The 72089-nt window shown below is 39.4% G+C and overlaps 1 protein-coding gene across 1 annotated transcript; it reads right to left on the reverse strand.

The window, feature by feature from the left end:
• Positions 1 to 36422: 36422 nt before the first annotated feature.
• LOC131223853 (phenylalanine N-monooxygenase-like) lies at positions 36423 to 41148 on the reverse strand. Its single transcript, XM_058219379.1, has 2 exons — positions 40027 to 41148; positions 36423 to 37289 (listed from the first exon to the last, which is right to left on the reverse strand). Exons 1-2 carry the CDS (start codon positions 41077 to 41079, stop codon positions 36657 to 36659), a joined length of 1686 nt encoding a protein of 561 aa, XP_058075362.1. The 5' UTR covers positions 41080 to 41148; the 3' UTR covers positions 36423 to 36656.
• Between the last annotated feature and the right edge of the window lie 30941 nt (positions 41149 to 72089).

Below are 72089 nucleotides of genomic sequence, written 5' to 3' on the forward strand. Positions count from 1 at the left end.
AACATGGAGGAGGGTGTGGTAGTTACCTTTATAGTTGTTTTTTTTTGGCTGGGTATGAATGGTGAGAGTTTATGAAGGAGAGGAGGGTATGGAAGAATGTTGTAATGGATAAATTTTTATAATTGAAGAATATTGTAATAGATAGCTTTTGCAATGGAAGAATATTATAATGGATGAATGTGATGAATGTTAGAATTGATGAATATTGTATTGGAAAATGGTGTCCAAATGAGATGATTCCCAAGCCATTTAAAAGTTCATTAAGTTATCTTTCCAACGAGCATAAGATGACCCAAAGAAGACCTGTAACGAGGGAGTTAATTATGATTGTATTCATCGGATCAGCGATCCACAATGCGTACTAACGATCCATAGTCCTTAATGAACTTTGGAACTAATTTTGGACAATCAAATGGTGAACAAATAATGTGATTCTAAAGTCATTTGAAAGCTCATCAAATTATCGTACCAACGAATATAAGATCACCTTAATCGAACATGTAACAAGGGAGTTATGACCATTTTTGTGGGACCGACGATCTAGAGTGCGTACCGGTGATCTACAGTCCTTGATGAAATTTGAGCCTAATTTTGTGCAATCAAATGGTGTCCAAATGAGGTTATTATAAAGGCATTTGAAATTTTATCAAATGACCTTTTTAATGAGTATAAGATCACCTAAATTAGACATGTAACAAGTAATGATCATTTTCGTTGGATCGCCGATCCAGTGTATATCGATGATTCATAGTAAATATCGGTGACCCACAGTTAATATCGATGATTCTCATTGAATATCAGTGATCCATAGTGAATATCAATGTTCACAATTAATATCAGTGATCCTCACTATGGATCGTCGATCTGACAAAAACGGCCATAACTCCCTCGTTACATGTTCGATTTGAGTAATCTTGTACTCTTTGGAAAAGTAATTTGATGAAATTCCAAATGGCTTTAGAATCACATCATTTGAACACTTTTGATTTCTCAAAAGTGGGCCCAAAGTTTATCAAGGACTGTGGATCGCAGGTACGCACTATGGATCATCAGTCTCACAAAACGGTAACAAATCCCTCGTTACATGTCCGATTTAGGTGATCTTATACTTTTTGAAAAGTAATTTGATAAATTTTCAAATGAGTTTAGAACCACCTCATTTGGATACCAATTTATTACCCAAAAGTGAGCTTAAAATTAACTGTGGGTTGTCGATACTCACTATGGATCGTCGATCCCACGAAAATAGTCATAAATCCCTTGTTACATGTTTGATTTGGACGATCATGTACTTGTTGGAAAGTTAATTTGATGAACTTTCTAATGGATTTATAATCACTTCATTTGGATACCATTTGATTTCTCAAAAGTGGGCCCAAAGTTCAGCTATTTGGATATCTCATTCATTAATAAATGTCATAATGAACTTTGGGCCCACTTTTGGGAAACCAAATGGTATCCAAATGAGGTGATTCCAAATGCATTTGAAAGTTCATCAAATTAACTTTCTAAAACGTATAAGATCACCCAAATCGAAAATATAATAAGGGAGTTATGATCATTTTTGTAGGACCGATGATCCACCATAATTATCGACGACCCATAATAACTTTGGGTCCAATTTTGGGCAATCAAATGGTTTCCAAGTGAGGTGATTCCAAATCCATTTAAAAGTTTATCAAATTACCTTTCAAACGAGTACAAGTTCACCGAACATGTAATAAGGGAGTTATATGACCGTTTTCATGGGATCTGTAACCCATAGGGAGTTATGATAGTTATGACCATTCATCCATTTTAACATTCTTCCACTATAACATTCATCCTTTACAACATTTATCTATTTTAACATTCATTACATTCATCTATTACAACATTCTTCTATTTCAAAATTTTTCCATTATAACATTCTTCTATTCCACTACAATATTCTTCTATTTCAAAACTCTTCTATTACAACATTATTCCATTATAAAATTCATCTCTTTCACAAACTCCCACCATTCATACCCATAAAAAAATTTATAAAAGGGAACCACCACACCATCTTTCCTTCCACAAACTCATACAAAGAAAAACAAAAAAAAAAACAAAACACAAAATTTATTGTTATCCTAATATAAACCTACCTTTGGCCATCACATCATCTACGTTAAACAATGTGGCTAGAATCTTTATAAATAAAAAAAAACTTAGAAGTTCAATGTAATGGAGGGAATAATGCTTGAAGCTCGCCGGAGTGGGTCCCACGGAGGTGGTAATGGTCTTAATGGCCAAATGATCTCCTCCCATGAAAAAAAAAAAAAAAAAAAGAAGAAGAAAAGAAGGAAAGAAGGAAAAAAGCCAAATAGCATTTCCCATACAAGGAACCCACCTATTGAACTCATCCCATGTCTTACGTGGGGCCCACTGGATCTTCATAAAGTAGATCCAAGCCATTCACATAAAAGGGATTTTAATTTCATGCCATTTTCTAAAGTTTGAGGAAAAACTCCATTACGGATGGACTACATCGAAGGAAACAATTTGGAATTAATGTGCAACATTAATACAGTTGTGGGCCACAGACGGCTCTATTGTTTTTTTAAATGATTCTACCGTGGGTTCTCGGCTGTCTGATGAAAGTGAACAGAATAGATCAGCCAAGAGGTAGCCCCAATAATTGATTTAGTGGGGTATATACCCCATTCTCAAAAGTCACTATTAATTTCTGCGAAAACCTGCCGTACGAGAGAACGACTTATAGAGGGACATTTTCACCTCAGCTAAAAAATAATAGCTTAAATGTTGTGATTATAACTTTCATGACATCTTAATTGAGGGGTATTTTAATTTATATCCTCCTTAACACTTAGCAAAGTGAAGTGATTACCCCGGACTCCCCGTAGTTAGAAGCTCTCTGGGCCAGGGAGATTTCAGTAACAAATCCAATCCGTGCACCAATTTTGAAAGACAACGAAAAGGACATGATTCTAAAAGTCAGGCGGATACAAAATTCACGTGTGCCACACCACATGAATAGTGGGGATTGGACGCCCACCCATGGAAACTTTGTTGGAGCCACGAAGTTTTGTATCAGGATGATATTTGGACCACAGTTTACCTGAGTGATAATAACCCTACGAACGGTTTTGATATCCTATAAACATCTTGGTCGGCTCCATGAAGGTTTCAACGGTGGACGGTAGCGTTCCCACTATTTAATGGGGGTGTGGCCCACATGAGTTTTCAATCTTCCCGATATTAGAATCCTGTTCTAGTGTGGTCTTGTAAAACTAAAGGAAAGAGTAGATTTGTCATGGGAACCTCTGTGGGCCCACATCATTTCCGCCCACATAAACTTCCGCGACAGGCAAAGACACCGACGCGATTCCTTTAACCTACATTGCATGCGATGCTCTGTGGGCCCACAATGATGTATGTATTTAATTCACACCATCTATCCATTTTGCCAGATTATTTTAGGTAATGAGCCAAAAACTGAGTTAGATTCGAAGTCTCAGGTGGACCACACCTACATTAAATATTGGTGATGATTCCCCACCTTTAAAAACTTCTTGTGGACTACAAAAGCTTTGGATCAAACTGATATTTGTTTTTTTTTTTTTTTTTTTCCCTTCATCCAGGTATATGTGACATAATCAACAGGTTGGATAGAAGCTAAACATGATGGTGAGATTAAAGTGGGCTCTAGGAAATTTTTAATGGTGGCCGTTTAATCACCACTATTTCCTATGGCTGGTCCAACAGGGATTTGGATTTGCCTTATTTTTGGGCTCATGCCGTAAAATGATATGGAAAAAAATGGATGGACTGCATGGATACATCATGGTAGGTCCCACATAACACTAACCAGTAACCACGTAAATGTTAACAATGCAATCAGCCAGCAGAGTAATTTTCCCTCTTTTAGAATGTTTTGATAATAATACATATTTATATCTGGGTATTTTTATTTTTATTTTCTTATCAAGCAACCTCATTAGTTGTAGTCATTTTCATCATTTTAGGAAAAATCATTCTTTAAACTAATGGACATTGGAAAAACTAACAAAGGTATTGGTTTGACCACAAGTCAACAACTTGACTAATGAGGCAGCTTAATGAAAACTTAATTTTAAAAAGGTACTCGAACATAAATATCATATTAATGAGGGACTCTTTGATAAAATTTCCTTCCCATGACTCCAAAGGATGTTGCAAACAGGCTATTTAAGGAAAGTGAATTCTTGCTTTACACCCCAAGGGGTATAATGTATGTGACATCCAATTCATCCATCAGGTTTTAACTCAATGTTAGGCCATGAAGATAAAATTTAGTACTATCCAACATTCTAGTAGGGCACACTATAGGGGAAAATGGGTATAGGACATAGCATGAAACTTTTCAGATGCTTTGTGAGGTCTACCGATTTTATATGCCATCCAATTTTATCATCATGTCCATTGTTGTCTGATGTAGGAAACATGGGATCAATCGATCAACCTGGTCGATCAATTTAGTGAACCTTAGATTTTACAAATTAATCTCTATATAGTTTTGGATAGTTTTGATTGATTGAACTATCAAGTCAATCAATTGACAGAATTCAAAAAATACTTATAAATTCTTTGAAGACTTTTGAGCATGTTTGATCGCCGAGTTTTGAGCATGTTTGATCAAACAAGCTCAAAAGTCTTAGAGGGGGGGTATCTCCGTAAGACACGTTCCTAAACTAAGGAAGTGAAAAGGCCGAGCTCTAAGTTCTAGAGGGGGGGTGAATAGGACTATGCCAAATTAAAAAAATAAATGCAGAATATAAATATATACAAAGATAGATAGCACAAATAAACAACAACCTTAAATACACTAGTCTTGAGAGGTTGATACAAACTGAGTTCTAAGGCCAACCTAACACCAAAAACCAAATGCTTATGGCAGGACAACCTTACTAGAACATTAGTTAAGTATCAAAAACTCAAACTAAAAAAGGCAAAAGATATAAACTAAATTATTACAATATTCACCACAAGTGCATAAAAGGAAATTACAACATTCACCATACATACATTACCATCAACATCAACCAAACACCAGGAATTATAGTGGTTCGTGTGTGTACACTAACTGTTCAAGAACAGCCACACAACTACTTCACTCCCAATATCCACACCCACGAGATATTGGCTTTCACTAAGAAATAATATTTTCCAAGGTTCACCTTAAAATCTTCACAACTGTGTCTTTCAAATGGGCTTACACAATTACCAAAAACCCCACAATGAGTTTTACCTAGCTGAACCTCACAAACCAAAAACGCAGAAAATTGAAATACTTATTTGAAGATTCCGATGTAGCCCGGTAGAACTAATTCGATGTAGACGTAGATATTCAATGTCTAATCTCACAAATGAAAGGGTTTTAAGTCTAAATGATTTTTAAATTAAATCAACTTGTGGCTAACTTGATTTGATTTTGATCTCAAAAGGGTAAATCACAATTTCCCTTTTTAAAAATAATAGAGTTGAATAAAGATCACAAAATCAAATACAAAAAGCTATAAATAAAATCTAAAATGAATAAGTAATAGCTTCACAATTTGCAAGAACTTATCTTTCAAAGTGATGACTTGATTAGGCTTGGAATGAATGAAAAACTCTGAGATTCGTCATCTATTTATAGGTTAAAATTTTGTTCCCTCGACTGGTCTAAGGGTCGGTTCGACTGGTCAAAGCACCAACCAATTTTCAAAATTTCTGGCGCGATAAAATAAATCCGTTACTCGACTAATTGAGTGGCCTGCTCGACTGGTCGAGCAATGCACTCAACTGGTCGAGTGGGACCAAAAAAGCTTGCTGGACTTTGAGTCGAGCACTGCACGACTGGTCGAGACTATTCACTTAACTGGTCAAGCAGTGTCCACGACTAGTCGAGCCACAACAAAAAAATTTTTGAAAATTCTCAACAAATCTTAGAGTGGTCGAGAAACTTCTTGCACTGGTCGAGCTAGTGGTTGACTAGTCGAACAATGACTAGGACTAGTCGAAGAAAAGCATATAAACTTATACATTGACCCAAATTCAATATGCAATCAATATGACCTACCCTATGGTCAATCTAAGGTCATACATACCTTGTGAGTTTGAAACATCGATCGCTATCGATTACTTAAAGTACATGAAGCTTGTCCTTGATGTCTTGAACTTGAGCTAGACTTAAGGTAGTGATCTTGAACTTTAGCTTGAGCTTCAAACTTCTGTTCTTGTACTTGAGCTTGTAGTCTTGAACTTTATCAACGTTCTTCAACTTGAACATGTAGAAAAGTTCGACGATGACGTGGAAAACTTAAAATGCATGAAGATGATCTTTCCAACTTATCAAAACATGATACAGATTCTAAATGGTTTGGCACAACAAAATTTGACAAAACCAGGTGCTGGATTTCCAATATAGCACTTACAATCTCCTCCTTTGTCAAATTTGTGACAAAACCAACTAAAGAATCATGCACTAGTTCAATAAAGAATCATGCATCAGAAATGCTACTACAACTCACTACAACTTCCCCACAATCCAATACTCCCCCTCAATCCAGGCGAAGTGATTTGTAGAGTACCTGTATTAATCAAATACATATCCAAAAAATATATATCAATACATCTCCACAATCACACATACCATCAAAAATCAAATCATTACCACATGTCTCCCCCTTTTTGTCACAATATGATTAAGGAAAGAAAATGAAAGAGAGGATTAAAAAAAAAAAAAAAAAAAAAAATAGAGAGAGAGAGAGAAGAGTATGATTTAAGAGAGTGAATAGCATAAACAAGTCCATAGATTAGTATCAAAATATCATCATGAAGCATAATAACATGTTCAAAATATCATCATAAAGCATAAACTAAACATGTCCAAGTACTATTCAAGCACAAGTAAAGTTAAGAGTTATTACAAAACCAACATGAATAACAACTAGTCAGAACCAGAAGATGGAGTAGGAATAGATGGATGAATTTGATATAATCCCTTGTTAATACGCAGAAGGTATTTGCGCATATATTTGAATTGAGTCTGTTGGGAAACATGCAAACCTTCCACCTTCTGCTCTAAGGTTCTCAACCGCTCATCAAAGTCAGATGGCTAATAATCAAGATTAGCCTCAGAATCAGATTTTAATTCATCAAAGATATTATCCATAGTCACATCATCAGGGGGTAGTGCTTCTTCCTCTCCAGCTTCTTCAGTAGCTCCTCCAGCATCCCTATCAACTTGGCCAGGAGCTAACTTCAGATTCATCTTGTTAATGTTGGAATTATTGAAGGGAAGATGGAAAATAGGAGCTTCTCTAGTAGGAATGACCACAAGACAATGAGTAGCAAGGGTGGACATCAAATAAGCAAAAGGTATATCGCTATGGCCCGGATGGAGACGAAATTGAATTATCATATAGCAAATTAGAGATGGAAGACACACTTGAGTACCAGAAATAACAGAGTGAAGAATGCGCACCATGAAAGAAGTTAATTCAGTCTTGTTACCAGATCTCGGGTAAACATTCGAAATAAAGATATAATGAAGAACTCTGTATCTGGGTAACATATGAATGGATCGGAGCGCAATCCCAGAATTCCAATCCGAGTTCATGTTGCATAAATCTCTGGTTAACATTCGTTTTTCAAATTCAGTCAATCTCGCAACCAATGTAGATATCAGTATTCCTTCATCATTAACAGGAATATCCATCAAGTTAGAAATCAAGTGACGATTTACTAAAAATGTACCCTCTCTAAACGTAATAGTGAAGGTTAAATCTTCAATAAACACATCACTAATGCATGCAAATATGGCATGGGCAATAGACCGATATGCGGGTCCGTCCCAATTCAATATATTAGCCCATCCTACAGCCACAAGGAGAGGAATGATATTGAAAGGACTCAAGTGGTTGGAATTGACAGTCCGCTCAACAATGACATTGCGGAGACGAATATCCCGCACATATTCCAGGTCCTCTTTGGGTGGTCGAAGAGTACGCACTGAAATTAGTGTGGAACAGGAAGAAGAAGGACCACGAGTGGTTCTCTTCTTATATCTACCTTCCATTGCAAGAAACAAAAATAAAATGCAAGAAGGATTTAAGAGTTTCACACAAATTAGATTTTTTTTGCTAGAAATGCAAAGAAACCACTAGAAATCTTGAAATAAACCTTAAAATTAAGCAAATAGAATGCAAAGAATCAAAATCCGAAAGGAAAATGGAAAAGACGCACTAAGTTGCAATCGAAGGTGAGTTCAACTGGTCATGAAAGGGGCTGTTGGAGAAGATGAAGAGAGTGAAGAAAAAGTGGTTTTACTCATCTTAAAAGCACCCTACACGCGCTACTCGACTGTTCGTGTACATACTCGACAGGTCGTGTCACAACCGGTCGAGTGTGTACTCAACTGGTCGTGTAGACCCAAAAATATGCAATTTTTATTAATTTTTGAAATCCAATAAATTTGTAAAAATAACAATATACAATATGATACAAGAAGACACAATAATCTCAAATCACATTACACATACCAATTTCCATTTTCAATTTAGCGAACCTATTTCTATCAAGTAGCTTTGTGAAAATATCCGCAAGTTGATTTTCAGTTTGAACATAATCCAATGAAATAATTTTATTTTCCACTAATTCACGAATATAATGATATTTAATGTCAATATGCTTAGTTCGTGAATGCTGGATGGGATTTTTAGAGATGTTGATAGCGCTAGAGTTATCGCAATAAAGAACCATAGTATCTTATGCAAATCCATAGTCATTTAGCATCCTTTTCATCCACACAAGCTGAGTGCATACATTTCCGGCTGCAATATATTCAACCTCAGCTATGGATAGCGAAACAGAACTTTGTTTCTTGCTATGCCACGAAACTAAACAATTCCCGACATAAAAACATCCACCGCTAGTAGACTTTCAGTCATCTATATTCCCAACCCAGTCAGTATCCGTATAACCAGCTAACTGAATATTAGTATCATATGGATAGCAAAGGCCATGATTGGTCGAACTTGCGACATATCCAATAATTCGCTTGACAGCAATCAGGTGAGATTCTTTAGGATCTGATTGATATCTAACATAGATACCTACGTTGAATGTTATATCAGGTCGGCCCGTAGTTAAATATAATAAGCTACCAATCATACTGCAATACAACCTAGGATCTCCACTTTTACCTATTGCATCCTTAGAGAGCTTAAGAGTCGTACTCATAGGAGTATCGAAGTTTCTGCTGCTCTTAAATCCAAACTTCTTCACCAAGTTTAGAGCATACTTAATTTGAGAAATAAAAATCCCTTCTTTAAGTTGTTTCACTTGTAGACCTAAAAAGTAATTCAGTTCTCCAACCATGCTCATTTCAAACTTAGACTTCATCAATTCTACAAACTCGGTAGACATGTTAAGACATAAAGAACCATAAATAATATCATCAACATATATCAGTACTATGAGTATGTGATCATTGTGTTTCTTTACAAATAGTGTCTTATCAACACTCCCCATTATAAAGTTATGACTTAGTAAAAACTTAGTCAGCTTCTCATACCAAGCCCTGGGAGCTTGTTTTAAACCATGGAGTGTCTTTTTCAATCGATAAACATGATCTGTGTATTTAGGGTCTTCAAAACCCTTAGGTTATTCTACATATACTTCTTCATGTAAGTCACCATTCAAGAAAACACTCTTGACATCTATTTGATAGATTTTGAATTTTTTGAAACAAACAATGGATATAAATAGTCTGATAGATTCAAGGTAAGCTACTGGGGCAAAGGTTTCATCGTAATCAATACTTTCTATCTGAGTGTACTCTTGTACAACCAATCTTGCCTTATTTCTTATAATATTTCCTAATTCATCATATTTATTTTTAAAGATCCACTTAGTTCCAATTATATGTTTATCATTAGGTCTAGGTACCAAATACCATACATCATTCCTTACGAATTGATTTAGTTCATCTTGCATAGCCACAATTCAGTTTTCATCAGTAAACGCTTATTTTACATTAGTCGACTCAATCTGGGAAGTAAAGCACACATAATTACATATGTTTTCTAACTGTTTACAAGTGCCCACACTAGTGAGAAGGTTCCCAAGAATTTGATCAGTTAGATGATCTTTAACTGACCGCAGTTCAATATCTGGTTTATCAAATATAGAAACTTCATCATCTTCTGAACTAGAGACAGGTATATTCAGGTGATCATCTATAACCATATTAATGGACTCTTGAATAACACCGGTTCTCTTGTTGAGAACTCGATACACTCGACTATTTAGAGCATACCCTAGAAAAATCCCTTCGTCACTTTTAGTGTCGAACTTCCCTAAATTTTCACGGTCACACAAAATATATCACTTGCTACCAAAAACTCGAAACTATTTGACTGTGGGCTTCTTACTGAACCACAGTTCATATGCAGTCTTATCATTTGATTTTCTAGTATAAACACGGCTTATTATATAGCATGCAGTGTTCACAACTTAAGCACATAGATTTTTAGGTAATTTCATGCTATGTAACATAACATTGGTCATTTCTTGAAGCACACGGTTTTACCTTTCAACAACCCCACTTTGTTGAGGTGTCTTAGGTGCAGAAAATTCATGCGATATCCCGTGATCGCTATAAAACTTCTCAAAATTGTTATTATCAAATTCCGATCTATGGTCACTTCGTATTTTCGAAACATTTGATTCCTTCTCAGTTTGGATACGCTTTAGTATCCTTTTCACTTCATCGAGAGTTTCAGACTTCTCTCTCATAAAAGCTACCCATGTATACCAGGTAAAGTCATCCACTATTACCAGAATGTATTTCTTACCGCCTCGACTCTCCGTTCTAGTAGGTCCAACGAGATCCATGTGGATGAGTTCAAGGGGTATAGATATGGCATTGGAGTTCACTTTCTTGTGAGTACTCCTCGTTTGTTTCTCAATCTGACATTCGCCACAAATTTTATCCATTTTCTTTAACTTAGGTAAACCTCTTATTAATTCGTCTTTGCTCAGTCTATAAAGATTACGGTAGTGTACATGTCATAGGCGTTTATGACATAAGTCGGTCTCATTGGTCTGGACCATGTAACACAATAACTTAGATGAGCTCGAATCACTAACTATATAACAATTTTCAGATGTTCTACGACCAGATAATATCACAGAACTTTTCTCATTAGAAATTTCACACCCTTGATTAGTGAATTTGACGCTATGTTTATTATCGCAAATTTGAGAAATGCTTAAAAGATTATGCTTAAGGCCTTCTACAAACAAAACATTCTCAAAAGGAGGAAGATTGAAGAGTTGAACCATACCTTGGTCAATTATTCTACAGTTGCTACTATCATCGAAAGTGACTGAACCATCAGTCAGATCTTTAAGGTTGGTGAACAAATCTTTATCACCTTTCATGTGTCTAAAGCAACCACTGTCTAGGGACCACTTTGATTGACTCGAAGCCTTGAAAGCGGTGTGGGAAACTAAACAAGTAACCTTAGGGACCCATTTCATTACTGTTTTGGGTTTTGGAGCAATGTTGGTTTTTCTATGCTTGTAGTTGTTATACATTCTACCATTAGAGTTAGATTTCAAAAGCTCCTTGAGTAGATCCACAATTTTCTCAACTTATAATTTTGATTTCTAAAATTGATATGGTTGTTTTTAGATTTAGTAGTTAGAAAAGTTTTAGGATTTTTAAAACCATTTTGACTAAGACTTTTCCCTTTTGAGTTGGAGGACTCCCCTTTAACAAACTTAGGAGGAGTAGACTTACATTTTAGAGGCGTATTCTTATCATAGCCCAAACCAAATCTATCTCCACATTTTTTTGATCCGATTAGCAATTTTTCTAGTTTAGGATCACCCTGGGCATACCTCCAAGTATCCTTCAAACTCAAGAGAGAAGAGACTTCTAGTTTTAGTTTTTCATTTTCTAATTTTAGATTTTCAACTTAGGACGTTTTGAAATCTAAATCACATTTCATCTTTTCAAAACAATCAGAAAGATGTGATTTTTCTAAAACTAGGTTTTCAAAATCTTCTTTTAACTTTAAAAACTTTTCTTTTTGAAGTTTAAGTTTTACAGCTATCTTACAACTTTTCCTGTATAGGGCATTATAGGCATCTTGTAAATCTTCATCGTTTTCAGGCTCACTCAGATTTTCATCATAAGTTGAATCACAACTCTCTGAGGAAGTGACTCTAGCTAGAATCATTAAAGCCTTGACCTCATTAGAAGATTCGGGTTCAGAATCATCTGACTCAAAAGAAGCTTCAGATCAAGATGATTCATCCCATGTGGCCAACATGCCTTTTCTCTTTGGCTTATCTCTTTTTGGACACTTATTTACCAAATGCCCGTATTCATGCAATTGAAACATTGACTGTCTTTAAGTGATTTCCTATTTTTAGATCTACCCTTTTTTTTCTCAGAGGGTTTTTGAAAATCAACTCTCTTTTTGCTTTTGAAAATTTTATAAAACTTCTTGGCTAATAGTGTCATATCATCCTCTGAATTTTCGCAATCAGAATTACTAAAATTATTTTGAGAAATACATTTAGATGACTTAAGGGCTATGGACTTACCTTTAGGAGCCTTGAAATTTAACTCGTAAATTTGTAAAGAACCAACAAGCTTTTCAACCCTCATATTATCCGTATCACGAAGTTCCTCAATGGCAGTGACCTTAGAATTGAACCTTTCAGGCAATGAGCGTTGTATCTTTACACAAACTTTACTTTCTAGGATGCTACCTCCAAGACCCCTCATTTAGTTGACTATGTCATTCAATTTAGTATAGAAGTCCATGGATGTTTCACTTTCTTCCATACGTATTTCCTCAAACCTAGTGGTGAGGATTTGAAGTTTGATTTCTCGACTATAGGCGTACCCTCATGTGTCATTTCTAATATATCTCAGGCTTGTTTTGCAGTATTATAAGATATAATTCTTTTGAATTCATCTGGTGTTAGTGTACAAGTGATTGCATTTAAAGCTTTGGCATTGGCACTACTCTCATTTTTCTGAAGAGTGGTCCATGAATAATGAGGTGTAACTTTAACAGATTTAGTTCCATCAGTGCCTAGAACTTCAGACGTGGGTGGGTTCCATCTAGTCACTGTGGCTTGCCACACACTCTCATCGATGAACCTCAAAAAGATCCTCATCCTAGCTTTCTAATAAGCATAATTGGAGTCATCAAAAGGTGAAGGCCGAATAATAGAGAGGCTATCAAAATTTCACATATTATAAGCTTGAGATCGATTAGCTCAGGAAATGAATCCAATTAAAAAAATGAGCAATTACGCTTTGATACCACTTGAAAAGGTCGAGCTCTAAGTCCTAGATGGGGGGTGAATAGGACTATACTAAATTAAAAAAACAAATGCGGAATACAAAGATATACAAAGATAGATAGCACAAATAAATAACAACCTCAAATACACTAGTCTTGAGAGGTTGATACAAACTGAGTTCTAAGGACAACCTAACACCAAAAACCAAAGGCTTATGGCAGGACAACCTTACTAGAACGTTGGTAAGTATCAAAAACTCAAACCAAAAGAGGCAAAAGAAATAAACTAAATTATTACAACATTCACCACAAGTGCATAAAAGGAAATTACAATATTCACCACACATACATCACCATCAACATCAACCAAACACCAGGAATTATAGTGGTTTGTGTGTGTACACCAACTGTTCAAGAACAGCCACACAACTACTCCACACCCAATATCCACACCCACGGCATATTGGCTTCACTAAGAAATAAAGTTTTCTAAGGTTCACCTTAAAACCTTTATAATTGTGTCTTTCAAAGGGACTTACACAATTACAAAAACCCCATAATAAGTTTTTCTTGGCTGAACTTCACAAACTAAAAATGCAGAAAATTAAAATACTAATCTGAAGATTCCGATATAGCCCGGTAGAACTAATTCGATGTAGACGTAGATATTTAATGTCCAATCTCACAAATGAATGGGTTCTAAGTCTAAATGATTTTTAAATTAAATCAACCCAGGGCTAGCTTGATTTGATTTTGATCTCAAAAGGGTAAATCACAATTCCCTTTTTTAAAAACAATAGAGTTTAATAGAGATCACAAAATCAAATACAAAAACCTATAAATAGAATCTAAAATGAATAAGTAATACCTGCACAATTTGCAGGAACTTATCTCTCAGAGTGATGACTTGATTAGGCTTGAAATGAATGAAAAACCTCTGAGATTCGTCCTCTATTTATATGTTAAAATTTTGTTCCCTCGACTGGTCTAAGAGTCGGTTCGACTAGTCAAAGCACCAACCAATTTTTAAAATTTTTGGCGCAATAAGATAAATCCGTTACTTAACTGGTCGAGTGGCCTGCTCGACTGGTCGAGCAATGCACTTGACTGGTCGAGTGGGACTAGAAAAGCTTGCTAGACTTTGAGTCGAGTACTACACGACTGGTCGAGACTATTCACTCAACTGGTCGACCAGTGTCCACGACTGGTCGAGCCACAACCAAAAAATTTTCGAAAATTCTCAACAAATCTTGGACTGGTCAAGAAACTTCTTAGACTGGTCAAGCCAGTGCTTGGACTAGTCGAACAACAATTAGGACTAGTTAAAGAAAAGCCTATAAACTTATACAATGACTCAAATTCAATATGCAATCAATATGACCTACACTATGGTCAATCTAGGGTCATACATACCTTATTTGTGAGTTTGAAACATCGATCACTTTCGATTACTTGAAGTACATGAAGCTTGTCCTTAACGTCTTTAACTTGAGCTAGACTTAAGGTAGTAATCTTGAACTTTAGCTTGAGCTTCGAACTTCTGTTCTTGTACTTGAGCTTGTAATCTTGAACTTTGTCAATGTTCTTCAACTTGAATATGTAGAAAAGTTCGACGATGACATGGAAAACTTAAAATGCATGAAGATAATCTTTCCAACTTATCAAAACATGATACAGATTCTAAATGGTTTGGCACAACAAAATTTGACAAAACCGAGTGCTGGATTTCCAATATAGCACTTCAGGAAAAATCTGATTTCTCTAGGGGGCTCTCGATGCACTTAGGTGTAAGTTCACCGGCTATGATTGTGTCCTGAAAGTTTCAAAAGGGGCACTCATTGTGCTAAAGGCACAATGGAGTGGTAACCTTTACAAGTTGATCATAAATATCGTATCGAGTGGAGCTGCAACGTCAGTAGCAGATTCCACATCGGCACGTTTGTGACATGCACATTTAGGCCACATGACGAGCGTGATGTGAAGGTGCTTGAGGAATGTGGTGTTACTCTCGAGAAAATCCACACGAGTGTGAATCCCACAGATATGCTTACGAAGGTGGTTCAAGCAGAGAAGTTTAAGTTTTCCTCGACTTCTCTAAGCCTAGCAAATGTTTGATGAAGACAAATTGTGCATAAAAAGTGATGGTGATGGTGAAGTTATGATGGAGGTGATAAGAGATGGAGCTTGAAGTTTTAGTTCATGATAATTAAAGTCATGGTGGAGATTATTGTCTAAATGTCTTTAATCTGTGCATGAAACAAGGGGATCAATTGATCGACCAGCCTAGTTGATCAACTGAGTGAGCTCCAAATTTTATATATTGGTCTTTGGACAGTTTTTTACAGCCTCGATCGATTGAACTGTCGGGTCGATTGATCAACATAATTTAAAAAATATTTGTAAGCTCTCTAAACACTTTTGGACATGTTCGATCGCTCGAACATATGGGGCTTGATCGATCGGTTTTGCGTAATTATGCAATTAGTTTCATATTCCGGTTGTTTTACTATAAGTATGGGTATACTACGAGATTAGGGTAATAATGAGAGAGCTTAAATGTTGGTAAAAGGATTTTGAAGGGAGGATAAAGTTTTCTAAAGAGTTTTACATCAGTAAGTGATTTTATTTTTTGTAATTCATTATTCATAATGGATTTTGCTATTGTTTTGTACTGTGGTTTTTTCCAACAAGGGTTTTCTATGTAAAATTGTGTGTTCCTATGCATATTTTGTTGCGTTTATCTTTCATTCGTTTGATTAAAACTCAGGGTTTGCTTTCGTGGCTTCTCAACAGTCATTTCATTTGGATTAAGAGACTCTAAAATCAGCCTAATACAAACTATAACACCTATATTTAGATATTTTAGGCATGATTTGACACTGCTACTCCTGTTATATCCCACCTTAGTTTTGGGAGAACTGAGGGATGCTCACCAAGAGGCTTTTCTCTTTATAGAAGTACGATAATCCAGATATTTCTCTCGAATATTAATTTTATCATAAAATGCTTTTAAATGTAACATTTACCAAATGGAACTTGGATTGCGTCCTATCCCTGTCCATCTCCAGATCCGAACGGGAGGGACATGATGTATGAGTTTTATCCGCACTATCCATAAACTTTGTCATTTTAGTATATAAGTCATAAATGAAGTAGATCCAAGGCTCAAGTGGACCACACCATAGTAAGTAGTGGTGGCAGTGACACCTACCATTAAAATCTTCCTAGGGGCCACCATGATGGTTAAGTGTCATCCAACCTATTCATAAGGTCCCATAGATATGGATGAAGGGAAAACACAAATAACGGCTCAATCCAAAACTTATACACTCCGGAGAAGTTTTCAACAGTAAGAATTTAATCCTCACCATGCAGTCCACTTGAGCTTTGGATCTGACTACTGTTTGGATCGGTGAACAGTGCGGATAAAACCCATACTTCGCCGCCGTTCCGATCGGGAGAGGATATGACGCAATCCACTTTCTACCAAAAATACTTTTAGGGCGTGATTTGGCGGTGGGATTAGAAGGGATTAGGTGGGATGGGATTCAAAAAACATAATTATTACCCATGGCAGGGACTGTCCCCTATTGCCCTGAGATAAAATTAATGTCACGCTTTGTTGCTAATACAGTGGTACGTTGAATGGATGTGCCCACCATCATTTGAAATTACTGAAATAACACACGTATTATATCTAAACTGCTCATTTGTTTTATAACCTCATTTTATGGCATGGGCCTAAAAATGAGGTAGATCCAAAACTTATGTGGCCCCAAAGAAGTTTTCAATGGTAAGTATTCAATCCCCGTTGCTTTCTATGGTGGGGTCCACTTGAGCTTTAGATTTACCTGATTTTTTGGCCAATGCTCTAAAATAATCTCAAAAAATGGGTGGACGGTGTGGATATAGCCCACACATCATGGTGGGACCTACACAACTTGCTAAAAATGAGTGAAATTGGCATGGGACCCAACGCAATTCCATCTAATCTAATTCCAAGCTTTTCCATTCTTCCCAAACATAGAGTGGAATTGGGACAGGACCTGATGAATCCCATCCCACCTAATCCCTTCTAATTCCATTGCCCCAAACACGCCCTTAACTTCATCGCTGAAGGTAAAAAGACAATTTTAACCCATCCCAAAATTCTCCTGCCAGTGAAACTCTGGAGCTTCCGTGCAAAGGGGTCAGCCACATGGAGTGGGATCCACCGTGCTGTGTTTTGGAAAGCTGATCCAACCATTAGATGCATGACCCATTTTTAAGAGTATGGCTAAAAGATCAACCACATCCATGATTCAGGTGGACAATCCGATTGCAAAGAGTGTGTAGGGCAATGCCCACCCTCCAAACTCTTTCTCTCGGTGTAGCTCACTTTAATCATGGTTTAATTCGAGTGGATTTCACCTAATCATGATGGTTAGGCCCAGTAAAAAGTCAGCGTTAGATATCTTATTCTCCATTAGAAGTCAACTTGATTTCTTAGCCATGGGCGTAACGTAGGGTTATACATTTATTGATCGGAATAAATTTTACATGCACATGATGGTGGGCTCATGCTTGCATGCCATCATTTTCTTTCAGGGATTTTTCTATACAACTGCGCGTCTTTTAACCTTTGGACAGAGAGAAAATTACCCGCTTTAAACTATTTGTCAAAACCACCTACCTATTTTATATTGGTATCGCAGTTGCTTGTATTAGTGGATTATTAGCAGATTGAACTGTTAACTATGAAAAAGTTAGTTTTACCCCTAGTTGACCGCAATTATTATTGTTGGACCCTTTTTAACTTTGCCAAATGACGATACTGCCCTCCCTTTTTGGAAGCCGATTAGTGTGGGTCCCACCATGATGTATTGTATATATCCATTTTTCAGCCCATTTGGAAGTGATCCAAAAAATTAAGTAGGTTCAAATCTCAAGTGGACCACACCTTAGGAAATAATGGTGATTAATTACGAGAAATTCATTCCAACCATTGGATGCCAAAAAAATAATAATAATAATAATAATAATTAGGCATGGGTCCTGAAGTGATTTAGGTAGCCATACTTTGGGAAACAATTTGAAGGGTGGGCATTGACCTATATTATCTAGTCTACTTGAATCACCAATAAGACCGATTTTTTTTAACTTATGTCTAAACTTGGGCTACACCACTGTCGATCAGATTGGATTTCAAAAACACATTAATAGGCCCACCTAGGCGCAATTCCCTTTCTCGGTTTACGGTTTTGTGTAAGTCTCTATGGTTATAAATTAGACTTTTCATCATCTAACTTTCGGAAGAAGTTTTAGTAAATATTAAAAGTCAAAAGGGTTTTCTCGAATATCATATTCTCATAAATTTTTGGGTAAAAACCTTTGGAACAGATTTTTTTTTTTTTTTTTTTTTTAAAAAAAAGAAGAAGAAGAAGAGAGAGAGAGAGAGAGAGAGAGAGAGAGAGAGAGATGACCACAAGCTCCTGCTTAAGAAGTCACTTTCTTTCAATATGATAAATGATTATGCTACGAGGTTTAGTAGAAAACATGACGACCTATTGGAAGAACTAACATTTCTCTGATTAACCCTAATATAAATTCAAGAAATACAACTGTCCATGTTTTATGGAAATGATTAAATATTCAAATGCCATCAACTATACGACCCATCGGGTAACCTGTGTCAATGACTATAGTCCCAGCATATTCTACAGGAATGTGCCAGGTTTACTCTAGAAAACTTATTTTGCAAGGCCAAAACGCATACCATAGTTCAAAACCCCTGAAAACTTTACAGGATTCGGTGTTCAGTCGGCACGGTTCGACCCAAAGACTCAACTCAAATCAACTTCATATTTAATAATTATATTAAAAAGCTTTTTGACTAGTAATTGTTCATCCCTATTGTCATCAATTCCCACCAAAGCCAATCTGAATGAGTTACGCGTAATCTGGATGGACTTGCGTGGTATATTTAAAGATTTTTTGGAATATACGAAGATGATTCTACGGAAATATAGCTGGAGTGCATCGAGCAATGCCACATCATCCACTGAGTGGTCGAGTGAAGAGTGAACATGCTAAGGTGGAAAAGGTTAAGTAGTGCTGAACAGTTATAGCAACCGTAAGAAGTGAGAATCATCTAAATGGTCGGGTTAAAGCTATAAATAGTAAAAGAAGTTAGTAGAAGAAATGGTCTCATACCAACCCATTCAAATCAAATCTATCTTTCAATTATTTGTCATTTACATTCGTCAATGTACCTTTATTTTTTGTCAATCATTTATATTCCGTAGTATACTTTATTTACTTTTATTCGTTATTTACATTCCTTAGTGTAATCCATAATGGTAATCAAATAGTTATTAACTTTAGTGTTAAGGGTCAAAAATTGCATATTAGACCTCATTTATTACTTGGTTTTATAAACATGATAATACTTAATGTTCTATTTTAATCATGTTTATGTTGCAAGGTGAATTTAAGAGCTTGGATTGAAAAAGATGCTACAAGTATAGATTTAATACTCAAAGATCACCAAAGCCAAGGATGGATCTTAGAAGACCAAGAATGAAGCACTCACATGCCAAAGATCTAAGAAAACTAAGTCAAGAATGAAGATAATCGAAGTTTTGAAGTGAATTTGTGTAATCCTCAACTAGTCCTTATTGTGGGCCTTGCACAAAACCTTAGGATCTAGCCTCCCAAAAACACCAAAATTATGGGATAATAAAGCAATGAAATAAATCAAAGCACAAACCACACGACACGAGATTTTTACGTGGAAAACCCTCAAAGAGGTAAAAACTACGAGACCTCGTCCAGATCAACAATCCACTATGAAGTAGAATGTTACAACTGATCACAAGCATATACCGCTTGAATCAAACCTTCTTCACTCACACAGGAGTAGATAAACAATAAGAAAATAAAAGAAAAATGGAGAGATCTCACCGATTACGAGGACGTAGAAGCGCTGAGATATCAAGTGCACAATAGATCACCTCTATGAGTATAACCTCCCTTCCACAAGCTCTCTCTCTCTCTCTCTCTCTCTCTCTCTACCTTTGATAGCCTTAAACCCTTTAACAAACCCTTGCAAAGCTTTAAGAAACCCACTTACATTACCTAGAATAGCCCTAGGTACCCATATTTATAGATTTGGAAACTCCTTTCCACACCTATGTGAAAATCGCCTCAAATTTACACAGTCCGCACAAAATCTGGAACGAATCTGCGTAAGCTTGATTGGTCAAACGGCCCACTTGACCGGTCGAGCACCTCCCTCAATCGGTCGAGCACCACAAAAAAAATACAACCAAGCTCGCTAGAGTTTGAGTCGAGCCAGTCCTCAACTGGTCGACCAGCACCCTTGACCGGTCGAGTGAGGCTCTCGACTGGTCGAGCCTAAAGAGAAATCCCCATCAAATCTCCCCCTTTTCGATTCAGGAAAGATCCACCTTCTTCAAGCCAGCCAGGTTTCTACAAACCTCAAACTTGTCCTTGAGTAATGCCTTGGTCATCATGTCTGACCCATTATCATTCGTATGGACCTTCTCAAGCTGTAACACCTTCTATTCCAAAGTATCCCTAATATAGTGATACCGAATCTCTATGTACTTCAACTTGGAATGCTGACTTGGATTCTTGCTCTAGTGTATAGTACTTTGACTATCGCAATAGACCATGTGCTGCTCCTGCTTCAGGCTAAGTTCCTGTAGGAACCTCTTGATTCAAAGCATCTCTTTACATGCCTCTATGACTGCAATGTACTCGGCCTCTATCATTGACAATGCTACGACCTTCTGTAGCTTGCTGTGCCAAGAGACCGCTCCCCCTGCAAACTTGAACATGAACCCTGATGTAGACTTCCTGGAGTCTATGTCACTTATCATATCCGTATCTATATAGCCCTCTAACATAAGTTTTCCATCACCATAGCATAGGCTTAACTCGGATGAATCTCTTAGATACCACAGTATCCACTTCACCGCTGTCCAATGTTCTTTGTCAGGATTGGCAAGATACCAGCTGACAATACCAACTGCATATGTTATGTCTGAGCACGTACACACCATAGCATACATCAAACTTCCTACTACTGAAGCGTAGAGTATCTTCTTTATCTCATCCACCTCTGCCTTCGTCTTGGGATACTGTCTGTCACTCAATCTGAAGTGACCGTCCAGTGAGGTACTGACCGGCTTCACTGTATTTATGTTAAACCGCTTTAAGACTTTCTCAATATATCGCTCTTGTGAGAGCCAAAACTTCCTGCTGCTCCTGTCACGGGTTATCTCCATTCCTAGGATTTGTTTAGTTGGGCCCAAGTCTTTCATCGCGAACGACTTGCCCAACTCTTGTTTCAACCTATCAATCTTCTTGATGTCTTTTTCCATGATGAGCATGTCATCAACGTATAACAGCAGAACTAAGAAATCACTATCTGAGAACTTGTGCATGAACACACAGTGGTCCAATTCCATTCTGTCATATTTATACTTTAACATAAATGAGTCGAACTTCTTGTACCATTGTCGTGAAGCTTGTTTCAGCCCATACAAGCTCTTCCTCAACCTACAAACCATATGCTCTTTGCTCTTGACTTCGAACCCCTCTGGTTGGTGCATGTAGATCTCTTCTTCCAGGTCACCATGGAGAAAGGCAGTTTTAACATCTAACTGTTTTATCTTAAGATCCATGATGGCCGCTAACCCAAGCAACACCCGTATGGATGTCATCTTCACCATTGGTGAGATTATCTCCTCGAAGTATATGCCTTTCCTCTGACTAAACCCTTTCACCACAAGTCTGGCCTTGAACCTCGTTTGTGAATTCTTCTGCTCAACCTTCTTTCTGAACACTTACTTGTTACTCAAAGCTTTCTTGCCCTAAGGCAATTTCACCATATCATAGGTGTAATTCTTATGCAGGGATTTCATTTCCTCTTTTATAGCTTTCAACCACTCCCCCTTATGCTCGTCGGGTAGGGCCTCAGAATAATCTTCTGGCTCTCCCCCATCAATGAGCATAATGTGCTCATGCATCGAGTACTTCTTGGACAGTTGTCTGTCCCTAAATGACATCCTCACCTGTGGCTCAACAGGTGGATCAAGTGGGGGCTGCTCCCCCGGTCCATCTTCTGTAGGAACTCCCTCGTCCTCTGCACCTTGTTGTACTCCCCCGTCATCAGGCACCATGGGAGAAATAATCGGATCCATATCCTCTAACTCACCTGAACTAGGTTGGTTCTTCTCTGGCTTACCAATGTCTTCTATACACTGATCTTCAAATAATACAATATCTCTGCTCCTGACGAGCTTCTTCTCAGTCGGATTCGACAATTTGTAACCAAACTTTTCATCACCGTACCCCAAGAACACACACTGTTTGATCTTCATATCGAGCTTGGACCTCTCGTCCTTTGGTACGTGAACGAATGCCCTCCATCCAAACACCCTGAGATGACTGTACAATGGATCATGTCCAGTCCACACCTTCTTAGGTACTTCTCCATTCAACGGGGCTGATTGAGACCTGTTTATCAAATACACTGCCGTGTGCGTTGCTTCTCCCCAAAACGTCTTAGGCAACTTCACATGGGATAACATGCATCTGATTCGCTCTACAATGGTGCGATTCATTCGCTCAGCCACCCCATTATGTTAGGGGGTCTTGGGAACCGTCTGTTCATGCCGTATACCCAGGGACTTGCAATACTCATAAAAGTCACCGATGTATTCACCACCATTGTCAGTGCAAATGCACTTCAATGATCTATCTATCCTCTCTCGACCATAGCATGAAACATTTTAAACACACCAAAGACTTCGTCCTTGGATTTCAAAGAATAAACTCAAACCCTCCTAGATACATCATTTATAAAAGTGACAAAATACAATGCCCCACCCAAGGTTTTTGTCCTCATAGGACCACAAACATCAGAATAAACCAAATATAATGCATGCACTTTATTAACATGAGAAACAGATTTAACAAATGAAACTCTATGTTGTTTCCCTAATAAACAATCAATACAGGTTTTGAGAGTTATACCTGTCACATCTGGAAGGAGCCGCTTCCTCGCTAGTACCTGAAGCCTTTTTTCACTCATGTGGCCTAGACGCCTGTGCCACATGTCAATAACTAAATCTTCCGCTACGTTTAACGCATCCTTGCATACACTGACACTTGCCTTGTACAGGGTGCAATACTTCTTTCCTCTGGCTGCGATCAACGAACACTTGATGAGCTTCCAGTGCCCACTAGCAAACCGGCTTTTATAGCTATCATTATCCAACCTTCCCGTCAACATCAAGTTGAGGCGAAGGTCTGAGATATGCCTCACATCCCTGAGAACCAATGTGCAACCTACATTGGTCTTCACACAAATATCACCGACCCCTACGATCTTCGATACGCCAGAATTTCTCATCTTCACTATCCTAAAGTCACCTGACTTGTAGCTTGTGAAGAAGTCCCTGCGTGGAGTCGCATGAAACGAGGCTCCCAAGTCTATCACCCAGTCGGTGTCCTAACTCGAAGCAGTGAGACAAATATCATGATCTACTAAAAGAATAACTACAACGTCGCCATCTGAAGCGACTGCAGTGGAATCTGATTCATCTTCCTTCTTCTTTCCTTTTCATTTCTTTTTTGTTCTTATTCTTACGACATTCATACTTATAGTGGCCCTTCTTGCCACAATTCTAGCATTCAACATCCTTTCTGGTACTCGACTTGCCTCTTAATTTATCTCAGGCCTTCCCGCCTTTTCTGTTCTTTCCTCTCTCTCGTTCTTGTGTCATAAGGGCCTCTTGCTGAGTAGACACCTGAGACTTCCTTCTTATCTCCTTATTGAAGAGACAGCTAGTTACCTGTTCCATGGACACCTTTCTGTCTAGCACGGAGTTACTCAGAGACACCACCAATGTCTCTCAACTATCAGGCAATGAACTAAGCAATAGTAAAGCTTGTAATTCATTGTCCAAGACCATCTTCATAGCGGAGAGCTAGTTTAATATATTGCTGACTTCATTCATGTGCTCAGCCATAGAACCACCATCTTTGAACTTAAAATTCACAAGTCATTTTATTAGAAAAATTTTATTATCAGCTATCTTCCTCTCATACAACCCTTGCATTTTCAGCCATAGGCTAGCGGCTGAAGTCTTTATAGACACATGGTGGAATATGGAATCATTTAACCATTGTCTAATAAACCCCACTGCCTTCCAGTCCAATTTTTTTCAATCATCATCTGTCATATCCTTTGTCTTTGCTAATATGTTAAGGATTAAAGCATACAAGTCCTTGCAATAAAGCAAGTCCTCCATCCTAGCCTTCCATATGGTCCAGTTAGAACCATTGAGGTTGATCATCCTTGATGAGTCACCTTCCATAATTTAAAACCGATCCCACTCCGTTTAATGAACTTAGCACTAATACCACTTTGTTGGGGGCCTTACACAAAATCTTAGGATCTAACCTCCTAAAAACACCAGAATTATGGGATAGTAAAGTAATGAAATAAATCAAAGCACAAATCACATGACACAAGATTTTTACGTGAAAAACTCTCAAAGAGGTAAAAACCACGGGACCTCGTCCAGATCAATAATCCACTATGAAGTAGAACGTTACAACCAATCACAAGCACATACTGTTTAGATCAAACCTTCTTCACTTACGCAAGAGTGGATAAACAATAAGAGAATAAAAGAAAAACGGAGAGATCTCACCGATTATGAGGACGTAGAAGCGTCGGGATATCAAGTGCACAATAAATCACCTCTATGAGCGTAACCTCCCTTCCACAAGCTTCCTCTCTCTCTCTCTCTCTCTCTCTCTCTCTCTCTCTCTCTCACACACACACACACCTTTGATAGCCCTAAACCATTTAGCAAACCCTTGCAAAGCTTTAGGAAACTCTCTTGCATTACCTAGAACAGCCCTAGGTACCTATATATATAGATTTGGAAACCCCTTTCCGCACCTATGTGAAAACCGCCTCAAATTTATGCAGTCCGCACAAAATCCGGAATGAATCTGCGTAAGCTCGACTAGTCGAACAAAGTCCTCGACCGGTCGATCACCTCCCTCAACTGGTCGAGCACCATGAAAAAAATCCAACCAAGCTCGCTGGAGTTTGAGTTGAGCCAGTCCTCGACTGGTCGACCAGCACCCTCGACCGGTTGAGTGAGGCTCTCGACCGGTCGAGCCTGGGGAGAAAACCTCATCAGTCCTAGCTCTTGCTCGACTAGTCCTGGCTCCTGCTCGACTAATCCTGACCCAGCTTGACCAGTTAAGGATTCCTCAACTTGAACTCCAGCGACAAAATCATGAAAATCAGGTCATCCTCGACCCATCGAAGGTAACCCACGACCAGTCCTGGGATGTCCTCGACCAGTCCTGGGCTACGTAGCCAGCACACAAATTGCAGAAATTTAAAGCGGTTTTCGAATTTTTTCAACTCAGTACGAAAGTTTGAGTTGCAAAACTATAAATAAGAGTGCCCAGGGCATCTCTAGGCATCTTCTAAGGTTTGAGGAGTAGAGCAAAAGCATGGAGAAGCCATCGCCAAGAGTTTTTCTTCCCCTTCCTTAGTTTTTTTTATGCTTTTCTTAAGAGATTCTAGTTCAATCATGTCTATGGTTGGCTAAACCTCTTAACTAGGGCTAAGAGGTGAAGCTTGTAGTGTGATTGAGATGTTTTCTTTGCTTTGATTCATGTTTTATTGAACTCTCTTAGATTTTAGTTTAATTATAAGGAATATTTTTAGTTTTTAATAGTTTGTTGTAACAAATTACAATAGGTCTGCGATAGCTTGAGATATCTTCTTTTTCTAGAATTGATATTGTGAAATTAGGAGATCCTGTTGTTCACCATCATCCATTAGGCATGGTAGGATGATGGAATCCTTCCTAACCTTCATAATTCTCTTATGATTGGTTGTGTGATTGGTAGATCCTGTTGTTTGCCTTGTCTCCTGGGCATGGTCAGGTGATGGAATCACTTCCAAATCCTCACAACTCTCATCCATTGATGATTATATCCATGAGAAGTTCAAAGATCTGACAAATCTCTTCATCCTTGAATCAAGCAAGATAGCATCCTGAGAACCTACAAGTGGATCCTTAGAAACCCTAGTTTCCCACCTTTGAATTTATTAAGTTTTTCATTAAATCTCTCACAATTACTCTCAAATATTCCAGATTTAGGTTTTCATCTTCTTCTAGTTCTAGTTGCTTTCAGAAGACACACAAGTTCAATTGCTGTGGATTCGACCTCGGTCTTACCGAGATTATTACTACATCGTGACCCTACACTTGGGGTTGTGAACATGTAACTATAATTTAAATCTACACTCATACACTAGATTCATTTCAAGCATCAATAAGAGTTCTTCACTTAGGAAGTTGTTTTGTAGTTGTTATCAGAGTGGCGTCGCCAAATCATTTTAACACATTATACGAGTGGTTGAATAAGCGATCAATATTATTTGATTTTGATCACATACTAGGTCTCTGCCTATTTGGGGTCATAGTTGTTTTTTTTTTTTTTAAAGAACCATCTATTCGTATATATTACAAAGAAGAGTTGTACACCGAATGGTTGGGCCTGCCGGCAAAAAAGGAGAAGCAGGCCCACAAAGAAAGAGGAGGCGACAAAGCCTTTTACAACTCACACAAATAACCTACGCCTACTTTATCTAGGAAAAGAAGGCCTCTAATGAGGGCAGGAAGTTCTGACGTGGACCGAAAAACATGGTGGATCTGACGGCTACTACCCCTACGAGCTAGCCCATCTACAACCGCGTTAGCCTCTCTAGGGGAGTAGGAGATGGAGACTTCCATGTTGGCCATGAGGGCTTTGATTTTGACCCACCAGTACCATAAGGCCCAAGAGGCCCTGCTTGTTTATGGCATCTACCACCACTTTGGAATCGCTGACCAACTCCACCTTGTTGAAGCCCAAACCCCTACAAAGGAACGGCCCTACCCAAATCGCCTTTGCTTCAGCCCTACCGTTTGAGCCGAAACCATAACCTGAAAAGAAGGCAAAGATGAAATTCATGTCGCTACTCTTGCCTACCCCACCGCCTCCTGAGCTTCCCGGGTTACCCAAGGAAGAATTGTCCACATTAACTTTGATCCACCCTAAAGGAGGACGAGCCCATTTGACCGTACGAACTTGTCTCGGGGTTGTAACATTCCCATTGAGGCCCAAGCTATCTAGGGTCAAAGCAGAGGATCGACGAACCACGGGTGAGAGGGGGAGGAGGGGCACGAACCTATGGATCCAGCTGGTTACTCTGGAGATTACCTTCAGAGGCTAGACCGTAACCCCATCCATGCAGGCAGCATTTCTAGCCAGCCAGATCTCCCAGAAAATGAGGGATGGGGCAATGCCCCTAAGGGAAAAGAGTCGGTCTAACCCGGACGCAGCAGACCACCATGAGGAGGCCCTCCCAAAAGCCGACTGCTGGAACCGAGAGGGGAAGCCAAAAGGTGGACCAAAATGGTCCTAAACGTTGGCACAGAGCACACCTGATGAGAATACGTGGTCGATGGACTCAATACTCGGAGTCTGGGGGGAAGGGTAGTAGGAGCACTTAAAAGCTAAGGAGATTCCTTTGGCCTACATTCTTACATCAATAGGGATTGCCTTGTTGATGATTTTCCAGGTGAGCAAAGAGATTTTAGGCGGAAGAATTGGGTGTCAAACCCATTTGGACCATGCCACACTCGCCCCGACCAGCCGAGAGCAGCCCCAAGCTGAGGCTATGCTGAATTCACCAGAGCTGGAATTTATCCAAATTTGTCGGTCGTCCATTGAGGATGTGCAGAAGCCTTTGCCATTGATGTGGTCCAACACCAACTATGAGAGAAAATCCCGAGCCAGCGAAGGGTCTCCCTTCCGGCTTGGACCCAGCCAGTCCCGAACTCGTAGCTGAAGAGGAGGAGGCCTCAGAGACCACTCTTCGAGGGGGCCCAGCCCTGACCAGTCATCCACCCAGAATTGGTAGTCGCCCTTGCCAATGATCCAACGTGAATGGGCAGCAATGAAGGGGAAAAGGTTGCAGATTTTCTTCCAAAAGAGGGGAAGCCACGAGAGATCTACTCACATGCTCTCGATCCTCCACATCAACCGAAATTTTTTTTTTCCCCATGAAATCTACCCAGTAGCTGCTAGATATCCTACATAAGACCATCCAAGCCATCTTAGATCTGAAGGCTTTCATGACACTGTTAAAGCTTTTAACACCCAAACCACCTTCAGATTTTAGGGTAGAAATGGCTTTCCAATTAACCCAATGGCACAGCTTGTGGCACCCTTCCCAAGCTTTTAAAAAAAAAAAAAAGTCAGCAACAGATTTATCAAGATCACCAAAAAGGCCTGAAGGAATTTCAGTAGCTACCATGGTGTGGATCGGAATGCTAGTCAACACATGATTGATCAGCATAAGATGCCCAGCCTGAGATAGAATACGACTTTTCCAGCCCAAAATTCCATTAGAAAACCTCTCTAGGGTAAGTTAGAAGTAAGCTTTGCGCGTTCTACCCTTGAAGATTGGGACTCCCAAGCAAGTGAAGGGGGTAAATCCCAGGTTGAAACCCAGGACACGCTGGACTGCCCTTGCACGGGCCACGGATTGGCTGGAAGACATGAGGAAAACACTCTGTGGGCATTGATCTTTTGGCCCGAGGATCTCTAGTAGAGGGCTAGAAAGGCCGAGATCCTCCGAAGGCAGTTGCTAAACCCATTAGCAAGAAGAACCGTGTCGTCTATGTACAGCAAATGTGAGACGATTGGGCAATTCCTACGAGTCTGAAAGGGGCAGTAGATACCCGAGTCGATCGAGCGCTTGTATCCTTTGCCTAAGACTTCTGGCACTATGATGAGGAGCCCCAAAGAGATAGGATTGCCTTGTCGAAGGCCCCGCGATGACTTGAAGAAGTCGATAGGTTCTCCATTAATGAGGATCGAAAACCATGACTTGTTCCAACACTTCTCAACTAGTTGAACCCAGGCACCGCAGAAGACGAATCTACGAAGGACTGCCTTCAGAAAATCCCAGTCGAGCTTGTTGTATGCCTTTTCCATATCAAGCTTGATTAGGATGTTCCCACCTCTAACTTTTCTGTCGATGTCTCTGAAGATTTCTTGCGCCAGTGCACAGTTTCTACAATGGATCGCCCTTTGACGAAAGCTCCCTGTTCAGCAAAAATGATATTTGGGAGAATGCTACCAAGCCTGATAGAAATTACTTTAGCAAAAATCTGATAAACACAATTACAAAGGTTGATAGGGCGGAAGTTAGAGAATTTTTCTAGAGCATGCGATTTGGGGATGAGGCATAAGAGGGTCGATGAGAAGGCCTTGGGAAGGGGACTCCCATGAAAGGAGCGCACGGTGTCGAGGATGTCCTGGCCCACAATATCCCAGCAATTATGAAAAAATGCCCCCGAAAAGCCATCCGGACCAGGGGCACTATCAGCTGGAATTGCTTTCACAACTGCATGCACCTTTTCCATGGATGGATCAATAAGAAGACATCTATTGTCCTCTATAGAAACTGAAGAGGGGATGACGTCCAGCATGTCACTCGCGAGAGAAGGCCCAGCTATCAAGAGGGCCGAGAAGAAATCGACCGCAACACTCTTGATAGAGTCTTGGTCAAATAAGACCGTCCCATCCTCAAGCTTGATTCTGTTAATGCGCCATCTTCTAACACAATCTGAGGCGAAGCTATGGAAGAATTTTGAATTTCGATCGCCCTCCTTGAGCCAATGATTTCTAAATTTTTGCTTCCAAAAAATTTTCTTGCATAGTTCCAAGTGGACCAACTTATCTTTAGCCTGTTGAAGAAGTTGAAGAGAATCAATGCCAATACTGTGTTGCGTAGTGATTTCGGCAACTGCAAGATCATTTTCTGCCCGCTTTAGATTATGGAAAACGCTCTCAAAAGTGTTTCTGTTCCAGATCTTAAGGGCCGCTTTCACATTTTTTAGTTTGCTAACCAGAACTAGCAGCAGATCCTCCATAATATCTGCTTTCCAAGCATTTCTAACCAACTCATGAAAGGACTCATGCAGACACCACATACGCTGAAATCTAAACTTTTTTGGGCACGATCTTGTAAGTGCTATATTGGAAATCCAGCACCCGGATTTGTCAAATTTTATTGTGCCAAACCATTTAGAATTTGTATCGTGTTTTAATAAGTTGGAAAGATCATCTTCATGCATTTTGAGCCGTCCACATCATCGTCAAATTTTTCTATATATACAAGTTAAAGAATGTTGACAAAGTTCAAGACTACAAGCTCAGTACAAGAACTAAAGTTTGAAGCTCAAGCTAAAGTTAAAGATCACTACCTTAAGTCTAGCTCAAGTTCAAGACTTCAAGGACAAGGCTCATATACTTCAAGTAATCAAAAGCAATCGATGTTTCGATATTTCAAACTCACAAATAAGGTACGGATGACCCTAGATTGACCATAGGATAGGTTATATTGATTGCATATTGAATTTGGGTCAATGTATAAGTTTATAGATTTTTCTTCGACTAGTCCTAACCTTTGTTCAACTAGTCCAAGCACTGGCTCGACTAGTCCAAAGTGTTTCTTGACCAGTTCAAGATTTGTTGAGAATTTTCAGAAATTTTTTATTATGGCTCAATCAGTCGTGGACACTGCTTGACTAATTGAGTGAACAGTCTCGACCAGTCGTGCAGTGCTCGACTCAAAGTCCAGCAAGCTTTTGTGGTCCCCCTCGACCAATAAAGTAACGAGTTTATCTTATCGCACCAGAAAATTTGAAAATTGGTTAGTGCTTCAACCAGTTGAACCAACCCTTAGACCATTCGAGAGAACAAAATTTTCACCTATAAATAGAGGATGAATCTCAGAGTTTTTCATTCATTCCAGGCCTAATCAAGCCATCACTCTGAGAGATAAGTTCCTGTAATTGTGAAGCTATTACTTATTCATTTTAGAATCTATTTATAGCTTTTTGTATTTGATTTTGTGATCTCTATTCAACTCTATTATATATATATATATATATATATATATATATATATATATATATATATATATATATATATAAGGTATTGTGATTTCCCCTTTCGAGATCAAAATCAAATCAAGCTAGGTTGATTTAATCTAAAAATCATTTAGACCTAGAACCCTTTCATTTTTGAGATTGGACATTGAATATCTACGTCTACATTGAATTAGATCTACCAGGCTATATCGGAATCTTCAGATAAGTATTTTATTTTCTGTAATTTTGGTTTGTGAAATTCAGCCAGGAAAAACTCATGTGGGGTTTTTGTAATTGTGTAAGCCCATTTGAAAGACACAATTGTGAAGGTTTTAAGGTGAACCTTGGAAAACCTTATTTCATAGTGAAAGCCAATATCCCATGGGTGTGGATATTAGGAGTAGAGTAGTTGTGTGGCTGTTTGCGAACGGTTGGTGTACACACAAACAAACCACTATAATTCTTGGAATTGTGGTGGATGATAGTGTTTATTTATGTGTGTGAATGTTGTAATGTACTTTATGCACTTATGGTGAATGGTGTAATTTCCTTTTATGCACTTGTGGTGAATGTTGTAATAACTTAGTTTATTTTCTTTGCCTCTTTTTAAGTTTGAGTTTTTGATACTTACTAACGTTCTAGTAAGGTTGTCCTACCATAAGCCTTTGGTTTTTAGTGTAAGATTTGAAATTGCGGTAATGACCGCTCTAGTAGAAGTAGGAATAGGTCAGAGTGTCATAGAGGGGGGTGAATAGGACTTTATAAAATTTTATGATAATTTAAAATCCTATTATCATTATCTTAATCTAATATAACAATTTATCAAGATATCTTCAACTTAACTCTAATGGCTTCCAAGCCAAATAGAGGATCCAATGACAAGACTATTCAATATTTAAACAGTATATAAATTTAGTCTATGATGAATGCACTAAATGACTGTGTGTGAGATGCGATACTTATCAGTTCTAAATAATCATGCATCATGTGATCATTCAAAATATACACAATAAAAGAATATGCAAATAACAATCTCAAACACAGTCGTTTTATTGTGGTTCGGCTATATGCCTACTGCACTCCCGGCGGACGCACTCAACTCTTGAGTGTACCGAATTTCACTAACGGAGGTTTCAAATCAGGTTTACCTCAAACCAATACAACCTACACAAGGTTGACTTTAGGACCTACAAAAGGTACCTAACATGCCTACACAAATGCACAAGTTTATATCCTACACAAGAGCAAAGGTCAACACGAAGCACCTAGGTTTTATGCCCTACATAAGAGCAAAGGATCCACACAAGGAACTTCCGTTTTAGGCTACACAGACCAAGGATCCACACAAGGAACCTAGAGTTTTAGGCCACATAGGCCAAGGATCTATACAAGAAACCTAGAGTTTATGCCCTACACAAGAGCAAGGGTCAACACACAGCACCCACACGTACTCTCCCGTTGAAGGCCTCCTATGAGGACTTGAAAGGGGTGAGAAGCACCTGTGACCTGGACTCTAATGACTTACAAATAAGTAGATGAGCCTCATTAAGCACGTTAATGAAGATCTCCTCCTTGATAATGAAGATTCTTCAACTCCCTTGATCCGCAACACTTGATGATGTTCTAATAAAGGCGACGGATTGAGTCAAGGTTATGTTGGAATCCTACTCTATTAAATATTTTTCTATTTTAGAGAATGAGTGATTCCAAGCATTCAAGGTATCACAGCTCAATGATTTGCCATTAAGGTAGTAGCTGAATGATCCTTGAATGGGGAAGTTCATTCCTCAATCCACTCTATTTAATATCAATAATGAGGGTGGATTGAAGGATGAACTTCCATGAGAAAAAGAGCTTAGGGTAAATAATATGCAAAACTCTCTCAAAGTTCTCTCTATTTTTCTCACACAGCAATCAAGAGCAAGCTTCCTATATATAGGCAACAAGTCACAACAGTAATAAATATGTCAAGTCTGACTGAGTTCGATCTCATTGGTCCTGACTTGATGTCATTGAACGTATACTTTCGATTCCATCGAGCTAGGGTTCGATGATGCGAACTCAGCTAAAGCACATACCCGGAACTTTTTTACCAAAGATTAATGGCATCGAGCATGTGTCGATGATATCGAATTTTGAATTCCGATATCATCGACAGTGGTTTCGATTTATCGATCTTTTCAATGAATATTTAAAGAAATCTTGTTCGACATTTTGTGACTCAATTCGATGATATTGATCTCATATCAATTTCATCAATTTTTGAATTACAATCATATCGAGCCAATATCGATTCTTCGATTATTCACATAAGATTTTCCTTTTTAAGTTTGCTGGAACAGTTTTGTCCTGATTCGATCGTATCGAATCTCTATCGATATCATCGTGATTTGAATTTCGATGAGATCGATGGGGGTTTCGATTCCTCGAACATTTAGATGATTTTCTTTCAAAAACTCGCTGGACCAACTTGTCCCATTTCGATGTCATTGATACTGTGTCGATATTATCGAGATTTGAATTTCGATGATATCGATTGTCCTTCGATTCCTCGAGCAATATCAAGAATATTTACCAAGCCTTTGCTGGATAAAGCTCTGATGCTTTTCGATATCATCGACTGTCCTTCGATATCATCGATATTTGAAATTCGATATTATCGAAGGTACTTTCGATTTATCAAATATTTTGTCCAAAGTACTTTGTGGTTGCTAGACATAAAAAGGACTCAATTCGATGTTATCGATACCAGTTGGTCGTCGATGCCACTGGACTCCAAGGTTCGACCTTAGAGATGCCCATGGATGAATGTAGCAACCGGTCGGAGAGGAAGGAGCTGATTTCAGACCTGGTCTTGAAAATCATAAGGAAATGATCAACAGCAATTCTGGAGATATCGATGGCAGAGGCGGCATACCTAAAGTCCCGCAGTGCTTGGAGAAGACGGATGATAGGGATGTCCTGGTTTATCGCGTGGCCCACTAGGGCGAGTTCCAGTTGCTTCAACTTCTGATTGATTTCATTGCAATCCGCGGTGAAGCTGTAAGTGGTGTCTCTGGACGGGGCTCCTGCTTTCACCCCCCCAAAGGGGGAATGGTGTGGGCCCAACTATATTGGTCGGTTCTGATCGAATATGGGGGTTTGGGGTTTGGGTTTGAGCCGGCCATTTGAGAGAGGAGGGGTTTGGGTGAGATTGAGCCGGCCGTTTGAGAGAGGTGCGGTTTGGGTGATGATTTATGGGATTAGCAAGCTCCACCGTAAGGGTCCAACCATCCACTCTCCTGCCGTTGAGAACACCCATCGCCACATATGCATCTGCTGTGTAGAGGAATCTGACGAAGCCAAAACCTGGGTGGTGATGAAGCTTCTAATCCCGCGTCGTGTACACGTCGGCTATTTTGCCATACTTGCTGAAAATCCAATCTAAGTCCGCCTCTAAGATATCGAACGTGATGTTGCCTATGAAGAGGCTGGAACCCCCATTTCTCTGCAACCCTTTCATGATCGAAACTCCTTGGGGCTCTTAGTTGTTTGATTTAAATTGAGCTGCAAAATTTATTCCACGTAATCAAAATCATAAATCGAACACAATCGTAAATACATTTTAAAATTACTTGGTAAAAAAAAAAATGGTGATTTAATATTAGTACTTTGCTCATGAGGTTAGGCATTCGAGTGAACTGAAGGGGTGCTTGCTCCACGACTTTCTCAGTGACTCCACTCCACACGTGCAAGATCAGAGAAGTTAGGCGTTCGAGTGAACTGAGTCTGCTCCACGAGTTTCTCAGTGACTCACTCCACACGTGCAAGATTTGAGTGGTTGGGCGTTCGATTGAACTGAGTCTGCCGTACTGGCACATGCACTGGCGTATAAGATGCGGATTGACTGCGGAAGACTTCCGCAGGAACTTCCTGGGACGGGAAGTTAGGTGGGGCCCATCGTGTTGTTTATGAGAAATCCACCCCGTCAATCTGTTTTTACGTATCTTATTAGGACACGCACTAAAACTGACGGAAATCCAAAAGTCATGTTGGCTGCACAACAGAGGCTTGAACGTCGACCGTTGAAACATTTGTTGGCCCCGGAAGTTTTGTATCAGGCTAATTATTTTATTTTATTTTTTTGTTTTTAATTCATCCGAGTAGTAATGACCTCATAAACGGTTTGAATGGTATATAAACATGACGGTATACACGGGAAGGTTTCAATGATATGCATTTACCTACACAAGTTTTTCCGCCGTGCAGCCCACTTGAATTTAAGATTTGCATCGTTTTTGGGCAATAAACATGACGGTAGGCCCCACCAAACTTTCCGTCGGGAAGTTAGGCAGCCTGGCGTGAAGGTGAGGACGCCGTAGATGCGCGTGGGTTCCGCAAACTTCGAGCTTACTCATTTTGTCATGAAGGCTCATCACTTTCCAGCAATAATTGGCTTATTTTCCATGACTGAGCATGTGTTTCTTTCTGGACGTTTATTTGTAAGCCAATGACTTCCAGTTTCGGAGATCATGCAGGCATCTTCCATCCATCCAGACGCAGATTGGACACCAAATGCGCGTGGTATGGAATACACCTCCGACCTCAGTGGTGTGTTGACTTGGTAAAGTCCTGCAGGCCCATCATGATGTATATGTTATATACGCAGTATCTATCATTCTTATAAAAATGAAGCAGATCGATCCAAAGTTCAAGTAGACCACGCTTCAGAAAGCAGTGGGGATTGAACGCCAACATTAGAAAATTTCTTGGTGACCATAGAAGTTTTAGATATGGCTGTGTTTTCCATTCATCCAGGTCAGTGTGACCTTTTGAACAGGCTGGATGCCGGGCCCACTCGACAGATCTCTTTAGATCACACGCCTTCTTCAGTATCATAATCCATCTAATTTTGTCTTCTTTATTTTTTTTTTTCCTTTTTTTTTTCATTGGATTTGTACCCCTTTTAACTTCTATCGAAGCCAAATAATATATATATATATATATATATATATATATATATATATATATATATATATATATATGAAAAAAAATGGACACACTGATAGGACAACATTCGACACCGGGATTTATTATAATGGAATGAAGATTAACAAAATGGAAAGAGAAGTCAAAATGAGCTCCCCTATTGCCTTTTCATGTGTTTACGTTAAGCAGACACACGTAGAGAGTGCATGATCAAACCCCTCAAACCTTAAATATAGCAAGCGATTACAATGATAAATCCATTTATATACTTAATCAAACATGTAAATACCAAAACATATGTGTGATCCACCCATTAGTGGGTCGGGTACACATGCGCTGGCAATCGAGGCGTAGCATGCGCATGTAGCGCCTTAGCAAGGAAGAGGTCGTTGGTTGACTCAGTTAGGTCGATGCTCAATTCACCTTGTGGCACGCTCCAAGTGAACCCTTGTAGAAGCCTAGCCAACAACATGACGGTCATTGCTGACCCAAGTGGGGCCCCCATGCACCCGCGCCGACCCGTGCTGAATGAGATGAACCGTAGTTCTGTCTCAATTAACTCAACTTCACCGGACCCATCCTTCAGGTGCCGCTCTGGTTTAAACTTGAGTGGGTCATCCCAGACTTTAGGGTTTCGCCCAAGTCCTGTTCGACTGAGAATAACGTGGCTGCCCTTCGGGATGAAGTAGCCTGCCACTGTGGCGTCAGCGGTGGCCACATGTGGGAGGTTAAAGGGTGCAATCGGATGGATCCGAAATGCTTCCCGAGCACATGCCTTAACGTAGTTGAGTTGAGGGAAATCAGACTCTTGAACTAGTTTGTCCTTCCCCACTACTCTATCCAATTCCTCCACTGCTTTCTTAAGAACATCTGGTTGGTTGAGCATCTCTGCCATGGCCCACTCGACTGCATTGGATGGGTTGTCTACAGATGCATAGATCAAGTCCTGCAAGATCAAAAATTAAATTACGATTACATGGATATATTTTTTTTCTTCTAATTTTAATATCTGGAGATAAAAAGGTTTGCATGTTTATACGTTGTTCGAACAACTAAACATGATTACTTAATTTGGTAGAGCCATCTCTCCAGGGAACGTGTTGCAAGGTGATTGTATCGACTGGGTCCAACCATATACTGGTACATATTAAAAATAAAACCCTAATCATTGGAAGCAGATTTTCTGTGGCACCTGCCATAGGGGGAGACCCACGCCTCACCCAAGACGGCGCAGCCCTTACCGTGGGGCCCACCTTGGTGTATCTATTCTATATCAATGCCTTCCATCTTTTTTTCTTTTCTTTTTTTTTTTTCAGATCGTTTTAGTGTATGATTAAAAAAAATGAAGCAGATCCAATTATCAAGTGGACCATACCATCTGAAACAGTGGTGATTGAACATTAATGGGCCATAAGTTTTGGATGAAGCTGATATTTGTGTTTTTCCCTTCATCCAAGCTTACGTGATCTTATCAACAGATTGGATGGCAAAATAAATCCTACAGAAACATTAAGGTTCGCCCCAACCAGTTTTTAATGGTATGTAGGGCATTCAATCACTATTGTTTCCTAGAGTATGGTCCACCTGAGATTTGGATCTTCATTTTTGGGATTATGTCCTAAAATGATATGGAAAAATGGTTGGACGGCATGGATATAAAATAGATATATGAAGTGGGCCCCACAGTAGAGACCACATCATCTTAGGTGAGGTCAGGGTTTCACCTAATCTGCTCCCCACCACAAGGATATCCCATGGCAAAAGATGGCCGAAGCTTTGTGGGGTCTACTAAAGTGTACATGTTTTATCCAGAGTGGAACATGAACCAAGCTGTCTCGGTTAACTCACTCGATTGGGCTCTAATAAGCCCAACTCGGCTCTACTTGAAGCTGGGTTTAGGTCGAGGAGAGATGATATTTTGAGCTTGAAATCCTTTCGAGTCAAGCTCAAGTTAACCTAACTTCAGCTCGACTCGAGCTTGACTTGGTTTGGCTTGGCTCGATTTGGCTTGAGTTTTATATATATATATATATATAACTTAATTAATATGTTATATTATATATAACACAAAAAATAAAAATAAAAATAAAAAACTCCCCTGTGCAAAATCTAGATAGAAAACAATGGACTTGAAAGCTCCATCTTGAACTCGACTGGAGTTGATCGGGGCTGCCTACCGAACCAAGCTAAGCTAGCCAATCATTCTCGAGGACTGAGCCGAGTTGAACTCGAGCTAGAATAGGCTGAGATCCGCTCAATTCGGCTCATATACAGCTCTAGTTTTATCTATGCTATCCATCTATCTTTTTTCTTTTCTTTTTTTCAGCTTATTTTATGGCAAACCGCATAAAATAGTGGAGAATATATGAACGCCTACCAATGAAAACCTCCTTGGGGCTACAAAAGTTTTGGATCAAGCTTATATGCCTACCAATGAAAACTTCCTCAGGGCCACAAAAGTTTTGGATCAAGCTTATATTCATGTTTTCCCTTCATCCAGGTCCATGTGACCTTATGAACAGTTTGGATGGCAAATAAAACATTACAGTGCGCCCTAGGATGTTTTCAACGGTCAGCATTCAATCCCACTGTTTTCTGTGGTATGGTCCACTTGAACTTCGAATCTGCATCAGTTTTGAGATCATCTCTTAAAATGAGCTGGAAATGGATTGCACGGATAAAACACATGCATCAAGGTGGGCCCCACAGAGTTTGGACCATGTCGTGCCACATGCATATCGCTTGGCGGGTGCCACAGGCAATCCACTTATCTATTCATGATAAATGCCCCGGTCCTCTCTGGGCACTATAAGTTAAAGTGCTCCTAGTTGCTTCAGACACCCAATCAATTGATCCAGCCTGTTTCTTAGGTCGAAGGCACATTTCATGGGCTACCTTGAAAACATCAAGTAAATACGACAAATATTAACCTTTTGATGGAAGGCTTTAATTTATTATTATTATTATTTTGGAACCTTGGTATTATATGTCATGATACTCACAAAAACTGTACACAGCCAGGATAGACATTCAGGCACCCCACCCAGAAAAAGGGAGGAGGGGCGCCTATCATATGATAAGCATCTACAAAAGAGCCCCCAGATGCAAGTTAAACTATCACCGATGGCCTTAACTATGGACGGTCAAGATTGTTTACACAAAATAGGTTTAAGCAACTATTTAATTCATCTATTTTTTGGGGGAACTTATGGATTGCTTATGATTCTAAAGAATCACTTTTATAAGGTAATTGTAGCCATCCCAGCCATCCATGGACTAAAAAAAAACGGATGGCCGTAGAAAATAAGACCAAATCATGAATGAATTGGATCACCCGATAAGTGTGATTTTGGCATAGTAGGATATGAAATATGTTTGAAACTTAATGGACAGTTCGGATCGATTGATTGGAGTTGTAATGCTCCATCCACAATGGGACCCACAATTCGGACTATCTGGTTAAACATGAATGTATGCCATTTAATTTGTATGGTGTAGCTGTTAAAATTTATAGCAATTGCACATTTTAGTTTAGCCCCTTAGCTAAAAGAGCAAAGATCATAGCAAAATATAGTGTGATTCATATAAACATTTCTGTTCAAGATAACCCATTTCATGACTGCACAGACTTCATAAGCAGAGTAATTAGGTAGAAAAGACGATTGTGGATGTTAAAATCATACCGCTGATTGCGCTTTTATCTCTTCTGTTGTTAGCAATGGCCGTCCATCGGAGTCTGTGATCGATATCAGAACGTCGAGAAGGTCCTCAGGCTCCTTTTTGAGGGGCCCACCTACACAATCTCTCCATTTCTTGATCCGCTCATCGATTATTGGTTCATGATACTCATTAACAATCTTAATAGCCTTCTTCATCATCTTTTCATGCCCATCCATATCCAAGCATCTCAGACGGGGTATGTAATCTGAGACAGAGAAAGCATAGAGAAGAGATAGAACATTGAAAAGGGCCTCAACGTGTTCTTCTTCTTCTACGCCTGGGCCACCATCAGTGCAACCAACCCCAAAATATCTTTTGTTGAACATCAATTTCCTTATGACATTACCACTATATTGTCGAACGGCGGTCCTTACATTGATCACTGCACCCGACTCAGATCTGCGATCAATGCTCATGCACTGATTGTAGAGGTACCGGATGAGGTTATCAGCTTCTTCAATTCTTTTATCATGTAGCCATCGGAGTCTTGCCGCGCTCAAAACCTCAGAAGCTACCACCCTTCTCATCTTCTTCCATTGATCGCCCAATGGTGCAACCGCAACAGAGAGGAATCCACGGCTAGAGTATTCAGTGCCCATGGTGAGAGGTCTTGACGCGAAGACTGCATCCTGCTTCTTTAGAAACTCGCGGGCGATCTCCGGGCATGTGACAGGGATAACATGTGTACTCCCTAATCGAATACATGCAATGTCAGTGTTCATCTCCTTCATGAGACCTAGGATCCATCGGAATGCTGGTTTCTTGAACAACAGCTCTGGGATGCTCCCCACGATGGGCCAAGATTCTGGGCCAGGGGGAAGGGGGTGCATTGCGTGTTTTTTACGAGTTTCAGATCGGAATTGAAGGAGAAAGAAGAGGGTTGCCAGGATGAGAAGCACAGTGGTGGGGTATGTTGGGCTCTGCAGGATCCCAGTGAGGCCGATCATGGCCCCATCATGGGCGGCCCACCGGAGGGTGAGCAAGGACGAGGAGATGGTGGAAGTGTTGTTCTTCATGGCTGAGAGAGAGAGAGAGAGAGAGAGAGAGAGAGAGAGAGAGAGAGAGAGATGCCCTAGAAAAGGTGGCGATGCATGCACTAGAAATATGAGTCGGAAGGAGACAAGGAGGGAAGGGTTGATTGGAGAATATTTATGTATAGAGTAGGATGGCCGCGGTGTGAGACTACACGGACTTCACGTGAGAGGAGAAAAACGTGGGGGGATATGAATGGCATATACTTTCAAGTCAAGGTTATAAATGGGAATGCATGCTTTTGGATTTTGGGTCACGTTGGCAGCATGAAATCCGTGGGTTGGGTTTTGAGTGCGAGACTCTTCGTCAAGGTAGGGAGAGAACCACGAGTGGCCACTTGATGACGTGAGATTTTGAGTTCTGCTCTCGCCAAATGGTCTAACCTGATGCACGTACAGGGTGAGGCCCACGTGATAAATGGCTCGGATCTCTCACACACAAGTAGGTTCCGCGTGCCTACGTCAGGCGCTTGTTGGTCAGATGCGGCCTTTTCACCGGGTGGTCTTGCGATTACACGGGGATTCTACCTCTGTCCGCTTGTCGGCCAGTTTCACACAGACTCACACGGTGAGGCGCACGGGATGATTGACTCTACTCGTGGGACTCGTTTAGACTCTACTCAAACCGAAATGAATGGGTAAGTCGGTCTGAACCGAGTAGGATTCGCCCAATCCCAACTCAAGCTGTGTTGAGTTCGAGTTACCCAATAGCTTGATCCAACTTGACCCGAAACTCAATCTAGTCAGACTCTATTCGATCCAAAACTGAATCAACTCAGATTCAGATTCGCACACATGTTTGTGTATGTGTGTGCGTGTGTGTGTGTGTATATATATATAATAATAATAAAATTTTTGTTTTTAAGTATCTTTAACCTTATATGTTGCATCCGAAGACGACTACAACCCAATACCAAACTCTCTCCCTTCTTCATCCTCCTCTTCGAAGTTCAACAACCACCCACATCCTCTCTCTCTCCCCTCAACTCTCTCCCTCCCTCGGCAACCACCCACCACCATCACCACCTCTCTCTCTCTCGGATCGGTTCAGGCATGCTGGACTCTGGACTGAGTCAAGTCAAGTTCGGGTCAAGCCTATTTCAAAATCGAATCGAGTTAGGTCAGCCCTAACTCGGACCGACTTAACTCGATGCCCATCTCTAGGCGCATCTAATCAAGGGCCTGGGTCTCACACGTAGGACGTCGTTTGGCTACTTACCCCATCACCAACCAGCTAACTTTATCAAAGCTCGGTGAGCCTCACCATGACGCATATGTTTTATCCACTCCGTTCATCCATTTTTCCAGCTCATTTTGGGCAAAAGCCTAAAAATAGGTGGATCCAAATCTCAAGTGGACCACACTTTAGGAACAGTGGGATTGAACGCTTATCGTTGAAAAGTTTTTGGGGGTCACAGAAGTTTTGGATCAAGATGATTATTGTGTTTTCCTTTCATCCACGTTTGTGTGACCTGATCAACTGGCTGGATGGAAAATAAACATTACAATTTTCCACTTGAGATTTGGTGGAAATTCAGTCAACACTTTTTTCCTGTGGTGTGGTCCACCTGTGATTTTGATCTGCCTCAATTTTGGGCTCATGCCCTATAATGAGCTGGAAAAATAGATGGACGGTATGGATAAAATAGAAACACCATGGTAGGCCCACAGAGCTTTGACACCGTTACGTGGCTGGTGATGGAGTAATTAGCCAATCCGCGTCCAATGCCAGGTGAAAATCAGTCTATTCCGGTCATCGGATTGCAGCGTCGGTAACGAGTTGGCTACTGAAAATGCTATGTGAACCCCGCATGGTATATGTGTGTTTTATCCAATTAGTTCATCTATTTTTCATCATCATAGATCATGAAACGAAAAATGAAAGAGATCCAAATTTCTAGTGGACCACACCACAAGAAAATAATGGCCACAGAATACTAACCATTAAAAACTTCCTAGGGCTCACTGTAATGTTTATTTGTCATCCAACCTATTGATTAGGTCATGAACACCTGGATGAATGGAAAATACTAATACCAACTTAATCTAAAACTTTTGTAGCCCTAAAAGAAGTTTTTAATGATTTGTGTTCAATCACCACTCTTTCCGGTGGTGTGGTCCATATGAGAATTGGACATGCCTAATTTTTAGGCTGATACTGTAAAATAGTCAGAAAAAAATGGATGGATGGCATGGATGGGACACATATCATAATGGGTCCCACAGAGCACTGTCAGTAGCCAATCCGTGTCCGCATGGAGACACGGGAAGAAGAATAGATGGTTTAAAAAATAGCGATACCAACCATAATTTGCATGCAAATGTTGAAGTTTCTCTACATAAATAAAATTTCTACTCTAGTGGAATGGAGGTATCATATGATATACGCTGGCAGCGTAGTTGCACTCTGTACGCGAGTCTTCCAGTTCTGACAAACGACTCAGATCATTGGCCTGCCATGTACCATAGTGGATTGGCCACGCAAAATTTATCCATGACTCAGATCCCAGCACCTAGCGTTGTGGAATTTCTCAACGGACTGTTTTTGTACACTTAAAGTCCCAAAATGATAGGATTATTCTACTGATCATTTAAAGGAAATAACCCTCAAAAACCGAGATGCACCAGAACAACGGTCTGGATTACCGAACATGGACCGCACACGTTAGAATTGGCTACCCACACTACTTTATAAAGACATGCATCATAGAATTATTCCTAAGTGGAATGAAACGGTGGTGTCTTCTTTTGTGAGAGAGAGAGAGAGAGAGAGAGAGAGAGAGAGATCACGTCGGCTGGATCTTGCATGAGGACTGTGCGACGAACATAGCCGAGCCTTTGAAATATTGCCATAATACCATGATATATATCATTGTTTAGCATATTCATCGTGATATAATTTTAACACCAAGATTTTAAAATTGTGCGTTTTATCGTGAGATTATCGCGATATTCACTGGAAAATTATTTAAATCATAAGGAATTTGTCATATAAATATTTATTTAGATTTTAAATTTGAGAAATGCCGTCAAATCGTAAAGAATTTGTCGTATACATATTTGTTTGAGAAATTTACAACTGTACGACCTATATATGGCCCATTTACATTTTTAAGCCCACTTCTTTTTACCTCTCAGGAATAAGCCCCAGATGTACGGATGGCTTGCCAAAGGTTGAAAATGCCACTGGTTTTTTCCTTCAAGCGGATCAGTGGCGCTCGAAAACGAGCGCTATCGTTCCTCGAACTCCGAGTTGTACGAGCGGTTCAAAGTTACATGGCCCCACAATTATGTATTTATTATATCCACAACGTTCATCCATATTTCGAGATCATTTAGGAGCATTAAAAAAAAAAAAAATCCAAAGATCAACTGGACCACACCACAAATAGCAGCGGGAAAATTGATTTTCACCGTTAAAAATTTTGTAGGGCCCACCATAACATTTATTTTCCATCCAATCTATTCATAAGGTCACAAAGACCTGGATGAAGAAGAAAAACAAATTTCATAATGATCCAAAACTTTTGTGACCCCTGAAAGGGTTTCAATGGTAGACGTTCAATCCTCCATTGCCTTTTACAATGTGGTCCACTTGATAGCTAGATCTGTCTTATTTTTTGTCTCAAGCCTTAATATGAGTTCTCCAAATAGATGGACGGTTTGGATATAACACATACCTCATAATAGGACCCACAAAAGGCTGTGGGGATTACAACAACAAAAAATAAAATAAAATAAAATAAAGCCAGGAAGACATGGCTACGGCGTTTTCTCTGGCTACGGATTATAACCGTGGCTATCAGCATAGCCCCTTCTTTTTCGATATGTCCTTTGAAATGTATTGAAGATCTTTCGATATGATCGAAAAAGCCCCAGAGCTGTCCACTGAATTTGCCTCGAAAATCCTGCAATTTTTGATACATATAAAATACTCTTCTATATGTATCGAAGGTGATTTGACCTATAGCTACGGATTATAACTGTAGCCATAACTGTAGTTTGTGCCAGCCTGTGCAAAATATTTTTATTTTTTATTTTTATCTTTTTTATTTTTATTCTACCTACAATTTTCTCTAATTCATATTTATATAAATATGTACATATAAGCATATAAAATTTTTTTCTCTCTTTTTTTCATTTCTTTCTTTATTCATTTAACAAGAATATTTTCTAAACCAAAATTAGTTACTTAACGTACCCTATATGATTTTGGGGTAGGAGAAGCTACTTTAGCCAACCAACCTAGTTATTTTTCAAGATTCCATCAGGTCGATGGTCGAAAATCCATTTCATTCACTTTGCGGTCAATTTCAATCATTTCACAGTTAATTTCATTCATTTCATTTACTTCGCGATCAATTCCATGCATTTCACAGTCAATTCCCTTCACTTCACAGTCAATTCCGTGCATTTCGCGGTCAATTCCCTTCATTTCACGGTCAATTTCATGCATTTCACGGTCAATCTTGGCTATTCCCCTTCACTTCCCAGTCAATTCCATGCATTTCATGGTCAATTCCCTTTACTTCACGGTCAATTCAATGCATTTCACAGTCAATTCCCTTCATTTCACTGTCAATTCCATGCATTTTACGGTCAATCCCAGCGATTTCTCCTTCACTTCATGGTCAATTCCATGCATTTCACGGTCAATCCCGGCGATTTCTCCTTCACTTCATGGTCAATTCCATGCATTTCACAGTCAATTCCCTTTACTTCACAGTCAATTCAATGCATTTCACGGTCAAATCCCTTCATTTCACGGTCAATTCCATGCATTTGACGGTCAATCCCGGTGATTCTCCTTCACTTCACGGTCAATTCTATGTACTTCATGGTCAATTCCGTGCATTTCACGGTCAATTTCCTTCATTTCACGGTCAATTCCAAGCATTTCACAGTCAATCCCGGCAATTCCCCTTCCCTTCACAGTCAATTCCATGCATTTCACAGTCAATTTCGTGCATTTCACGGTCAATTTCGGCGATTCCCCTTCACTTCACGGTCAATTCCATGCATTTCATGGTCAATTCCATGCATTTCACGGTCAATTCTGGCGATTCCCCTTCACTTCACGGTCAATTCCATGCATTTCACGGTCATTCTATGCATTTCATGGTCAATTCCCTTCAAGTTGAAAGTACTAGAAAAGTTTATACTTTTACTTATTGCACACCAACCATCAGCAAGCCTCAGTAACACTTAAAACACAGCCAGTAGGAACTGATTTTTCTATTATATGTTTTTCAAATGAACTCTGTCAAACAACTGCCTTTAGGCGAACCCATCTACAGGCCAACCCAAGGTCTACAAAAAAAACGTCTTTAACTCTTTGAATTTATTAGACTAGTTAACGCATGCACGCATGTTAGCCCATCTAGAGGCTAACCCATGTGGTAATGCGGCCCAGTTGTACGAGAGGCAAGCCATTCTTCTGATGGGGCCCCGCTGTTTAGATGCGTCTGCCCAAAAAGTCATTCGACCTCGTTTATACAGAAGGTAAACTGAGAATTTAGATTACTGTCAAAAAGATAATGCAAGTAAGAAGGTAAACAGTGGGTAAACAGAAGGTAAACAGAGGAGTCAACGTTTGTAAGGACATTGCAGTGTACAACTGGGGAGGGCTAACGGACATTGCGGTGGATATGATATTGTATGGCCACATCTTCCCTGGGACTGGGTGGATATCGCCATGTTATGGAGTGGGACCCGTTCATTTTCAAAATCTAAAAGAAAAAACAGTCCATGCACTGTAAAACCGGACGGGATGAAGACAGCAGAACCGACCACCCCATTCTGCCACATCCACCCAATACGGGATATCCAAACGATCCTAAAAAGTTATTTTCCTTTTTAGATACTTCTTTCCATGGGCTCGCACTGCAATCCCCTTCCATGCAAATGTTGGTGAACCCTCATATGCAGCTCCAGGTTGATATCTTCCAACATACTCAAAATAAACCCCTCGACAGTGACAACACAAATGCTAGTAAACATAAGGTTTCTCCTAAAAAACTAAAAATAAAAAATAAAACCACTGAAAATCCATGGAAGATAACAGCAATCCGAGTATTACCTCTGTAGTCTATTTCAGTCAAAATACGCAGCCGCGAAGACAGTATTTGATAGGGTTCCAATAAGATCTAATCTCCCCAGCCTGAAAACGAGAGAGAGAAGAATGTTTAGCATGGACGACGTCTGGGAAGGATCCATCCAAAGGGAACTCGGAAGGCCCCAATCATACCTTGCATGTGGGTCATCTTTCAGTCCACTCTTGCTAGGAATGGAGGGAAGGGAGACGTTCTCTGTGCAAAAATAACAACGCTAAGTGCATTTGTATTATGAACAGCTAAGGTGGAACAATGTCCCGCAAACCACCATACCTGTTTCAGTCTGACAGATGGGCGTCAGAGGATTACATTTAAGTACCTGCATCTTAGAAGGATATGGCGTCTGATTTACCGCTGTTTCCCACCAACTGCTGCTTTGATTTAAATCCTTTTGAATACCATTAAAAATCAAACATATGTGAAAAGTCATAATTGCCCATTACAGGCCGAATACTGTTATCTGGGAAAACCAAACAGGCCCTAAAGGGAATTGACCGCAAAATGCATGGAATTGACCGTGAAGTGAAGGGGAATCACCGGAATTGACCGTGAAGTGAAAGGGAATCGCCGGAATTGACCGTGAAATGAAAGGAATTGACTGTGAAATGAAGGGAATTGACTGTGAAGTGAAGGGAATTGACCGTGAAATGCATGGAATGACCATGAAGTAAAGGGGAATCACCGGAATTGACAGTGAAGGGCATGGAATTGACTGTGAAATGAAGGGAATTGACCGTCAAATGCACGGAATTGACCATGAAGTAAAGGGAATTGACCATGAAATGCATGGAATTGACCGTGAAGCGAAGGGGAATCGCGGAATTGACCGTGAAATGCATGGAATTGACCGTGAAATGAACGGAATTGACCATGAGTAAAGGGAATTGACCGTGAAATGCATGAAATTGACCGTGAAGTGAAGGGGAATCGGGGGGATTGACTGTGAAATGCATGGAATTGACCGTGAAATGAAGGGAATTGACTGTGAAATGCATTGAATTGACCGTGAAGTAAAGGGAATTGACCGTGAAATGCATGGAATTGACCGTGAAGGGGAATTGCCGGGATTAACCGTGAAATGCATGGAATTGACCGTGAAATGAAGGGAATTGACCCTGAAATGCATTGAATTGACCGTGAAGTAAAGGGAATTGACCGTAAAGTGAAGGAGAATCGTTGAGATTGACCGTGAAATGCATGGAATTGACCGTGAAATGAAGGGAATTGACCGTGAAATGCATTGAATTGACCGTGAAGTAAAGGGAATTGACCATGAAATGCACGGAATTGATCGTGAAGTGAAGGGGAATAGTCAAGATTGACCATGAAATGAAGGGAATTGACCGTGAAATGCACGGAATTGACCGTGAAGTGAAGGGAATTGACTGTGAAATGCATGGAATTGACCGTGAAGTGAAGGGGAATCGCCGGGATTGACCGTGAAATGCATGGAATTGATCGCAAAGTAAATGAAATGAATGAAATTGACCGCGAACTGATTGAAATTGACTGCGAAGTGAATGAAATGAATTTTCGACCATCGACCTGATGGAATCTTGAAAATTAACCAGGTTGGTTGGATAAAGCAGCTTCTCCTACCCCAAAATCATATAGGGTACGTCAAGTAACTAATTTTGGTTTAGAAGATATTCTTGTTAAATGAATAAAGAAAGAAATGAAAAAAGAGAGAAAAAAATTATATGCTTATATATACCTATTTATATAAGTATGTATTAGAGAAAATTGTAGGTAGAATAAAGTTCTCCATGTAAAAAAATAAAAAATAAAACAAAAAAAATTGCAGAGACCGGCACGGACTACAGTAATGTCTACGATTATAATTCGTAGCTATATGTAAAGTCACCTTCGATACATATCGAAGAGTATTCGATATGTATCGAAAATTGCAGGATTTTTTAGGCAAAGTCGCTGGACAATTCTGGACCTTTTTCGATCATATCGAAAGACCTTCGATATATATCGAAGTACATATCGAAAGACTTTTGATATATATCAAAGGACATTAAAAAAGCAGGGGCTACGGTTCTGGCTACGGTTATAATCCGTAGCCATAGGGAACGCTAGCTTTCAGTAATAAGTAGGGGCATTTTCAACCTTTGGCAAGTCGTCCGTACATATGGGGATTATTCTCGCGAGGTAAAAAGAAGTGGACTTAGAAATGTAAATGGGCCATAAATGAGTCGTACAGTTGTAAATTTTTCTATTTGTTTAGATTTTATTAAATTTCAGAAATACTCTAGTGCTATCAGAGCACTATAAGTTACAGTGCTCCTACTTCTATTGGTTTACTTGGATAGTCCAATTAATAGATCTGAACTGTGCATATAGTCCATGACACATTTCATGCGTCGCCATACAAAAATTGTATCCATCAGATGATTTAATCCATCCTTTATTTGGCAATTTCCCTATAGCCATTCTTTTTTCAATCCATGGCTAATATAGCTACGATTTCCTAATTAACATGTTTCTTTAGAATCATAAGCAATACATAATAGGCCCTAAAAAGAGATGAATTAAATTATAAATCGGACCGATTTTTGTGTAAATGATCTTGACCGTTCATATTAAAGATCATTGATCAAATGGTTAGTATTGACCAGATTGTCATGATATTAGCTTGCAAGGCCATGAAAATGTACATTGGACCTAATGAGCAATCTGGATCAATGGATTGGATGGTCTGTGCCAACACAACTAGGAGCAATATAACTTTTAGTGCCCCGGGAAAACCGCATCATTTCTCCAAAATTTTCTTTAAGTTGTGCTCGGATGCGGTACTAAAACAAGTTTGTGAAATTTTATTTTATATTTTTAATTATAATATAGTTTATTGGGAATTTTACTGCAAAATTTCACCAAGATTTGGATTTTACCAAATAGTGCCTCCAATAGCCAATATTAATCCAGCCATTCTCTTAAAGATGAGTGAATACGCTACTGCTGCCTTTTTTCTTTTTCTTTTTTTGTTGCCCTTTGCTTTTTTCATTATAACAAACAAAATTGAAATTCAAGGAGCACAGGTGGTCTGTATCTCACATTTGTTCATCCCCGTTATCGTCATACCTTGCCACGACTAATCAAAAGGAGTTATGTGTGATATGTACAGATACGCATGGTGTATTCGAAGATTTACAGATATGTATGAAGGAAATTTCTCGATAAGTGTAGCCAAGATGTATCAGGTGGTACCGTGTGCTATTAAAGTAGCCAATGAAGAAATGATCGTGCTCAAATGGTTATATGACAGATGGCAAGAGAGGGAGCAAAGGAAGCAAAGAACATGAGAAGCATCTATAGAGCAGTAATGGAGAACGGTTATGATAACCGTCGGAACTTGAGAATGATCCAGAATGGTAATGATCCAGAATGGTTGGATCAAAGTTATAAATAACAAAGCAAATCAAGAAGAAAGATTGTCTTATACCAACCCAAACTTTATCTTTCAATTATCCTTTGATTTACATTCCATAGTGTAATCTTTTACTTTGTTAAGCAAGTTATATTTCATAGTATAATCTTTACTTTCCAAGCCTACTAATTTACATTTTGTAGTATAATCCGTAGTGGTAACTGAGTAGATGATAATCTTTAACTATAATTTGAGTTTACGCTAGCATGCTGGACTCAGTTCATCCATCGAATTAATGTTCCACAACTGTTCTTCGTGATCGACTGTAAAAATCTCTTTCCCGTTCCTTTTTGTCTGTATTGAAAAGTCTTTTCATACAGAAGACAAATGTGCAACTCATCATCAGAGTATGAACCCCACCCTCTGAATATTGCCTGATCCAATTTTACACACTAAGCAAGTGGCTGAGTAAGCGATCGATCTCTTTAGATTTAGTTCATGAACTGCCTATCTTAGCGCTTGGGGTCATTGCCATTCGGTTTGAATTAAAGCCGCAATTTCAATTTCAGCACACCCGCGCACCCAGTGCATAAAACAACAATAAACAATTTTCTGGCACGCCCGATGGGACATTGTTTCTAACTTACCAGTGAGGTGTTGCCAATGATGAATAGAATGAGCACCTATATTGTCAGGGTTGAACCATCTACGCCAATCGCACCACCTCTAGTTGAGGATGTGCCGGTTCCCTCAACCCCTGAGGCGATGAATTTAAATAATAGCCCGACAACTACTACTAGAGACCAGGGAGGACTATCCACATCCGGGATTGTTCTCCTGAACGAGGTAGTTGTCGTGCTCTAGGATGTTCATATAAGCATTCAGCTTGTGCAAGAATACAAAAGAGCCCAAGGGGAATAATTTCGTATTTAAGATGAGAGAACCAATCAATACATAACCAACCGGACCGAAGCCATGCGATGATTAATAGCTATGATAAATGAACGAACACTATCGGCAACACAATATAATGCCGAGGAAAGTTCGATCGATAATGCAACTCCATTATTACCAATGCCGCCTCTGCAGCGTAATCTGCCCTCGGTCCTTATCCCAGAAGTGAGAAATGAGTCACCTCCCATGGAAATTAGGCGACCGGAGTGAGAGGTTAAGAATTATATAACTGAAAACAGGAATCAAGGGCTACCAGGAGGATTTAATCACCAACAGTTCCCTAAATTCTACGATAATGTAAATCAATTTGATTTGGATCACCCGTCAGCCTTAGATCCTTAATGGATCAGTCGTGACCAGATTGTACAAATGGTTTAAGAAGTTGCTACCCAAGTGCTCGATGTAAGGCCTGTATCCTAGTCCGTACCGTTACGTAGACTCCCGCAATCCTCCCTATTGAATTTCGGCAACCCACGACCTGTAATCGGCATTTGCGCGCGTTGGCTTGACTCGAAACTTGTACCATCGCGACCGCACCATCGCCGCGGTTCCAATACCGCGTCTTGTGCACCGATGCAATACTCAGGCCAAGAGTTGTGGGCCCGCGAATTTTTTGAAGAAACGTCACGTGTTGCGAATTCTGAGAGAATCACTACAACCCATCACATCAATCAATCAAGTACTCAACCCATCACTCAACCTATCACACCCATACCTCACATGTCACCTCTCTTACACAACTCATACCCCTCTTACGCAAGCTACCCCAAAGTCAACTCTTACATTATTCTATCAATCTCTTACACCAATCACTTCTCTCTTACAACCACTCTCTCTCTCTCTCTCTCTCTCTCTCTTTCTTTACTCACTTTTCCAAGCAACCAAAGAGGTCGGTCGTCTAAGCAATTCTAAGCTCTAAGAGAGCCAAGTGTGGCCCACTTCCTACCCCTCTCATCTCTTATCTCAACCCTCCAACCTTCATCAACCTCCATCAAAGAGAGAGCCAAGGAGTTTTGCATTCCATCGGACCAAGAAGATCCAACAGTGGATGTTTTATAGGCCTAGATTTCATGTTTTGATGATGGGCCAAGTGGAGCCTACTGATTGATGGTAGGGATCTCACTTTGGACCCTAGGTGTGGCCGATGGCCCACCATGATTCACATGATCATTCCATGATGGGGCCATTCTCCATGGACCCCATCATGATGTTTATTTTTCCTAGTATGTAAAGGGTCATCTGGACCTTACATCTTGGTGGAGAAGGAATTTCCACCGTTGATTTTGATTAGTGGGCCCACATGTAATGGGACCCACTTGATGTATATTGTAATGTATGGAAGGGAGGGCCCATAGTTTCGGGGTCCCTCCATCACACGACTCTCTCTCTCTCTCTCTCTCTCTCTCTCTCTCTCTCTCTCTCTCTCTCTCTCTCTCTCTCTCTTCCCTGATTGCGGCCCACCATGATGCAAGTATTTTATGCACACCGTGTATTTAGTGGACCACGCTGCTGTCCAAGCGAGGCCCATGTCGTTGCCACGTCCGGGGCCCACCACTGGCTGTCTGTTTGGACTGGCCTGGGCGATGAGAAAACATAAATATCAGCTTTCTTCCAAGCTGGTGGGCCACACATGGGACCCACCATGCTATATCTATTTCATCCCACCGTTCAGTGCAGACGGTGAGGCCCTGATTTGGTGCACGTCTGGCATCCACACGTCCAGTTGGGACAATGGGACCCACCATGATATATGTATTATATCCATGCTGCCCGGCAGCCGTAGGACCCACCATGTCATATGTGTCTTATCCTCACCGTCCATCTGGACGATGGGATTGCCATGATGTATGTGCCTTGCATCCAGGCCATCCAGGGCCTGGACACTAGTTTTAAAAATAATAATAAAGATAAAAAAATATTAAAAAAATATTATAATAGTATAATATATAATACATGATGGTGGGCCCCACGTGGGACCCACTTAGATTGGAAGTAGATTGGCTAGTGTACGCTGGCCAGCAGCCAGCTATATAGCTGCTTTAATCCACGCCATCCATCCCTGGGACGGTGGGACCCAATCTGCACATGTGGGGTCACCATCGTCCAGGAACGTGGACCCCACCATCGATGCATGTGCTTCATCTATACCGTCCATTAGTGGGCGTCATGACGTTAACAATTCTATGGGTCCTGTTGATGTATGTGTTACATCCAAACCGTCCATCCAACCGGCAAGCTCGTCTCAAGGCCTGAGACTAAAAATGAGGCAGATCTATGAGGTGGACCACACTGCAAAAAATAGTGGAGAGTTGAACGCCCGCCATTGAAATCCTTTTGGGACCATCGAAGTTCTGGATCAATATGATATTTGTTTTTTTCTCTTAATTCAGGTCTTTGTGACCTTATGAACAGACTGGATGGAAAATAAACATGATGGTGGGCCCTGTGGAGTTTCAACAGTGGAAATCAGTATCACCACTGTTATTTGTGGTATGGTCCAGATGATCTTCCGATATGATTCATTTTTTGGGTAGTGTTCTAAAATGAACTCTAAAAATAGATGTATAGTGTAGATAGTTCACCTAGAACAATGGGCCCGACTTGATGTATATGAAGCCCATTGGTGTGGCCCATTGATGCAGACGAACGGTGGGCCCGACTTGATGTATGTAAAGCCCATTGGTGCGGGCCATTGATGCGGCTGACTTGATGTATATGGCCCATTGGTGCAGCCCATTGATGCGGCCGACTTGATGTATATGAGGCCCATTGGTGTGGCCCATTGATGCGGCCCACTTGATGTATATGAGGCCCATTGGTGCGTCCCATGCAATGTGGCCCACTTGATGTATATAAGGCCCATTGGTGGGGCCCATGTGATGTGGCCCACTTGATGTATATGAGGCCCATTGTGATGTATATCAGGCCCATGTGATGCGGCACATTACGATGTGTATTAGGCCCATGAGATGCAGCCCATTGAGATTGTATGTGGCCCATTATGATTGTATAAGGCCCGTTGTGATTATATGAGTCCCGTTGTGATTGTATGAGACCCACTGTGATGTGTGTTATACATACGCCGTCTACCCATTTTAGGCCATAAATCTCGCCGACTTATGTAGGCCCAGCTTGTATGAATGATGGGCCCAGGCCGTCTATCTATCTCTTACATATTTGGAGGGCTGAGGGCCCTATTAAGATTTCGATTTCCAAATGGGCCACACCTTGGGAGCAACGATGGTTAAATGTCTACCGTTAGGAACCATCCTAGGGCCCACTATGAAGCTCGTCTCCCCATCCACTCTTTTACCCCAATCTTGAGTAGAGTCTCACCATAATGTATGTGTTATTTATACGTTGTTCATCCATTCTTCCAAATCTCATTGGGTCGTGGACCCCATTGAGAGTCAGGTCCAAATCCCTAGCGGACCGCATCATAGGAATAGTGGTGGTTAAACATCCACCGTTGAAAACCATACCTTGTAAGGCCCACTGTGATACCCAATTTTCAACCCATCTTTCCTTATTGGGCTATCCCAAATCACTGGGCCCCATTGATGCTAGTGATACCCATCCTTCCCTTATTGGGATATCCCAAACCGTTGGGCCCTCATTTGATATTGATGCTTTCCACCATACCCTGTAGGACCATCCAAGCCTTGGAGCCCATCTTGTGTTCGTATCGGGCCTTCCATAGGGAATTTGGCCCACCTAGATGCATGTGTTTGTCCAAGCTTAGTAACCCAAACCCGAGGCCCCACTTAGATGATGAGCAAGACCGTTTGTAGGATTATATAGTACTGAATGTGTGGATCCTACTAAGGCCTGCCTTGTATTCGTATCAGGCCCTCATAGGAAAGCTCAGTTGTTCGTGATAAAGGAAGCAAGGAAGCCCACTTGTTGTATACCCGCTTAACTCACCCCATGAGATGTATCCTACCTTGTAATTGATTGTTAGGACCTCGTGTTATGTATATATCATCTCCACTGTCCATTTACCTTCTTAGGATGAGTGTGAGGCCTATCTTTGACATTAGTACATCATCATCACCTCCCTTACCGTAGATGGAAGAATATGCGGGACCAGATTTAGTATATCTACTGTGTAGAGCCTATCTCGATGTATGTGTTAGATCCATCGTCCCTCTATGGAACCCGCCTTAGGATATTGATATGTTAGTACCTTGAATAGGTTATGATAGTTTATTATGGACCATTCCATATAGACTTCTACATGTCTAGGAGGGTGTATCGTTCAGCCCCTACTCTCATAAGTGACATACCGGTTAAGATCGGTCATCGCTTGTTATATCTGATAATCATGCCAGTATACTTAGCCAAGTAGGACACATTGAGATCATGCTTAGTATTACATCATGATACATGTCTATACACATCATTTGTATGCTTGTTGTGAGGAATGGTTTATCATAGCATTGTCATTGGGTTGAGTTATTTAGGGGACTCCTTAAGAGACAGAGTTGCCCCACATGATCTCGCAGTACGTGTAGGTTTGATACATGACTGGATGATATGACTCATGCATCTCGCATTTGTGTGACATGATCACTTGGCGCCCTAGCGAAATCAAGGTTGTGGCCTCCACAGTTCATCATAGATGACCAGATGGGATACCAAAAATATTTGGTTCTAGCACTATGGGCACATAAGATATCATTGGATGAGAGTCTCAGAATCCTCTTATACTGGAGGAGACTCCAACGTCTAGACCGAGTGGATACATGAGCGCATGGGTGCCGAATACCAGTAGGCGGCGTCTCCCATTGTGTCGTGGTTGGTTAGAAGAGGGTGTGGCCTTATCCACACGAGTGAGGGGGCTGTAAGCTAGGCTAAGTTTGACTAGCTCATAAATGGGTCCGCTATTAACCAGTCGGGTAGGTATTGACAGACTACTGGCTAGGCGAATAATATGGTCTTTTCCACTCGCTAGTTGTGCGGCTAGGGAGGCGGCAGCTATTGTGGAGTGTACTAGACCCCGATGATATCCCAGAGATGAGCCATACTGACATGTGGACGTACCGAGTATGAGATTATATACTCACCATTTGACTCATCCATTTATTCATTCACTATCCACTCGAGCTGACGATGCGTAAGTAGATCGTTATGTGTACCTTCGCAATGGCCATGATTTCGGTTGGGTACGCAACCAATCTGAGATCAGGAGTTTATCATGTTGTGTCTAGCTATCCAAATTTAGGTATGGGACTAGTTTGGATAAAAGTCTCTTGTGATGAGCCCCACAGCTTGCGATACCACGTGCTATCATCCCGATTACACACTTCAGCTTTATCATTTCTTTTCCATTTGCATATTGCATTGCGCCTTTAGCTTATGACATTGGGTTTACTATAATTCTGCACTGTATGGCCTAGATATAACATTTGGCTTACTATATCTCCGCATTGCGTGGTCGATTTACATTGTTTTCTCAGTATATGACATTTCTTTATTATGTCTTTGCATCGCATAACCTGGATAGGGTTGATGGTATTTATGGACTTGCCAGTATTTCTGCTTACTCTGATATTTATATGCTTAACACATGTATTGCACACACATACACCACCCTTTGAGTTTCTTGTAAGCTTATGTACGACCGTTGTGTGCAGGTGTCGTTAGGTTGCAGTAACATTGAGGCAGGAGTGTGGAAGCCAAGCTTTGTGGATATTTTATTATATTCATATATTTCCTTTCAGCATTGTATTCAACTATTTATAGTAGTGGATATGTGATGATGATGTTGCCTTTGTGATTTGGGTAAACTTGTGGTTATGTTTCTTATGAGATAAATGTACATTGGAAAATCCTCCTTGTAGGATCCCAGGATCAGAATCTGACGTATGGGTGCTGGGAGCCGAGAATGGGGTACTACGAAGGCTGTCGGCACCCGATTAGGCGATCAGGAATTCTGTGAGCCCAGTTTTCGAGTTTGGTGTGTGACACTCGACCTCAACAATATCTCAGTATATCATAAAACGTATCCTGAGTGGATAGATCGACAACATCCATTGTCGAGAAACTATCGACCAAATTTTGCTCCATTTTCAGGCAAGCCTGGTCACTCGACCATCGAGCATGTTGACCGCTTCACAATGCAATGTGGAGAATTGACCAACAATGACTATTATAAGTTACAGTTGTTTAACCATTCACTAACCGCAACGGCCTTCGCTTGGTACTTAAATTTTCTATCAAACTCGATACATAATTGGGAGGAGATGGAAGAGAAATTCCTCGCTCAATTCTTTTCTAAGAACAAAGAGATTACCATGGCTGATCTAGCACGGTTCCAACAGTTGCCTGGGGAATCGTGTGAGAGTTATATTACACGGTTCAAACGGGCAAAGAGCCGTCATAACCGAGGCTGAGTTTATGATGAAAGTGTCCTGATTTGTCAAATTATGTGAGTGTTGAGTTAGTCTTATAAGTGAGCCTTAAGCTGAAGTTTACAAGGTCAAGATCTCAACCAAGAAGAAGTTCGAGCGCTCCACACAGATAAACAAAGCCTCACTTCCCTAACCAAACCCATGAGGTATATGACCCCGTTTAACTTAGTTTTACCCACAACAATTCTTAAATCACCCTTGGTAAGCTTAGTTTTAATCACTTAGAGTACTAGAGGGAAAATCATGGACTAAATAGGAAAAATCATGATTGCATCGATATGTAATCGAAGACATTTTCGATGCTATCGAACATAATTTGATTACATCGAAAAATAGGCTCATACTGTCCAACAACAAAATGATCATCTGCTGGGTATTGTCGATTATACAAATAGAGTTCGATGACATCGAAATTCAAATTTCGATGACATCGAACCCACTTTGATTGAATCAACTTAGAGCACTCCCTCTTCAAAAAAAATTCTCTTTAATGTTCCTCAGTGGAACCGAATCATCTTCGATCACATCGAGAGTAAGTTATCGATGGCATCAAAGATTGTTCGATTACATCGAAATTCATGACCAGTTTGTCCAGCAAGCTATCAAGGAATATTCATCATTTTTTATTACAGCAAAAACCCTTTGATGTCATCGAATTTCAAAATTCGATAGCATCGAAGTATGATCGATTGTATCAAAAATTGGGATAAAATCTTCCAGCAACTAAAGGTAATTTTTCTAAAGAAAATACAATGGGATCGAACCTCCTTTCGATAACTTCGAAGTGCACATTGATGGAATCAAGGATGCTCGATAAGATCGATCAGAATCTGTTCTACACACAAATGAATATCTTAGTGTAGGTAATCGATACAATTAAATAAGGCTCGATAACATCGAAGTTCAAATTTTGATGAAATCAAAGATTATTCGATAACATCAACAATGTCAGATTTCTACCCCTTTTTTTACCATTGAGATTCTTTTTTATATATACTCGTGGGTTGCTTCTTAACAAAATGAGCAAGAATTGAAGGAATCTTAAGAGAGTTATTGTAATTGATTATACCCTCATCCTCAAACCTTCTTTCCCATAAAAGTTCATCATTCAATCCATAGCACGGGCATTTATTGTTATCTTCTTGACTTGGATTGAATTGTGAACTCTGGCATTCATTGAGTTTCCAGTAGCACTTTTTAAAGGTAAATCATTATGCTGGAACTCTTGAATGCTCATCTCATGGGAATCTTCTCTATGTATTTAATTCATATCATTTAATAAAGAAGATATGAATATGACCATAAACCTCACAACCTCGGAGCATTGCTTGGAGCATTATAAGCGGTTGCGGTTCAAGAGAGCTGAAGACTCTTCATCAACAAATAAGATCATCTATTGTGTGAGAAATGAGCTCACTCACTTATTTGTAAGTATACAAAACCTATTGAGTCTAAAGCCCTTTTCCTTGTGTAGGATAAGGATTGAGAATTTGAGTGACAAACTCGCCAAGACTTTTTGTAAGCCTCCAACGGGAGAATATGTTGTCTTTGTGTAGGACGTGTTACCTTGTGTAGGCATTGTCTTGTGTAGGCTCATAAATTGTGTCCTTGTGTATGACTTGTCGCCGTGTAGGTTGTGAAGGTTCATGGTTAACCTGATTTAAAACCATTGCATAGTGAAATTCGGTACACTCTATAAGAGAGTGCGTCAGCTGAGAGTGAAGTAGGAAAGTAGACGAACCACTATATATGATTGTATTTGGAATGACTATTTGTGCATTGATCTAACTATGTTTATGTTCCTTGAATGTTTATTTATGATGCATGATTAAATGAATGTCTAAGCATTGATAGGAATCACATTCCACACACTCTCACATTCACTATCTTCATAGGCTAGACGCTTTACATATAAATCTTGTGTAGCCTATATATTTTGGACCCTCTATTGGCTTGGAAGCCATAGAGTTACTTTGCCTTAATTATCTTGGTTAAAGTTAGGCATTGTATGCTATTATAAGTAAATATTTTTGAAAAGTCCCCCTCTGGGACACCTCACCAAGACCAACTACTTCTAAGCCTACTCAATCAAAGGTAATGGGAGGAATTTATGTTTTAAAATAAGAAGATAATATGAGTGCAAGGGTGGTCAATCTCACAAGGAAAGTCGAGACCGTAGAACTTAAGAAGGCAGAACCTATCAAACCCGATGAGGCTGTGGAAGTTGTTTGTGGTATTTATGCTTGCAACATACATACAACTGAAAATTGCCCAACAATTCCTGCTTTTCAAGAAATATTGAATGAGCAATTAAATGTCGTAAACAACTACCAAAGACCTTTCAGAGGATCCACCTCGAATACATACAACTCCAGCTGGAGGAACCATTAAAATTTCAGTTAAAGAAATGGACAAACGGCTAACCCACAAGAGGCCCTTACGCAATTCTTAAATCAAAAGAGACCTCAAGAGAATACGGTTCAAAAATTCATGCAAAACCAAGAGTTATTCAACCAGAATATGATGCAAGCATTCCAGGATGTCAAAACAACAATGAAAATGTTTGCATTGTCAATTCAAAGGATTGAGTCACACTTAGCGAGTGAGGAGAAATAGATACTTCAGCCCAACCCCTCCCCAATCCATAACCACAATGTGAAATTAGTGACCCAAGCTCTTCAAATCAAATGAAGCAAGTGAAGTCTATCACCACTTTTAGGAGTAGAAAGACAATTGACAAATCTATTCCAGTGAGGGCTAAAAAGTCTAAGGATTCAAAAGAAGATAAGAATGATAGACCTAGCATTACTCCACATGGGTTAGAACCGGAATCTCAAAGTAAGCCGATTACGTCATTTCTCCAACGATTGATTGCACCAAAACCTCTATCTAACTCTCAGGATATTTAGAGGTGCTTAAGCAAGTGAAAGTCAATATCCATCTATTAGATGTCGTTAAACAAATTCCTTCATATGCCAAATTTCTGAAAAATCTATGCACTACTAAAAGATGGCAAAACGTATAAAAGAAAATCTTTTTGACAGAAAAAGTGAGTATCATCCTCAAGCAAGATGTGTCACAAAAATACAAGAATCCCAGTAGCCCAACTATCACTTGTGTAATTGGAAACCACCGAATTAAGCATGCACTTCTTAACTTGGGGGTGAGTGTAAATCTAATCTATTTCTCAGTTTACGAACAACTAGGTCTAGGTGAATTAAAACCCACCCATACCACATTACAACTTGTTGATTGATCGATTCATATACCGAGAGGGATCGATGATTGAGGATGTGTTGGTCCAAGTTGATAAATTCTACTATCCAGTAGATTTTATTGTCCTGGATACTCAACCCATCATAGATGTGAGCACTCAAATTTCCGTCATTCTTGGTTGAACATTCCATACTACATCAAATGTCATTATTAATTGTAAAAATGAAATTATGAATTTATCTTTCAGAAATATGACATTGGAGCTCAACATCTTTTTTAATATGAGCAAACAATCAGAGGATAATGATGATACCCACGAAATTAACATGTTTGATTCTTTCGTGGAAGATAGAGCACTTCTGACTATACTCTAACCCTAAAACTTTTGCCTGACGATCTTAAATATGTTTATTTAGGTCAAGATGAGACATACCCAGTGGTGATTTCTTCCCACCTTGAGAAAGAACAAGAGAATATGCTTATTTCTACTCTCATCAAGCATAAAGGAGCCCTTGGATGGTCGATTCCGGACCTCAAGGGAATTGACCCTTTGATTCGTACTCACCGAATTCATCTTGAGGATAATGTAAAAACTTTCAGAAAATCACAATGTTGATTAAATCCAAACATTTACGAAGTGGTTAAAGGAGAGGTCCTCAGGTTGTTAAATGTGGGTATCATTTACCCTATATCCGATAGTCAATGGGTGAGTCCAACTCAGGTGGTTCCTAAGAAGTTCGAAATCACCATCGTAGAGTCACTACTAGTTGGAGAATATGTATTGACTACAGTAAGTTGAATACCATCACAAGGAAGGACCACTTTCGTTTACCCTTCATTGACCAAATTTTAGAAGAGCTAGCTGGTCATTCTTACTATTGCTTCCTTGATGGATATTCAGATTACAACCAAATAAAGATAGCCCTTGACGATTAAAAAAAAAAAAAAATAACATTCACATGTCCCTTTGGCACATTTTCTTACCGAAGGATGCCATTTGGGTTGTGTAATGCCTCCGCCACTTTTTACCGATACATGTTGCGTATATTTTCTGACATAGTGGGGCAAAATTTAGAGGTCTCCATGGATGACTTCTCTGCTTTAGGTCCATCATTCAGCAAGTGTTTGAAACTTAAAAATGTGTTGAAGTAATATGAGGAAATGAATTTGGTTTTAAATTAGGAGAAGTGTCATTTTATGGTTCCCAAGGGAATAGTACTTGGACATATAATTTCGTTCAAGGGAATTAAGGTAGACAAGGCTAAAATTGACCTTATCTCTAACCTACCTCCACCCAAGAGCATACGTGACGTGTGATCCTTCCTAGGACACGTCGAATTTTATAAACAACTCATAAAGGACTTTAGCCACCTCTTTCATCCTTTATATAATCTCCTTCAAAAGGATGCACCATATGAGTGGACTAAACAATACTAAGAAGCTTTCACTAAGCTCAAGGCTATATTGACTATCGCACCTATCATGCAGCCACCCGAATGGAGCATACCTTTTGAGATTATGTGCGACATGTCTGACTATGCCATTGGGGCAGTGTTAGGCCAAAGAAAATAAAAGAAGCCCTATGTGATTCACTATGCAAGTAGAACTCTAAATTCTGCCCAAGTGAACTACTCCACTACAGAGAATGAACTCTTAACTGTAGTGTTCACTTTGGACAAATTTAGATCATACCTGATTGGATCCCAGATCATCATTTACACTGATTATGCGGCACTAAAATACCTTCTTTCTAAGAAGGATATCAAGCCTCGTTTGATAAGATGGATTCTTCTACTCCAAGAGTTCCCTTGAGCCGACACCGATAAACGACATGTTCCCTAATGAACAATTTTTTAAACTCTCCCAATTAGCTTGGTTTGTTGACATTATGAATTATTTTGCCACAGGTTTCACGCCGACATATTGAATTACGCAAAATAAGAAAAAATTCTTCGCCAAGGTACGTAAATTTTTTTGGGATGATCATTATCTATTTAAATATTGTCCAAACCAAATTCTAAGGAGATGCGTGGCAGACAATGAACATCAGAGTTTATCTCCTTTTATCACTCTCAGGCATATGGTGGTCACTTTTCTACTAAAAAGATTACAGCCAAAATTCTGCAGTACAACTTTTACTGGCCCACTATGTTCAAAGATACTCATGAGTTTCGCAAAGCTTATGAGCGTTGTAAAAAATTAGGATTGTCCCATCAAAATATGATGTCATTAAATCCAATTCTTATCATTGACGCGTTCGATTGCTAGGGCATCGATTTCATCGGGCAATTCCCTCAATCCTTTGCATATATATATATATATATATATATATATATATATATATATATATATATATATATATATATATATATATATATATATATATATTGTTAGCAGTAGATTATGTCACTATGTGGGTTGAAGAGATCCCGTGTTATGGGTTGAAGAGATCCCGTGCTAGAATAATGATCATCGAACGGTTATTAAATTCTTAAAAGAAAATATCATTTTCCGATTCGGAACACTTCAAGCCATCATCAGTGATAAAGGGTTACACTTTTACAATAGGTCATTTAAGAACTTAATGAAGAAATATGGCATCTCTCATAAGGTGAGCACTCCATTTCACCAGCAGACAAGCGGGCAAGCCAAGATTTTCAATAAGAAAATTAAGCAAATTCTGAAAAAAAAAAATGGTTAACCCCGACCACAAGGATTGGTCAATCTGCTTGACTGATGCTTTATGGGCTTACCATACAGCTTTTAAGACCCTCATTGGAATGCCTCTCTTTAGAATCATCTATGAGAAAGCTTGTCACTTGCCTGTGGAGCTAGAACATAGAACCTATTGAGCTATCAAAAATCTGAACTTTAATTTGGACAACGCTAGCTCACTTCGCAAGCTTCAATTGAACAAACTTAAAGAAATTCGAAATGACACATACGTGAACTCGAGAATTTACAAGGACGGGATGAAGGTGTTCCATGATCGAAATATCCTTCAAAAATCATTTACACCAAATCAAAAAGTATTTTTTTATAATTCTTAATTACATCTTTTTCCGGGTAATCTTCGATCTCATTGGACCGGTCCTTTCATTGTTACTACTATTTATCCTCATGGGGCCATCGAGATAAAGAATCTGACAAATGACAATGTTTTCAAAGTAAACGGACATCATCTTAAGCCATTTATTGAGAAGTTTAATTTAGAGGATATGTCCATACCTCTGATTGATCCTGTGTATCAAGATTGACCTCCTAGTCTGATGGAGGTGTAGTTAGGTTTATTGCTTTTATAGGATTTAGGATTTAGGATTAGGATAGTTTATTTTTTCAGTATGTTTAGTCTTTGTACTAACCCATTACATGTTGAGAACTTTGGAAAAGCTTAAATTCTCCTTTTTTCAGGTACTACATTTCCATCACTTTCCCTCTCTTTTCGTTGCCTCATATGCATTGCATGCTTATATCTTTTACATTGGGGACAATGTAGGTTTTAGGTTGAGGGTGTGGATTAGGTAAACTAATGAGTATTTTTTTTAGTCTTTGAGCAAATTTTGAAAATTTTCAATTTTTCAAATTAAAAACCCAGTTGGAAAGCAATAGTTTGTGCAGTTAAGAATGTTTTGAGTATGATAATAAGATAGAGATTGAACTTTGAATTGCTGAAGTTTGATCAACTGAGTAGACTATCACTTAAGTTCTTTCATTTAATTGATTAAGAGGAAGTTTGAATATTATGTTGATCTAAGTCACAAGACACTTTCGATTTGCTTTCTATGAATAATGCTAGAATTTCTAATTGTTAGTATGTGTATCATTGATAGATGTTGAGAATTGGGTTTGGAGAATTTTATTTACTTTAAAAAGATGAAAAGAACTAGTTAAAAAATTGTGAGATCGACAAAAAGGTCATGTAAGAAGAAAAGACTGGAAAAGATTGAAAATAAATAAATGAAAAAACTGAAAAAAAAAATGAATAAATAAAGAAAAAGACCGTCGATATAAAATAAAAAACTATAAAAAGAAAAAAATGGGAATAAGTTCGGAATCAGCACTTGGTTATTCAATTAATCTTAAGGTGATGAGTATAACTAACATTATGAAATGATAGTATTTTTATGGAAAGTAAGTTGGAATTCACTAAGCACATTGGAAAAACTTGATATATGAATTTATGCTCTTAAGTAAGTGAGGAAGAACCTATTTGATTGATTGCTCGTGTGATTCGGCTCTAGGTTTTTAAATTTTCACTCTCCCTTCTTTGGATTATACTCATTCATACTTGTTTTCACAAAAGATTGTTTTCTGATAGTAATTTGAACATCGAAAATTGAAGATTATGTCATGCATGTTTTGCTCGGGACTAATAAAATGCTAGTTGGGGTGTGTGTTGAGTGTTAAATATTGCATACTCCCCCTGTTTATATCTTGGTTTTATGAACATGATAATGCTTAATGGGTATATTTTATACATGTTTGTATTGCGATGTAAGTTTAAGAGCTTGGATTGAAAAGAATGTTGAAAGCATGGATTTGATCCTCAAGAATAACCAAGGCAAGGGATGAATCTTAAGAGACTAAGATTGAAGATTTCAAGACCCCAAGATTCAACGAAACGATGTGGAGAATGAAGTCAAAAGTGCAAAGTGTAGAAAATCAAAGAATCTGAACTTCATTATCTATGTCATCGACCACAGGTCGATAACATCAAAGCAAGTATTCGATGACATCGAACATGGGTCGATGACATCAAAGCAAGTGTTCGATGACATCGAACACGGGTTGATGACATCAAAGAATTACATGAAAATCGAGTTTGGTTGCTAGACAAATTGGATGCATTTCTCGATGACATCGAAGCCCTATTTGATGACATCGAGATTTTTATAGATTTTTAGAGCAACTCACTGAAACACTCTAGATACATTCTTGATTGATTGAACACCCTTCGATAACATCAAAGGACAGTTCGATGACATCGAAGGTATGTTCGATGACATGAAAAGTTACGAAGTACGAAAAGGCACAACTTTCGAATTCAATTTACGTTCGATGACATCGAAGGCATTACGCACAGTGCGTAAATTTGAGTTGGTTTTCAGAGAAGGTCGAATATAGAGTTTTTTTTTTCTTATCTATTTTTAATTTTTGTTTAAGGATTTTAGTTTCAATCATGTCTATGGTTAGCTAAACCTCTTAACTAAGGCTAAGAGGTGAAGCTTGTAGCATGTTGGGATGATTATCTTGATTTGATTCTTATTTATGTTGAACCCCATTGATTTTTAGTTTGAATTTAAGGAATATTTTCAATTATTTATGCTTTATTGTGACTTAAATTACAACAGATGCAGTGATAGCTTTGAATATCTTCTTTTCCTGTTTTGAGATTGTGAGATTGGTAAAACTCGTGATTCATCATCGTCTCTTGGGCATGGTGGATGCATGAATTTTCTTCCAATCATCACAATACTCCTTCATATGTGGACTAGTTTAATAAAAAGTCCAAAGCTTTGATCTAATTGCTTTATCCTCCAATTGGATAAGATAAGACTCCAATTCTAATTGTATTTCTTGAATCAAGTGAGGTAGCATCTTGATAGCTACAAGTGGATCCTTGGCGCTCTAGTTTCCTTTTTATTATTGAAATTTCATTCACAAATACTCTCTTTTATTCCAGATTTAGGTTTAGATCTTATTCTAATTCTAGTTAATTTCAAGAATATGTACAAGTTTAGTCTACAGCGCCACCCCGCACTTGGGGTTGTGAACAGCGTACCTTTCACCATCAGAGGGACTCCCATATATAAGTGAGGAGAGGTGGTGGCGTAGGGGAGATCTCCTTACTTAGTAGGATATCTTTATATTAGGATTTCAATCCTATTGGGAGTCATAATGATCGCCCTAGATTCTCGGCTGAGATCCCAGACGAATCCGTATCGCAATAGGCTTCCTAGATTTTCGGCCAGGATCTCGGGCAAGTGAAGTTAGATCTCATTAGGAGGCGGTCCAATCTGACCTGAAGCATATCGACCTAGGACGCGCCAACCTGGGCATGCCGAGCTGGGTTATATCGAGCTGGATTATGCCGAGCTATCTCCTTAGTCGAGCAGTTAGATCCCTTACATAGAGATTCATGGTCCCTCTTGCTGGTGGGACGTCGAGCTCGACCTTGTCTCCTTTTTGACTTCCGAGTCGGAGGTCGGGTCTAATACCAATTGAAATTACGCATGGAAAGCCCACGAGCTATGCACGGAAGCTTGGCAGAGTTATAGAAATGATGTTATTTCTTAGAGGGGGTGGTTAGGACCAAATAAAATTTATACTTTTTAAACACACAATTGCTTACTTAAACTAAGGCAATGTAACACTCAGGCTTCGAAGCCAATAATGGGTCCAATCATATAGATTATAAAGGACTAATATATAAACATGATAGTGTACATGTCGGTGTGGGATGTGCTACTTATCTAATCCTAACATTCATCTAATCATGCATACATATAACTCATTAATTCATCACATAAGCATAATTAAACAACTGATTAAAGAAAATCTCAAACACAAGAATTATAATGGTTCGATTTTTCAACTCAACTCCTGACGGATGCACTCAACCCATGAGTGTATTAGATTTCACTATCGAAAGTTTTAAATCAGGTTCACCTCTAACCTTTACAATCCTATACAAGGATCTGCTCCCTCGGAGACTTACATGGTTTTATATAGGCTCATCGTAAACGTCGGTCCTACATAAGAACCTACCAAGTGTACACTCCTACCGGATGCTCCCCCAAAAGACTTGAGTTAGTTTTCTATTAGCTAACCAACAACTTTGGTCCTAATCCAAGGACCTACGTTTACTCCCCTCGGAAGCTCACTTAGAGACTAACACATACACACCCGTATATGGTGTCCTACACAAGGACTTCAATTTAACTCCTACATAAGAACCTATCCGAGTTTGGCAATTTAAATTCTTACACTCAATCCTACATAAGGAATGAGTGTACGTTGACTCTTACAAATGATAACTTACTTGTCGAATTGAACCCATTTTGTAGCGCCTTCTTAGGTTGCTTGATCGATGCTCTCTTTCACTACAATCATCTCTCCTTTGCTCCATCGATTATGATGCCAATGCTTCTGCTCCAATGATCAAACGCAAGCCATGTGATGCTCCTTTGAGGTAAGCAAGGTGATAGGAAGTTAGGTAGAATCTTATACAACTAGCGAAAAGTTGTAATGCCTAGGGGATTCACCTAGATTGGTGTTTTAGAGGGTTTAGATAAGGATTTAACTATTAGTTCAAGTCTAGTATTTGAAACAAGGTAGAAATCAAGTTCATCTTCAACATTAATGTTGGAATCCTCTTTCAGGTGATGAATCACATGAAAGATAACTTAGATCTTATGGACTTAAAAGCTTGGAATGAGGGATATAATCATGGAATCACCTAGGCTTCTATTGTACCAAAAATTTATTCAAATGCTCAAGAACTGAATGCCTTATATAAAGTTTGAGTTCAAACGGTTAAAAAATGAACAAAAATGGTTTTATCAATGGCATTAAGCGATCCTTTGATGACATCGAGAAAATCAAGTTTCCAATTAAAATGTTACTGACTACTACCCAATTCTATCGAGTGGTCTTCGATGGCATCAAGGGGACCCTTCAATGGGTCCTCAATATCACCGAGGAACTCAAATAAAATATCAAAAGCCGCTAGACATATCTAAATTACTTACTCAATTCTATCGAGTAGCCTTCGATGCCATTGAAGACCCCTCATCAAAGACTTCTCAAGGACTACTCGATAAGATCGAACACCACTCGAAAGATTGATGTTCTGGGCATACGATTTCACAAAAGCTTTACACCTCTTTTAGCCTTACTTATCATGTTCCAATTAGGCTCCTAAGGATAATGAATAATCAACAAGGTTTACCTATAAGGTTAAGAATCGTGTAAAGGTTAAATGGTTATTTTGGATCAAGAGTTAAGGTCACCAAGGCATTTCATTTACCTGCTCTTTGCTCATTGATGCTCATGTTATCTTGTTTCTTTGGTCTTCAGCTTCCAAAGGCTCAACCAACTACATGACACATGGACTCACACGATTATAAACAAGATGCACAAATCAATGCACTAATACCATAAAAAAAAATAAAAAAAATAAAAAAAACTCATCAAAGCCACATATTAGATATTGTCAATCCTTTATCAATAATTTCAATGCGAAGTTGGGAGGGTGAAAAGCTAATCTTCTTTCTTTTGCTAGAAAGCTGAAGCTAATCAAGTCAACTCTCTCAATTCTTCATATCTTCTAGTCTCATGATTTCCACCTTCCCAACGGCTATTTCAAATAATTCTGGAAAGGAGAATTAGGAATTTCCTTTGGAAAGGTTTTACGTTCATTCCATTTACTGTCATCAAATCTGTAAGTCTAAGAGTGATGGGTCTTGAGATCCTTCTCCATGAAATCACTATCACAGCATGCATTATAAATAAAATTAAAAATTAAAAAATTAAAAAAAAAAAAAATTTATGGAGAATCATTTGCCAGGAAGATGACCTTTAGAGTAAATGGGATCATAAAAAATACATTAAAAATGGTTCTATCTGGCACGTTATTCCCTCTTCTAATGTGTCATGGGCCTGACATAATATCCTCTATATTTGTAACATTTTCAAAAGAGATATAAGATTCCTAGTTGGCATGGAGAATAGCACCTCCTTCTGGTATATATAACCCTTGGCTAAGAGAGGGCAGCCTTGTAGACTTGTATAGTGAGCATATTATAGCGGATTTGGTAATGGGGTTGCACATTAAAGTGAGTATGTTTATTCAAAATAGTGAGTGACAATCCCCTTATCCATTAACTTCTGGGCTTAGAAAAATATTTACTCAAATGAGACAGATTGCCTTTGTTCATGAAATCATTTCTCCAAATGGCCTTATTTCCTTAAGCTCGACAGTACATGCTTGTCAACCCAAGAGAACCTTAGTCCCCTAAACTGATTTAGTATGGCTCAAGGTAACACCCCCAAGCACTCTATTGTAGTTCGGATGGTTTTTCCTTAAAAAGCTTAAAGACCAAAGGATATGCTAATAAGGTTAAATATTACCACTGACAGTCACTAGCAGTTTTGCTCACGCTCCTTGGAAACTATTAATCATATCTACTTTGAGTGCCCTTATATCTCCTGGCTCTGGGAGAATATTCACCAAAAGTTCATTGACTCTACCATCTCCTCCCTTTCTATTACTCGATTTGAAAACCATCTTGCTCAAATTTCTATAAGACCATGTTAGCAATCTTAAGAAAAGTCAATGCTTCCCAACCTTGCCTGGCACATTTAGAGGAGAAAAACATAACTGTCTTTTCAATAATCTCCCTCCCAATGGAGATCTGAAACATATTCTAAAGGAGTTGAGTTCCCGAGTTTTATTCATCTTCAAGCCCACTATTGTTGTGGCCAATGCTATGCATATTTCAGTTGCTTAGAACCTCCCGACATCTATACATCATAATCCCAAGCAGAATTCGAAATCAACAATTAAAGACTACGGGAAATGGACGTTTTCTTGTGCCTAACTCCTCCAAGACTAGCCTCTTGTGTTTCTCCCCTTCCTCTAGGATTATCTATGGTGTTATCACTGACGCTGACGATTAAGGACCAGGAGACAAGAGTCTGCTTAATGAGATTGATTTATGTTATTTCAGGTATCCTCATCAAAGTGCACAATAAAGGTTGTTAGCATGTGATTGTTAAGCCTAAATCCTCCTCTTTAAACATCAGACTTTTCGCCCGAAATTTGAGGTTTCTGATCAATAAGCATGGAGGGGAGATGATGATAGCGCTTATCTCTAAGCTCAATAATGCCCCATCCAATTCCTCAATCCGTATTATCTCGGAGATTGAATTAGCTTCATTTCTTTAATCCCAACTCTTCACATGCTTTCCTTCTTCTTTCCATGGCATGAGGTGTGGGCTCTTTCCCTGGCCCGATACGTGAGTTATCCTTCTTTTCCCTGTCCAGGGTATGGGTTTTTTCTTCTCTCTTTTTCTCTCTCATTTTCCTTGACCCCTTTTGCATCCTTTGGGCTGCATGAACTTTTGGAAGAATTAAATAGTTCTGTTTTACTTCCAAGAAGATTAAAATTAAAATTAAAAATTAAAAATTAAAAATCGCAAACATCCATGTCAATAACTAGGAATTTACCTATACCCACATTAAATTATTTACTTTACAGATAACCACTATTAATATATTATTGTTGCAAATACCCATTTTTCATTAACGATGGTTAGCTTTTATTAGACAGTTTGCCCCATCTGAAAGGTTGCACTCCATTTTTCATTAATGACGGTTAGGTTTCAGACATTTTGCCCCATCTAAAAGGTTGCACTCTCTCGTTGCAAAAAAAAAAAACCCTAGTCCACCAGATCCCATCCTTTCCGTTTCTTCTTCCATTCTCTCAATTTCCTCTCCCATGCTCCCTCCATCTTCCATCCCTGCGACCGTCTGTCTCTGACTCTCTCTTCCCTTTCATTCACAAAGAACAACCGACGATGAAGAAGATGAAAAGATTTTTAAAAGAGTAGAAGACGTTTTAAGTTTTTTTTTTTTTCCTCCAAGGTTTGAGGAATTATCCGTGGGATGCACCGACGCAATCCTAATCGTCCATCTGTTGGGCCCAACAACCATGGTGGATGTTAAATTAATTAAATAAATAAATCTTTTACCAGTGGGGCTTGTCGCCATTTGGAAATCAAGAGGGCATTTTCGTCATTAACAAATATGACCAATTTTGCCATTTTTCTTGCAGGCGTTGACAGAATTACTAGGAAATTAACGGAAATGTGATTATTTATTATAACCGTGAATTGATGATGTGTTTATTTTGCAAAAGCAAT

Source organism: Magnolia sinica, chromosome 13 (assembly GCF_029962835.1).
Source record: "Magnolia sinica isolate HGM2019 chromosome 13, MsV1, whole genome shotgun sequence".
NCBI classification, from domain to species: domain Eukaryota; kingdom Viridiplantae; phylum Streptophyta; class Magnoliopsida; order Magnoliales; family Magnoliaceae; genus Magnolia; species Magnolia sinica.

Excerpts from the sequence above, each read along its gene's own strand:
- LOC131223853 (XM_058219379.1), bottom strand. The coding sequence starts at position 41,079 with ATGAAGAACAACACTTCCACCATCTCCTCGTCCTTGCTCACCCTCCGG. Across the intron at positions 37,290-40,026 it reads AGATAAAAGCGCAATCAGCG|GACTTGATCTATGCATCTGT; the intron begins GTATGATTTTAA and ends TTGATCTTGCAG.